At 44.0% G+C, this 72,089-nt stretch overlaps 2 protein-coding genes and 1 long non-coding RNA gene across 3 annotated transcripts; 2 read left to right on the top strand and 1 right to left on the bottom strand.

Moving 5' to 3' along the window:
* Nucleotides 1–34,496: 34,496 nt before the first annotated feature.
* LOC120963018 (uncharacterized) lies at nucleotides 34,497–35,163 on the top strand. Its single transcript, XR_005754667.3, has 2 exons — nucleotides 34,497–34,671; nucleotides 34,811–35,163. It is a non-coding gene; the product is annotated as an uncharacterized lncRNA (long non-coding RNA).
* A 2,213-nt stretch (nucleotides 35,164–37,376) lies between these two features.
* Nucleotides 37,377–43,446, top strand: LOC109757380 (LRR receptor-like serine/threonine-protein kinase FEI 1). Its single transcript, XM_020316199.4, has 14 exons — nucleotides 37,377–37,757; nucleotides 38,229–38,433; nucleotides 38,525–38,660; nucleotides 38,850–38,921; nucleotides 39,023–39,094; nucleotides 39,320–39,391; nucleotides 39,612–39,683; nucleotides 39,776–39,847; nucleotides 39,979–40,076; nucleotides 40,331–40,486; nucleotides 40,568–40,900; nucleotides 42,365–42,610; nucleotides 42,727–42,860; nucleotides 42,961–43,446. The coding sequence occupies exons 2-14, from the start codon at nucleotides 38,340–38,342 to the stop codon at nucleotides 43,171–43,173; spliced, it is 1,770 nt and encodes a 589-aa protein (XP_020171788.1). The 5' UTR covers nucleotides 37,377–37,757; nucleotides 38,229–38,339; the 3' UTR covers nucleotides 43,174–43,446.
* Nucleotides 43,447–45,571: 2,125 nt separating this feature from the next.
* On the bottom strand, nucleotides 45,572–46,479 carry LOC109757387 (17.9 kDa class I heat shock protein). Its single transcript, XM_020316209.4, has one exon. The coding sequence runs from the start codon at nucleotides 46,336–46,338 to the stop codon at nucleotides 45,871–45,873; it is 468 nt and encodes a 155-aa protein (XP_020171798.1). The 5' UTR covers nucleotides 46,339–46,479; the 3' UTR covers nucleotides 45,572–45,870.
* Nucleotides 46,480–72,089: the final 25,610 nt, after the last annotated feature.

Raw genomic sequence — 72,089 nt, 5'->3', positions numbered from 1 at the left:
CTTTTTACTAAAAGGGTTAATGGAGAACTATTTGTGTGCCAAATTTATGTTCATGATATCATATTTGGTTCAACTAACCCTCATTTTAGTGAGAACTTTGGAAAGCTAATGTCGGAGAAGTTTGAGATGTCTATGATGAGTGAACTCAAATTCTTTCTTGGTTTGCAAATCAAGCAAACTAAGGAAGGTACCTTTGGTTCTCAAACAAAGTACACCAAGGACTTATTCAAGAAGTTCAATATGCAAGAATGCAAAGGTATGTCTACACCCATGTCTACTAGTGGACATCTTGACTTGACCAAAGATGGTGAACCGGTTGATCAAAAGGTTTACCGCTCTATGATTGGTTCATTGTTATACCTATGTGCCTCTCGTCCTGATATTATGCTAAGTGTGTGCATGTGTGCACGATATCAAGCGGCCCCCAAAGAGTGTCATCTTAAGGCTGTGAAAAGGATAGTGAGATACTTAATACACACACACCAAATTTTGGCATTTGGTATCCTAAGAGGTCTTCTTTCGATCTTGTTGGTTACTCCGATTCGGACTATGCCGGAGACAAGGTTGATAGAAAGTCCACTTCGGGTACTTGTCAATTTCTTGGTAGATCTCTTCTGTCTTGGTCCTCCAAGAAACAAAACTCGGTATCCTTAACCACCGCCGAAGCGGAATACATTACTGCTGGTTCATGGTGTGCTCAATTACTTTGGATGACCCAAACTCTTAAAGATTATGGGATATATGTGAAACATGTTCCATTGCTTTGTGACAATGAAAGTGCTATCAAGATTGCTCACAATCCCGTGCAACATTCTCGAACTAAGCATATTGAAGTTTGTCATCATTTCATTCGAGATCACGTTGCCAAAGGGGACATTGATCTTAAGCATGTTCGCACCGATAAGCAATTAGCGGATATATTCACCAAACCGCTTGATGAGAAAGTCTTTTGCCATTTGAGAGGTGAATTGAACATCATTGATGCTTCAAACTTGGAGTAGGAACTCCATTTGGATACATGCAAGGCATGAGCCTTTGACTAATCCTTGATATTTCTTTCATGATGCTATCTATATGTCTTGGATATTCTTGCACCCTTGCATGATATCTAACCCTTGTAGGTACTTGGATGAATCTAAATCCACGGAATTGCAACTCACTCATATCTTGAGCAATTTCTACATCACCAAGTCTCTACACAATGGTGGTTGAAGACAAGGAAGCACAAAACCCTTCAAATATATCCTTTGACAAATTCTATGTTAAACCTTATGATTGTCATTTCGGATACACAAGTGCTCTTCCTTGCAAAACTAACCCATGTAGGTAGATGAACTCAAATTCCAAGTGGTTCTCCCAACTCTTGATGAGCTACATCAACCTTGAGCAACCCACACAAGTTCAACTACATGATCAAGATCAACACCACCACCCAAGGTACGTTATTCCATCTTAGAGAAGCTTTACTCCAAATCATGGGGCAAAGCAACTCAATAGATGTGAATACATCAAGATGCTTAAACGAAAATGGTAATCCCATTTTGAGCTTAAACGATGAGTATGACCAAAGATCAAGTAACCTCACTTGACTCCTATGTCAATATACTCTAACATAAGTGACTTTGTCACCGCCCAATTCTAGATGAAGTTCTCGTGTGTTTCCTCTTGCATTTGTCTCGTGCATATGTGTTTCCCCTTTCAAAATAAACTTCATCTAGATCTTTTCATTGCATTTCTTTTCCTTTTGTTCTGCATTTTCTGCATCCAATTCATTGCAAATCTTTCAGCTAATTCCTTGCAAATCCTTGTGAGATCTTAATTGCCTCGTGAGCTGAGGTGACAAGTGTTTTCACTATGATGAACTCGGTCCCACCGGTTTGGTTTCGTCGGCCCAACCGAGATCTTTTGGCGCCACCGAAGCACACAACTCGGTGCTACCGATTTGACTACAGGAAAGACAGCTTGCCACTTATTCATGCATTCATTTTGCTCCAGCTCCACTCAATGACTCTTGTCCTCTACCAGCATCATATTCGACTTGCTACTTTGCTTTGAGACTCAAGGACCAAACCCTTTTGAAATAAAAATCTAGAAGAGCCCTTCTTGTAAATTGATGTCAAAGGGGGAGAGAGATATTACATCAAAGCTTAAGCTTAATCATTCCTATAAGGGGAGAGAACACTCAGGGGGAGAGTGTAAGAAACCCCAGATGCTTGGTGTTCAAGAGGAGAGAAGTCACGTGTCTTTAAGAGGGGAAAGACATGTTCATATTTGATTGTTTGCATTAGCTCTATTTTCTTTCTTTGCTCTGATTTTCTGTTCCCTATCTTCTCCCAATATCCCATGCAAGATTCAGGAGGAGTAAGACATCTAAGGAAAGAGAATCCTCGAATTCATTGCACATCTTTACCTTTGGGGACATGTCTATATCCAATAGAGTACTCAGTACTCACTCTCTACATGTCATCCCAGTCTTGGTACTCTTGTGGTTTCTTTTGTTTGCTCTGGCTATTAGATGTATCTGTGTTATCTAACCTTGTTTACTAAGGTTCATTCTTTCCTAAGCCAACAAGACCACAAGGTAAGTATATGCATCTCAGTCATGTGTATGAGGATCTCTTGCTGTTGTACATACTATTTGCAAGAAGGACTCATGAGCATGAAGGTACATTTCCTATATTTACATCATTTGCTCTAATGCATATAGCCAAGATACATGTAACACATGGATTACTCTGTCATGCTTATGCATTCACATGCTCCTATGTTGCATATTTATATGATTGCATACATGTAGGGGGAGCCTATGCATGTTACATGTCTTTCCAAAGCTTTACTTGTTGTTCTCTATATCTTTATCTAAAGCTTTGATGTATGTTGTCATCAATTGCCAAAAAGGGGGAGATTGAAAGCACAAGTGCTCCCTGGGTGATTTTGGTAATTAATGTCAACATATCTCTTGTTGGACTAATGTTTCTACCTAGTATGTTTCGGATAAGTTCAACAATGGAGTGGCATGGACTAGAGGATGTGGAACCCCTTCAAAGTGCTAAAGACAAAGGATTGGCTCAAGCTCAAAGCTCAGGACTCTACATTTTCTATTTTAGTGATCCAAGATCACATTGAGTCCATAGGAAAACCAATACTATTAAGAGGGGATGAGGTGTTGCTTAATGGCTTGCTTGATCAAAGTGCTTACTGATATGCTTCCAAAGCCCTCAACTACTTCCTCACATCCACATATGTCCCAAACCAAAAGTCCAACTCGGCCTGATACGTCTCCAACGTATCTATAATTTATGAAGTATTCATGCTATTATATTATCCATCATAGATGTTTTATATGCATTTATATGCTATTTTATATGATTTTTGGGACTAACCTATTAACCTAGAGCCCAATGCCAGTTTCTGTTTTTTCCTTGTTTTTGAGTTCTACAGAAAAGGAATACCAAACGGAGTCCAATTGACGTGCCAATTTTTGATGATTTTTTATGGACCAAAAGAAGACCCCGGAGTAAAAGAGTTGGGCCAGAAGAGTCCCGGGCCGTCCACGAGGGTGGGGGGCGCGCCCACCCCCCTGGGCGCGCGGGCCTGCCTCGTGGACGACTCGGGAACCTCCTTAACGTGAAACCAACGCCAAAAATTCCTATAAATACAGAAACCCCCAGAAAATAACCTAGATCAGAAGTTCCGCCGCCGCAAGCCTTTGTAGCCACGAGAAATCAATCTAGGCCCTCTCTGGCACCCTGCCGGAGGGGGCCATCATCACCGGAGGCCATGGAGGAGGATCCTGGAGGGGCCATCATCGCCATGAAGGCCAAGGACCAGAGGGAGAACCTCTCCCCATCTAGGGGGGAGGCCATGGAGGAGGAAGCACAAGGGGGAGAACCTCTCCTCCTCTCTCTCGGTGGCACCGGAGTGCCATCGAGAGGGGAATCATCGCCGTGGTGATCGTCTTCATCAACATCACCATCATCATCACCATCCTCATCTATTTTACGCGGTCCACTCTCCCGCACCCCGCTGTAATCCCTACTTGAACATGGTGCTTTATGCCACATATTATGATCCAATGATGTGTTGCCATCCTATGATGTTTTGAGTAGATATCTTTTGTCCTTGGGTTGATTGATGATCTAGATTGGTACGAGTTGTATGTTTTACTATTGGTGTTGTCCTATGGTGCTCTCCGTGTCGCGCAAGCGTGAGGGACTCCCGCTGTAGGGTGTTGCAATACGTTCATGATTCTCTTATAGTGGGTTGGTGAGTGACTGAAACACAAACCCGGGTAAGGGGGTTGTTGCGTATGGGAATAAAGAGGACTTGATGCTTTAATGCTATGGTTGGGTTTTACCTTAATGATCTTTAGTAGTTGCGGATGCTTGCTAGAGTTCCAATCATAAGTGCATATGATCCAAGAAGAGAAACTATGTTAGCTTATGCCTCTCCCTCATATGAAATTGCAATGACGACTATCGGTCTTGTTAACAATTGCCTAGGACAATTCCGCACACCTATCCATCATTATTCCACACTCGCTATTTATAATATTTGGTAGTATATTCTAACTTTATGATAACAGCAACTACTTTTATATTTTATCTCTCCGATATCATGCAAAGTTATCCTCTTCATACCCACAACATAGTTTTATTTCTCGTTTCTAGTTGGAAGCAAACATTCGGTGTACGTAGAGTCGTATTAGTGGCAGATAGGGCTTGAGAGAATATTGATCTTACCTTTAGCTCCTTGTGGGTTCGACACTCCATACTTATCACTTCCACCTTTGAAAATTGCTATGATGATTCCCTACACTTGGGGATTATTAAGCTCTTTTCTGGCACCGTTGCCGGGGAGCAATAGCATAGGGTTGATATTCTCGTGTATGCTTGTTTGCTTTCTTCACTAAGTAGATTTTGTTTTTCCTTTTTGTTTTTGTTTAGTTGTGGGTGAAACATACAAAAAAAGGTTTTAAAAGAATGAAAATACCCAAAAAAAATACTTGCCTCTCTTACCTAAGAAGTTTTTCAAAAAGAGGAGTGATTGGAAAGTTTTGCATTGAAGAAGTGAGGGTCGACCTTGAGCACTTGTGTTCATGCTCACGGAAACAATGTAGAATTTTTCATGGAAGTTTCTCTGTAAATAACTATCCCCTTGTATATATCCATTGTATTATAAAAATAATATGCCAAGCTTTGGTTTTAGGATGATTAGATTGCTTGTTTACTATGTGCAGAACAAAAGCAGAAACTTTGGCTATAGCGCGTGATTTTACATTTATTACTGGAAAGTCAAATAGATCTGAAACTTTTTTCACATTACTTCTGTACAAATTTTTAAAATTTCAAATTTATTCCATAATTTTTGGAGTTACAGAAGCTTGCTAAACTTCCATATTACTACAGACTGTCCTGTTTAAGACAGATTCTGTTTTTGATGCATTGCTTGCTTGTTTTGATGAAACTATCGATTTCTATCAGTGGATTAAGCCATGGAAAAGTTATATTACAGTAGCTATAATGCAAAAACAAAATATGAATTGGTTTGCAACAGTACTTATAGTAGTGATTTGCTTTGTTATACTAACGGATCTCACAAAGTTTTTGTTAAGTTTTTGTGGATGAAGTGTTCGAAGAACGAGGAGTTATTGATGTGAGAAGAATAAAGAGAGGCAAGAGTTCAAGCTTGGGGATGCCCAAGGCACCCCAAGTAAATATTTCAAAGGATACTCAAGCATCTAAGCTTGGGGATGCCCCGGTTGGCATCCCATCTTTCTTCTTCAACAAATATCGATATACCTCGGTTTTTGTTTTGTTCACATGATTTGTGTCCTTTGTGTTTTTATTTTTATTTAAGAACCATGCTAGTATGAGATGTCCCTTCACCAATTTATAGAATTCATGTGCTTCACTTATATCTTTTAAGTATGATCTTATAGAATTGCTCTTTGTGCTTCACTTAAATCTTTTGAGTATGGTTTTATAGAATGCTTCAGGTGCTTCACTTATACATTTTGAGCTTGGTTAGTCTATATTATACTCCATGAACTTCACTTATATATTTTGGAGTATGAATAATACTATCATTTAAAGTGGGTTTAGAAGAGTGTCAACTTTAGGAATTAGTGATCCCACTATTTTGGAGGGTGTTGAATCTTAGTGTGATATTTATGAAAGTGGATTTGGAAGAGTGTCAACTTTAGCTAGTAATGATTCCACTATTTCGGAAGAGGTTCCAATTGAGTATGAGAACAAAGTTTCTATCCATGATGCTACTGAAAATTATTATGAGGGAGGAATACATGCTTGTAGGAGTTGCAATAATATCAAGTTTCCTCTCTAAGTGCTTAAGGTTTTGAAGTTATACTTGCTTTGCCTTCCTATGCTAGTTGATTGTTGTTCTTATAAATGGTGTGCTCACAAAATCCCTAAGCATAGGAAGTGGGTTATATTTAAATGTGTTAGTCATATTCTTCATGATGCTCCCTTTATGTCTCAATTCTTATCTTTTATGTGAGCATCATTGAAATCATCATGCCTAGCTAAAAGGCATTAAAGAAAAGCGCTTGTTGGGAGACAACCCAATATTTACCCTTACTGTTTTTGTGTGTTTACATGATTAATATACTGTAGTAATCATGTTTTATAGCTTTTGTTTCAATAAAGTGCCAAGTAAGACCTTTGGGAAGACTTGGGTCAAAGTTAATGTGATCTTGCTGTAAAAAACAGAAACTTTGTGCTCACGGGATTAGCTACCATTTTTTACAGAAGAGTGCTTTTGAGTTGATTCTGTTTGAAGAAGATTAATAGACAAATTCCTCACGTCCAGCAATTTATTTCAGAATTTTTGGAGTAGCAGAAGTATGGTTGGTGTTCAGATCATTACAGACTGTTCTGTTTCTGACAGATTCTGTTTTCGTCGCATAGTTTGCTTGTTTTCTAGTTTCTATGGATTATATTTCTCAATATAAATTGTATAAATGATATGGTACAGTAGGCATTGTGTGAGAACAATTATGAACCTTGTCTTTGACAGTACCAAAGTGAATGGTTTACTCTTTATCATACTAACCTATCTCACGAAGTTCCGTTAAGTTTTGTGTGATTGAAGTTTTCAAGCTTTGGGTGAGATATCGATATGAGGAGAATAAGGAGTGGAAAGACCCTAAGCTTGGGGATGCCCAAGGCACCCCAAGGTAATATTCAAGGAATACTCAAGCGCCTAAGCTTGGGGATGCCCCGGAAGGCATCCCCTCTTTCGTCTTCAAAACTATTGGTATACCTTACTCGGAGCTATATTTTTATTCGTCACATGATATGTGTTTTGCTTGGAGCGTATTTTCAATTCTACTTGCTGTTTGAATAAAATCATTGGATCTGAAATCTTGAGTGAAAAAGAATCCTCCCATGGCTAGTTAATTATTTGACTACTCAGTGTTCCTCACTTATATCTTTTTGGAGTAGTTTGTCATTTACTCATGTGCTTCACGTATATCCTATGAGTAAATGGTTGAATGAATTGAATATCATAAATCTGAATTTATATACGTTTCATATGCTTACAACATGGGGAGTAATGACTTCACACATAATAAGTATAGGTAGTAAACTTATTGAAAGTTAGCAAACGCAGAATTGGTCACTTGAACAATTCATGAAAGAATATTGAAGGAAGAGAGATTTCACATATAAATATACTATCTTGGACATCTTTTGTAATTGTGAGCACTCATTAAAATATGACATGCTAAAAGGTTGATGTTGGACAAGGAAGACAACTTAATGGGTTATGTTTTCATATATCTGAAACATTATATTGTCTTGGATCATCCAACATGTTGGGCTTGCCTTTCCCTCTCATGCTAGCCAAATTCTTTGCACCAAGTAGAAATACTACTTGTGCTTCCAAACATCCCTTAAACCAGTTTTGCCATGAGAGTCCACCATACCTACCTAAGGATTGAGTAAGATCCTTCAAGTAAGTTGTCATCGGTGCATGCAATAAAAATTGCTCCTTAACTATGCATGATCTATTAGTGAGAAGAAAATAAGCTTTATACGAACTTGTGATAGGGAAGAAATAAAAGTGACGGACTACATAATAAAGGTCTTTATCACAAGGGGCAATATAAAGTGACGTTCTTTGGCATTAAGATTTTGTGCATCCAACCATAAAAACGCATGACAACCTCTTCTTCCCTCTGCGAAGGGCCTATCTTTTACTTTTACCTTCTACCCTTATACAAGAGTCATGGTGATCATCACCTTTCCTTTTTACACTTTTTCCTTTGGCAAGCACTTTGTGTTGGAGTGATCCGGATATATATATCCACTTGGATGTAGGTTTTCATGAGCTATTATTGTTGACATTAGCCTTGAGGTAAAAGGTTGGGAGGCAAAGCTACAAGCCCCTATCTTCCTCTGTGTCCGATTAAAACTTTGAACCCATAAATATCACATGAGTGTTAGCAATTGTGAAAGATTAAATGATAGTTGAGTATGTGGAGTTTGCTGAATCAAAGCTCTGACATAGACCCTTCCTGAAAATAAGATGAATTGCAATTGTTTGATGACTGAGAATATTGTTTGTTAGTTTTCAAGAAAGTTTATGATCTATACTTTAACATGTGAATAGCTTGTTACTTGATCATGAAAAGTTTTATGAGATGAGCTACTGTTATGACATATAATGATGCTAGAAAAGGTGATTGAAATTATCATTGATCAAACTTGTGCACCTGCTAGCATTCACACTTCATAAATTATTTCTTTCATCATTTACCTACTCGAGGACGAGTAGGAATTAAGCTTGGGGATGCTGATACGTCTCCAACGTATCTATAATTTATGAAGTATTCATGCTATTATATTATCCATCTTAGATGTTTTATATGAATTTATATGCTATTTTATATGATTTTTGGGACTAACCTATTAACCTAGAGCCCAGTGCCAGTTTCTGTTTTTTCCTAGTTTTTGAGTTTTACAGAAAAGGAATACCAAACGGAGTCCAATTGACGTGCCAATTTTTAATGATTTTTTATGGACCAAAAGAAGACCCTGGAGTAAAAGAGTTAGGCTAGAAGAGTCCCAGGCCGTCCATGAGGGTGGGGGCGCGCCCACCCCCCTGGGCGCGCGGGCCTGCCTCATGGACGACTCGGGAACCTCCTTGACGTGAAACCAATGCCAAAAATTTCTATAAATACAGAAACCCCCAGAAAATAACCTAGATCGAAAGTTTCGCCGCCGCAAGCCTCTGTAGCCACGAGAAATCAATCTAGGCCCTCTCTGGCACCCTGTCGGAGGGGGCCATCATCACCGGAGGCCATGGAGGAGGATCCCGGAGGGGCCATCATCGCCATGAAGGCCAAGGACCAAAGGGAGAACCTCTCCCCATCTAGGGGGGAGGCCATGGAGGAGGAAGCACAAGGGGGAGAACCTCTCCTCCTCTCTCTCGGTGGCATCGGAGTGCCATCGAGAGGGGAATCATCGCCCCGGTGATCGTCTTCATCAACATCACCATCCTCATCTATTTTACGCGGTCCACTCTCCCGCACCCCGCTGTAATCCCTACTTGAACATGGTGCTTTATGCCACATATTATGATCCAATGATGTGTTGCCATCCTATGATGTTTTGAGTAGATATCTTTTGTCCTTGGGTTGATTGATGATCTAGATTGGTACGGGTTGTATGTTTTATTATTGGTGATGTCCTATGGTGCTCTCCGTGTTGCGCAAGCGTGAGGGACTCCCGTTGTAGGGTGTTGCAATACGTTCATGATTCTCTTATAGTGGGTTGGTGAGTGACTGAAACACAAACCCGAGTAAGGGGGTTGTTGCGTATGGGAATAAAGAGGACTTGATGCTTTAATGCTATGGTTAGGTTTTACCTTAATGATCTTTAGTAGTTGCGAATGCTTGCTAGAGTTCCAATCATAAGTGCATATGATCCAAGAAGAGAAAGTATGTTAGCTTATGCCTCTCCCTCATATGAAATTGCAATGACAACTATCGGTCTTGTTAACAATTGCCTAGGACAATTCCGCACACCTATCCATCATTATTCCACACTCGCTATTTATAATATTTAGTAGTATATTCTAACTTTATGATAACAACAACTACTTTTATATTTTAGCTCTCCGATATCATGCAAAGTTTTCGTCTTCATACCCACAACATAGTTTTATTTCTCGTTTCTAGTTGGAAGCAAACGTTCGGTGTACGTAGAGTCGTATCAGTGGCAGATAGGGCTTGAGAGAATATTGATCTTACCTTTAGCTCCTTGTGGGTTCGACACTCCATACTTATCACTTCCACCTTTGGAATTGCTACGATGATTCCCTACACTTGGGGATTATCACGGCCCCACCGATTCTTTCTATCCGGAGCCACCGAGTTCTCTTGACATAGCCACTGCCATAAACCCTAATCAAATCGGTCTCATCGATAGGGATCTCGGTCTCACCGAGATGGGTTTGCAAACTCTCTGCTGCCTATTGCAATAATTTCGGTCTCACCGAAATTTGCAATCGGTCGCACCGAGATTGCAATGCAAACTCTCTGTCACCCCTTCGTAACGTTTCGGTCTAACCGAGATGAGCGAATCGGTCCCACCGAGTTTGCCTGACCAACTCTCTGTTAGTCTATTACCAAAATCGGTTTCACCGAGTTTGTGTAATCGGTCTCACCGAGAATACGTTATGCCCTAAACCTAATGAAATCGGTCCCATCGAGTTGATCCATTCGGTCCCACCGAAACACCTAACGGTCACATTATGAACCAAATCGGTCTGACCGAGTTCTTTGAATCGGTCCCACCGAGTTTGGTGATTTGTGTGTAACGGTTAGATTTTGTGTGGAGGCTATATATACTCCTCCACCCACTCTTCATTCGTGGAGAGAGCCATCAGAACATGCCTACACTTCCGACACATATTTTCTGAGAGAGAACCACCTACACTTGTGTTGAGGTCAAGATATTCCATTCCAACCACATAAATCTTGATCTCTAGCCTTCCCCAAGTTGCTTTCCACTCAAATCTTCTTTCCACCAAATCCAAATCCTGTGAGAGAGAGTTGAGTGTTGGGGAGACTATCATTTGAAGCACAAGAGCAAGGAGTTCATCATCAACACACCATTTGTTACTTCTTGGAGAGTGGTGTCTCCTAGATTGGCTAGGTGTCACTTGGGAGCCTCCGACAAGATTGTGGAGCTGAACCAAGGAGTTTGTAAGGGTAAGGAGATCGCCTACTTCGTGAAGATCTACCGTAGTGAGGCAAGTCCTTCGTGGGCGACAGCCATGGTGGGATAGACAAGGTTGCTTCTTCATGGACCCTTCGTGGGTGGAGCCCTCCGTGGACTCGCGCAACCGTTACCCTTCGTGGGTTGAAGTCTCCATCAACGCGGATGTACGATAGCACCACCTATCGGAACCACGGATAAAAAATCTTCGTGTCTCCAAATTGCGTTTGCACACTCCAATCCCATCCCTTTACATTCTTGTAACTTGCATGCTTTACTTTTCGCTGCTCATATACTCTTTGTCATGCTTGCTTGATATGTATTGTGAATGCTTAAACTTGTGCTAAATCTCCACATAAACCTAAAGAATTAAAAACTGCAACTTTTCTTGATTAGAGTCTATTCACCCCCCGCCCCTCTAGACACCTCTTCTCGATCCTTTCAATATTGAGATTCGGTATCACTTCATCCGGGATCATATTAGGTGAGGGGAGATCGAGCTCCACTATGTCAACACTCATGATAACCTTGCAAATATCTTCACGAAGCCTTTGGATGAGGCAAGATTTCACGAGTTAAGGCATGAGCTAAATATCATTGATTCAAGCAATGTGGCTTGAACCCTTGCACACCCCACCATACTCAACTTGTTATCTTGTTTAGGTGTAGGCATGGACATAGGGGGAGTGTTGTTCTCTCAATGAACTCTTCCTCCCCCCATTATGCATAAATTGATCAACTCTTTCACATTAGCCATTTTTGATGGTACTTGTGCTTCAAAGACGAGTTTTGGTCATGGGCCCAATGATAATTCTTCGCGGTGCCATACCAATTAACTCAAACATAGGTGGCTCTGGCCACCGCCCTCTCTATGGAGAGGTCGTGTCGCGTGTTTGGTCCTTGTTGTCTTTTGCCCTTCTTTCTTCGTGCCGAGCTTGTGTTTGAGTTGCCTCATGTGTTAGCTCTTTGGTGTGTACGTTTGCTTGAAGGTTGCATTGCAAAGGTTGTTTTCTTCTCTTGTTTGCGAAACTTGCATTTTCTTGGGTCTACGGTACTACCGTGGCTTGCCACGGTACTACCGCAGGATCTGTGCACGGTACTACCGCAACCAGCAAAGCAGTAATTTTTTACTGCCGCCAGAAAAAGCAGTACTACCGCCCCGCATGTGGTACTTCCGCCCGGCCGATACTACCGCGATGACCCGCGGTACTACCGCGTAGTCGTGAGCGCGTGGGGGTTAAGAGCGGGCAGGGGGAGTTCCAACTCCCCCATACCCATTCAACTCCTTTTCCCCACGTCGTGTCTCTCTCTCCTGCCCAAGAACGGCGCTGGAGGACCTCGCCGGATCTCCGTCTCCGGCCGCTCTCCTCGCATTCTGTCCGGTGGGATCTTTCCCCACCCCGACCTCTTGCCATGGAACAAGGTTTCTCCCCAAATCCCTCTCTTTTTGCTCCTCTTCTTGCCTTGTTGTTTTGTCTTTAGGTTTTGGGGAGATGCATGTTGTTCTTGAGATTTTAGGCCAAATCTTTGCAAGAGTAGGTTGTAGGAGAGTAGTAATGTAGTAGAGATGCTATTTGGTACATTGCTACTCGGTAGTTTTGATTAACCGTAGTACCGCTCCATTGTCGCGGATGTTCCCAGATCTGATTCGTTCCGGATCTAACCCCGAGCGGTACTACCGCACCTCCCGTACGGTACTACCGCTCCGGCCGCTTTCGCCTTGTACGGTACTACCGCTCTGGCCGCTTTCGCCTTGTACAGTACTACCGCTCCTCCGGAGCGGTACTACCGCGGGCGGCGCGGAAGTAAAATTTTACTTCCGCTCCAGGCGCGGTACTAACGTGCCATCCCGGCGCGGTACTACCGCGGCTAGAGCAGTAGTAAAATTTTAGTTCCGCATCATGGTGCAGTACTACCGTTGATCTCAAACCTTCCTCGTGGCCACTACCCAATGTTATTTCTACTTGTTTTGGTTGTTTTTGTTGTGATCTTTGCATTGATCCTTCTCGCTTCTCTTGTGTGTTCTTGTGTTGTGTGTCATAGGTGGTGGCTCCAGTTCCAATGTCCATCGTTCGAATCCAGTCCGCGACACGGGCTCGAAGCGCCTGCGCAACCAAGATGAGGCTCCAGAGGGCTCCAATGCCCCCCAACGCAGAACCAAGACCACTGCCACCAAGACCAGGGAGCCATCAATGGGCATGGATGAGATACCACTAGCTGATTTTGTCACTCGAAGGAAGATCAACCCCTATGTGAATCCCCATGCAAACTTCAGAGGGAATGATTTGTTCTGGACCAAGCAGCAGAATCTTATCTTTCTGGATGTGATCAAGGCCAACCAGAACATCTACATGGACGTGCACTTGATTGATATGGTTCATATGAGGCAGGATAAACGTCGGGACTATTTTGGTGAGGCTTCGGACCTAGTGGAGCAGTTTGGCATTGAGGACTTGATCACTTTCCACCTAGACTTTGACCCTAAGATTGTGGCCGAGTTCTTTGCTTCGGTCCACTTCCATACTGATGAAGAACGTACCATGACATGGATGACCAATGGACATCAGATGACTGCTAAGTGGAAGGACTTCATGGATTTGCTACAGGTTCGTGATGAGGGGCTCAACACGCCCGTTGGTGTTCGCCCTCATGCCAACCCCGAGCCAGCCAGCAAGAACAAGCTTCAACCCTACTATGTTGAGAAGACGCTTCCCAGTGGCAAGAAGGCGTGGGTGCTGAACTCATTCCTTGACATCATGCATCGGATCTTCCGCAACTCCCTCTTTCCGCGCATTGGTGACAAGGATAAGGTGCATGCCTATCTCGTGGATATGATGCTCATTTGTGAGGAGGCGCGTCGTGCTCAGACGCAATCACTTGATGTCTCACATATCATGTGGTGTGAGCTATGGTGGATAAGCTCTATCCTTCTGATGAGTTTGCTGCCCCCGAGTGGATTCGTCACGAGTCCATCAAGCTCCGCATCAAGAGTCAGTGGGCTAACACTACTACCCGTGCTGAGGCAGCGGCTGCTCAGATGGACGTGGATGAGGATGAGATTGAGGAGGAGGAAGCGGATGAGGACAGCTCTGCTGTGTATGCTCCCCCCCCCCTCTACTGAGCCCTCATGGGCTAAGAAGCCGAAGGCCAAGATGAAGACCTTGTTCTGTATGCAAGCCAAGGGGCAGTACAGGACCCATGTTGCTTCCAAGGAGAGTCGCCGCTGCGACAAGAGGATCTTGAGGACGTTTGGCGAGGAGATATCCAGCGGGTCCGAGAAGCACATCACCCCGGAGGCAGAATGGATGGCGAAGCAGGGCTACCAGTGGACTGAATCTGAGGAGGAGCCCATCCCTGCTGCCGAGTCCGACAAGGAGCATGATGAGTGATCACTTCAGCTTGGGCCACCACCTGTGTCGTAGGTGTCCTCTCTGCCTTTTTGGTGTCTCGATGCCAAAGGGGAGAGAGTGTAGGATTTGCGAGGCGTGTGTCATGTTATTTCGCTTTGTCGCTTTGTTTTCGTTCTGTTGGACCTCGTTTGCTTTGGTTTGGTTTGGCATGTCCTTGTGAGTCGTATTTTCCTATCATATGGTGTAAGACATATGCACTCTAGCGTATCTTATTGTCTTTCATGCTTATGCTATCTTGTGCCTGTTACTCTATGCTCATATTTATTATCTTGCTTCCTTGCTTAGTATTAGTTATTTTATTGCAAGATATGCCCCGTCTATAAAATATGGGGGGAGTGTTGATCCTAGTATGTGCGCCGTGCAGTCCAAAGCATTTCTCGAGAGTGCACACATCTAGGGGAGCTCGTCTATATTTTATAGATGTTGGGTTTGCCTTTGCTTCATTTTATATCCCTATGTGCAAATCCCGTATTGTCATCAATCCACCAAAAAGGGGGAGATTGTAAGGGCATATTTATCCCTTAGTAGTTTTGGTGATTGATGACAATGCTTTTGCGAACTAATCGTGTGCATTGAGCATTTCAGATATATCATGCCTAAGCACAAGACGATTTGGTGCCCCTCAAAGCTCATTGAAGACGGCGTTTCTCTATGTTTCTTTTCGATGGATTTGAGTCATAGGAAAGCCGTACTATTAAGAGGGGGCTCGCGTTGGAAAGGTTTGGGTGGAATCATCACGTACACGTCTGTTCTTTTCTGCACCACCTTTCCTTTGACTCTTTGGAGCATCCTTCGTTTCTCCGTGTCTCTGCAAAATGAAGGACTCCTAGTGTTGCTGAACTGGGGCATGCGGTAGTAGTGCTCTTCGGAGCGGTAGTACCGGCCTCGGGCGCGGTAGTACCGCAGGTGCTCATGGTAGTACCGCCCCTTGGGCGCGGTAGTACCGCGGCCTCAGGCCAGGCACAGCTGCTCGAGCGGAAGTAGGGGCGGATGTAATTTTTACATCCGCGCCCTACGCGGTAGTACCGCTCCAGGCTTGCGATAGTACCGTGGCCTCAGGCCAGGCTTAGCAGCACGAGCGGAAGTAGGGGCGGATGTAATTTTTTACATCTGCGCCCTACGCGGTAGTACCATGTCGGATTTTTGCATAGATCGAAACTTAGCGGGAGTAGCCACGGATGTATTTTTATATGTCCGTGCCTTCCCAGCTTAAACTAACCCTGCCCTACAGTAGTACTGCAAGGGGGAGCGGTAGTACCGTGCCAATGGTTCTACTGCTCTCTGCTTCAATGCAACAGGGCTGGTCCAGCTCCTGCCGCGCCAGCGGTAGTAACGCAGAGCCATGCGGTAGTACTGCGGGCCTTTGCGGTAGTACCGCTTGTCTGGCGCGGTAGTACCGCTTGTCGCAGGCTGAGTTAGTGGATAACGGTTGGATTTGTTCTTTCACTATAAAAAGGGAGTCTTCTTCTCCTAGTTGACTACCTCTTCCACCCCCGAGCTCCATTGTTGCTCTAAGCTCCATTTTCGCCCAATCTCTCTCTAGCCAATCAAACTTGTTGATTTTCTAGGGATTGGTTGAGGAGGCCACGATCTACACTTCCACCAAGAGAAATTTGATTCCCCCCACTAATCCCTTGCGGATCTTGTTACTCTTGGGTGTTTGAGCACCCTAGACGGTTGAGGTCACCGCGGAGCCATATTCCATTGTGGTGAAGCTTCATGGTGTCGTTGGGAGCCTCCAATTAAGTTGTGGAGATTGCCCCAACCTTGTTTGTAAAGGTCCAGTCGCCACCTTCAAGGGCACCAATAGTGGAATCACGGCATCTCGCATTGTGTGAGGGCGTGAGGAGAATACGGTGGCCCTAGTGGCTTCTTGGGGAGCATTGTGCCTCCACACCGCTCCAACGGAGACGTACTTCCCCTCAAAAGGAAGGAACTTCGGTAACACATCCTTGTCTTCACCGGCTCCACTCTTGGTTATCTCGTACCTCTACTTGTGCAAGCTTATATTGTGTTGCATCTCGTGCTTGCTTGTGTACTTGTTGTTGTTGCATCATATAGGTTGCTCACCTAGTTGCATATCTAGACAACCTACTTTGATGCAAAGTTTAAATTGGTAAAGAAAAGCTAAAAATTGTTAGTTGCCTATTCACCCCCCCCCCTCTAGTCAACTATATCGATCCTTTCAACAACTAATAAAAATCATTAAAACGGATACTCACGTGTTTTGCTGCTGCGGCACACGCACGAACTCGCAAGAGAAACCATCAATATGCGCCAGCGAGAACGGTTTGGCCCTGTCTACGCTGGACTCCCTCCAAAGCTTCTTTATATTATCTGTCATAGTTCTTAAGAATCTAACTGCATCACTCCAGGTTTCATCGCGGAGTGAATCAAGACACTCGAAATGACGGAACCTCAAATTCAGAACAATCAAGCACCAATTCCCAGATCTTCGGTAGGCTTCATGGCAGCCGCAAATGACGGCGGATCAAAAGTAGGGAAAAGAAGCTGACAAAAAATCACAGAGGAAAAATGAATTTAACAAATCAGAATGAAACAAAATATTCAGCCTCCAAAACAATAAATATAAGAGGGAAATTGAAATTCAGAAGTCCAAACAAATCAGATAATCATAAGTTCTAATTGAGTAAGCAACTCACTACAAAAAATAAATGCTACTCAAGTTTATATGCACCGCCCAAACTTGCAACAAACATATCAGTTCAATTTCCTTGCGACAATAAGTGCAGCTTCAAAAAAGAAGCACACATCATTCCTAAGTACATCGGAAAAAAGCAGGCTACTCAAGTTCATTCCCACCTCCCAAACTTGCAAGAAAACATGACAGTTCTAGTTCATGAGTACAATAAGTTGAAGGTCACCTACTTGGTCAAAACCATCAGACCCCGATCCCGTGAACCACTGTAGCACATTGGCATCAATATTTCCATCACGGATCTTGGTCTGTTGTACAAAAAGAACAGCAACAATTAGAAAATTTCCAAAATAACTTGTCATCCTATGTAGAAAGCAAAATACTGACCGTCACGCATCTAGGAACTATCACCTTGTCAGTGTCTCGGTACTTCTGACGTAGAGAATATAAAACAACGTCAGCACTGTCTGAGTTGAGCATGCCAGTGGGGACAAACGCTTTAGCAACAGAACCAACACTGGCATCGCATTCGCTATTTCGAAACATCGGCTTTTCACTAGGAAAACACAAAGATGACATGAATTAAAACTACTGCAATGACAACAATAGTCATATGAGAGAAAGAAAAAGAGACGAAAATGATACGGGCAACATCCCAAACTAACTGTTTCCCACGGTTTGTGCGCAACCTCGTAACAGCGAAGAAAAATGAATCAACCTTAGCAACATTAGCACCTTCTGCTTGCAGAAAAAGAAGAAAAAATAATAAGTCCAAGCACTACAAGTGAACATGTCCAAAATGCCATAAATGAGAAGTACGCCTCATTTACAAGTCCTTACCTGCACTTTAGCGTTTGACGACGGGAGTTCCTGTGATGACAGCAATATGCGTGTAGTTTCGGGGTTTGACGACAGAAGATCTTGTGAGGACAGAAATATGGTTGCGCTTTCAGGGTTTGAAGAAAGAAAATCCTGGGACGACAGGAGCGCCTCCTGCGTCAAGGGGCCAGAAGAAATCGACAGAAGTAAATCATCATCCTCAGATGGCACCTCCTCCACGCTAGACACGTCGGCGTCTTGCGATGCATCACCGTAATCAAGCCCTCTAGGCGGGAAATTTTCCAGCGACAAATCTTTAGAATCAGAAAGATTATCATTCTCAGCAATACCAACACCAAACGATTTGGCATCAAGTATGCTGGCAGCACGAACATCCTCATCAGCAACTTCGCTACCAACATCGCACCCACTGCTCAATGGAACACCACAAGAATCATCTCCAACACTAACGGCGGCCTCACGCTCAACATCAGTCATCTGAAAAAACAAAAATTCAGAAAGTGAATAATATGAGCAAAACTAACAATTAAAAAAGCTAGCAAGAGGTGCACAGGCTAACTTTTATAGCTACAAAGAAACAGTAGCGAAAACTGCATATAAAATTAATGCAAGCACAGAAAAACAAACCTTAGCAGCATCCACAGCAACATCACCGATCTTGCTGCTACTAACATTCAAAGGAACATCAAGGCTCACCACCGACAACAGGACCCTGATTCATAGTAATGAAGCAAAAAACAATGATATTATTAGCAACAACACACAAAGAGTTAAACTACACTAACAAAAGGTAGGTATCACCTACAAATTCTTAACGGTGTGGGATAGAAAAATGAACATGTAAGGCACAGTGGTGCGCATGAAAATTCAAGAATATATATACACACAATAAAAAATAAAAATAACCTTGCTCTTATCAGTAGATGGATCATTAATTCCACAGTCAACAGCAGCCTCAACATCATGACTGGTCTCCTGAATGAAATTTTTTAATAAACAGATGAACATGAGAAAGTCCAACTACAATACTGACAGCAGAACAACATAGTAAAAAATGCAAACATCAAGGACCGACTCACATCAACAACAGGGGACTCCAAGCCAACATCATCCGTATGGTGGTCAGAAACATTAGCCTCAGTACCATCACTAGCCCTGCTGTCAGTGGCAACAGCCTCATCCCGCTCAATATGCCTGATAACAACATTGGCACTTTCTTCATATGGCTTGCAGCGAGAGTCTTGCATAGTTTTGAAATGCTTCATGTTGTTCAACAGAGGAACCGAGCTCTGAATTAGTTGAGCAGCACCATCACGCATATCACTAATTAAAATTCTCTCCATCTCAATATAGTCCGCTGCTTCCTCAGCATTAAATTGATGACCGTCAGGGAGGATACCATTGATACAGCTCAGACGCTCAACTGTAGTTGGGACCTTTTCCAGCTCAGAACACACATTACTAAGAATATGCTCAGCGCGCTCCAACGCATAAACAGCTACATCAATACCAAAACCCTGCCTCTGTGAAGTACTAGCCTTACTAGGGCCAGGGGGACATAACCAACACCCTCAGCACTACGGCCATCTCTCAACTCATCGTGCAGAGATGAAATCTTGGGAACCTGAGACGGCATCTCCAGGACTGGCCGTTTATACACTCGGAAAAAGACAACTTCGTCATGAGTTTTCCACTACGAACAAGGGAAAAGAGTTAATTAACCAATGCAACACACAGGGAAAAATAAACATTATATTAACAGATTCAAATCCACAATACTAAGGATCTTTCACTATCAGTGCCAATTTGTTAGTATTTACAAACAGGTCAGTTGAACAAGAGATTCAGTTCAACCAAACATGACACAACAGTACTAAAATTCATACTAAACCTCACAAAGCTTAAGAAATGACAAAATATAAACAGGTAACTCTGCAGTACACATGTTCACTCTAGCAAAAATAGATATGCCTAAAAAAGGTCTGGAAGACACGAGAGAAATAAAACTCACCGGAAGCTTCCCAAACACCCAAGTCTTTGGATCTGCTTTGCCTTTTCTTATCAAATCTGCATCAGCCAGATCGGAAAGCTTGTCCTGATCCATGAAACATATGCGGCGGACTCGCATGTCAACATCTGGAATCTTGCCACGGATAAGGTAGTCAAGGTACATTAGTACATTCCCTATAGCATAGCCTGTGATTGCCTTCCCAAGGGTAACACCATCTTGGTACCTGACAACAGCCCTTCTAAGCTCATCATCCATCAGCGGGCAATAATCCATATTAGCCATGTCCTCAATGACGAGATCCTCAAACATTGCTGCCTCTCTGGAAACACGAGGGGCAGCACCAGGCAATACAACGTTCATAAACACAATAATGAAGAACACTTTGAGAGCAAGGTCATCTTTGCTAGGATCCTTGACAAACACCTTGAGCTTATCCCTCAAATCCTTCATCTTGATATCTCTGTTCCTGCTAATGTCAAGCTCCGATCTTAACTTCATTAGAGCGTCATCATATCCGTCCTCTGATGGCCTTGGTGCAGAACGACCACCACGAGGGAACCCAAATAGTTCATGTATACCATCGCTAGTGATGCGAAGCTTCTTATTAGCCTCACCCATGTCAAGAGTCATCGTATCAGGATCTATCTTCAGGTACAAAACTCCCATCAGAGGGCGGGAAATGTTAGACTTCACCTTCCACTTTAAGATAGAACCAAAACCAGCTGCATGAAGCCTAGCCACATGGCGACTCTCAAGCAAACGAGCATAGGCATCAATCTCTCTCAATGAATATCACACAGTTAAATTCAGTCGCTGTGAGTCACCTTCATCCAAAGCAACTTTTCCGTCATTGCCTCTCACCGGCTTGACCGGACCCATAACTCTAACAGGCTGTAAATGAAAATAAAGAAGGCACAACTTAATTAAATGAATATAAAAAACAAAACAAACATATGAAGGCAAGAAGAAGAAAATTGCACAAGTTCAACTCTTAAAACAACATCAGTACCACCCTCAATTGATGCAAACAACAACCAGCCCTCACCTGGCCAGCATACCAACCCATACACAATTAAATCAGTGCAAGTACAACTAGTAAGTCACATACAGTACAAACACGTACCACTGCATATTCATCTTCAGAATCAACTTTGATATCATCTTCTTCAAATGCAGGATCTTCAGCTTCGACACGAGCACGCTTCTTCACACCTCTGTTCACCTTCGCAGGAGCAACTTTACGCTTCTTATTTTCCTTCAACAAAGAGCTCTCTGGAAGAGGAGACGAAGAAGGCTTCTTATTTGACAAAACACGTGGACTCCGACGAACAGGGGAGCCACCAAGTGTGCTTGGACCAATCTTCACAGCAACACTATCTCCATCAGCTTTGCTATTACCAGGTTGGGAACCAGCTTTCACACATGGGCTACGCCTCTGTGTGCCATCAGGATTTGGATCTGACATCTTCCTCTTCAAAACAGCTTTCTTTTCCTTAACTGCATCATGAGTAAACACTTGCATCAAGCGAGTCTGCAACAGGTTTGTCTTGACAGGCATGTTAGTTCCATGAGATCCAGCATCAACAGTTGAAAAGGCCGCGTCACCACCTTCATCACCTCCACCTTTAGCAGCTTGAGCAACATCCTCATCGCTTCGTTGCACGCAAGCAGCCTTTTGACGCCGTTCCAACTCCTTTCTCCTTTGGAAATCACACTTCTTCTTTCTTTTCCTTTCGTCCTCGAGCTATAACTGCATAGGAACATCCTCAGCCTGAGTAACATGCTCAGTTCCATCAAAACTCTGTGACTGAGTAACAGACAACTGCAAGCTCCCATCACCATCACCAAAATTAAGAGAATAAATTCCATCATTAATATCTTTCACAACATCAGCAATGTCCTCAGCAGCAGCATGGCTATCATTAACTGCATAAATCAATAACATAAGCACACACATATAAAATTAAAACACAATTAACATTGCAGAGACAAGTAAAATAAGGCGCATAGCATCAGACACAAACAAAAGGAACAACTGATGTAACTAAACACATTTATGTATGCAAGGTTGTTAAAAAAAGAGCAAATATAAGGGAAACACCAGCAACACGCATGTTCTTCTAGAGGATTTGGTATCTCAAAAATAACATTCACAAGATCTTGAAAGCGTTCTGGTTTGTCAGAATCAGGAGGCACTGGCACTCCAACATTTGCAACAACATCATAATCAGCAAAAAAGTAAAAAAAAAGTAAAGTACATGAACAAGCAATCAGTTCAACTATATGAACACTACAAGTGCAACCAATAAAACAATATCACCCCACCACTCGCGCACCAAACTTCAAAATGTTAGCTCTTTCAACATCATAGTAGTTCTTCTCAGACTGCTACAAACTATTCAAATACTAGTACAACAGTTCAAACTACACATGGTGATCAGCACTCCAACTTGTGTGCAGGTTACAGCGACCTAAAAACTAGACATACCACACATTCCAGGGCAAAAATTAACAACTATCAAAATCTATACAACTTGTAATGTCCATACGACAACACTTATACAACTAAAAACCTATTAAGCACCAGATCTGACAAAACATCATCAGCAGAAAACACAAAAAAAGGTTTCAGCACAACGAATTACCTGCATTCAACTTGTCTGGACTGGATGATGTACCCATTGAGATCTCTAGACCTAAAATCTGCCGAACCAGAACTGCAAGACACATGAAAAAAATTAGGGTTCTTACCTATTTCAGAAACGAAGGACGCCAAACAAAGCAAAACTCTTACCAGCAAACACAAACTCCACCACCGAATCCAGTATCACTCACGCGAGCCGCTCGTTCAAGAGCAAAGGAACCCTAGCGAATCCAGTCTGAGACAACACGAGAGCAATAACTTAGAAATACAGGAAAAATCTATACATAAGGGGAGGCAAGGGGAGTCGAGGGCAGAGCAAAGGAACAAACAAAGCACACAGACCTTCCCCCTGGAGTTCAACCCGCCGGCCGACGCTCCCGCGGCGAAACAGGAGAAGCAGCTTCTATGCGAGAAGAGGAGAGGAGGGGAACGGAGAAGGAAGCGATTTGTGGAGGGGAGTGGAGCGGAATGGGAGAGAGCGGAGGTTAAAAGGTGAGTGGGAGAAAACCGACGGTTAAAGCCCACGATCATGGAAGAAAAAGAAAAAGGGCAAAGCCCACTATCTCAAGGCAGTTACTAAAAATAATAGCAAAAATTAAATACAATAAAAAAATTAATATAGAGGGAGAAAACAAACAGCTAAAGTACAAATAATACCTCATAACAATACAATAAAAATTATCGAAAAAGTACAATTGAAATACCTTACATAGACTATATAAAATTAAGTACAATATTTCTCAAAAAAATAACGAAAAGTACAAAAAATGGTGGTATGCTTTGAATCACAAATTCATGTCAAGGACTTGCATCCTCACACTCGTGTACACATATGACGCCGCAGCACATTATACAATGCAGACACCTAACAAAGATACCAAAATGACGCAAGTTATGTTACAGATCCACCTCGGTGTATGACAAAAACCGCTTCTTACCGATGACGTGTGTTCATCAATCAATACAACAAAAAAGATTCAGTACAACTATGCCCCTCGGTGCGGTGCTGGTTTCCCCCCTAAAAAGATAGATAATGGGGGCAAGCCATACAAGGAAGATGTGTCAGTACAACTATGCCCCTCGGTGCGGTGTTGGTTTCCCCCTAAAAAGATAGATAATGGGGCAAGTCCTGTTACAGACTCGCCTCCGCATGCGACGCCGCGGCGTCGCCTGCTATGGCTCGTTCCTGGCTCGGCCTTGCCGGGATGGGGGAGGGGGTCCCGACCCCCCCCCCGGCTCGGCCTCGCGCTAACGCGGCAGTGCGCTCGTTTGAAAGGCGCAGTGCGGTCATTCTATCCCCCTCCCCATGCACCCACACATCCTAAGAAGATAGATAATGGGGCAAGTCATGTTACGGACTCGGCTCCACATGCGACGCTGCGGCACACCGCGTCGTCGCGCTACGGCTCGTTCCTGGCTCGGCCTCGCCAGGATGGGGGAGGCGGTCCCGACCCCCTATCCCCAGCTCGACCTCGCGCTAATGCGGCAATGCACTTGTTTGACAGACGCAGTGCGGTTATTATGTCCTCCCCCCCACGCACCGACACACCCTAAAAAGATAGATAATGGGGCAAGTCATGTTACGGACTCGCCTTCGCATGCGACGCCGCGGCACGCCGCGTCGTCGCCTGCTACGGCTCGTTCCTGGCTCGGCCTCGGCGGGATGGGGTAGGGGGGTCCCGACCCCCCCTCGGCTCGGCCTCGCGCTAACGCGGCAGTGCGCTCGTTTGACAGGCGCAGTGCGGTTATTCTGTCCCCCCCACGCACCCACACACCCTAAGATAGATAATGGGGGCAAGTCCATACAAGGAAGATGTGTCAATACAATTATGCCCCTTGGTGCGGTGCTGGTTTTCCCCCTAAAAAGATAGATAATGGGGGCAAGTACATACAAGGAAGATGTGTCAGTACAACTATGCCCCTCGGTGCGGTGCTGGTTTTTTCCCTAAAAGGATAGATAATGGGGAAAGTCATGTTACGGACTCGCCTCCGCATGCGACGCCGCGACACGCTGCGTCGTCGCCTGGCGGCTCGGCCTCGCGCTAACACGGCAGTGCGCTCGTTTGACAGGCGCAGTGCGGTTATTCTGTCCCCCCAATGCACCCACACACCCTAAAAAGATAGATGTTCTTCAGTCCATACAAAAAATGTGTCAGTACGACTATGCCACTCGGTGCGGTCCTATATATCTTACCCAGATGTTCATAAAAAATCCAAAAAATGCTGAAAAAATGAGAACAAAGAGAAAGCGAGGGAAACACACTATAAAAAATATGTCAGTTCAAGCAGAGGAGAACATTCAGTACTAAAATAAAAAATAAATGCTTATATTAGGCAAAAAATCATAAAAACTAGAAGGAAAAAAATGCTAAGAATAAAAAATATTGACCGCCCAAGGGACAGGACGGCCCAACGCAGGTGGGTACTAGGACTCATGCCAACTGCGAAACCACCGGTGAATCCATTGTAAACCGGACTGCGGGGGCCAACCCACCAGGGCCCACAGGTCATGACAGAGAGCGAGCGCCATGTATAAGCGCTGAGGTAAGTATTCAGAGGAGTTCGACCAGTAAGCCTCGGCAACGCTTATAAACAGGTCGAGAGCCCCCTCGGCTAGCGAGGTTTGCCAAAATGTATAGCGCACGCGCACGCCGCACTGCACAACCGCACGGACGAGCTATTTGGGCCGAAAACAATGGCTCCGGGGGATGGCCCAATACAACAGTTCGCCCCATTACAAAATTCCAACCGATCACACACGACCAAATAAAAGAAACAAATGCAGATAATTAAAAAAAACCTCATAAGAAATCAGTTCAAAAAAAGAATGTAAAAAAGTTCAAACACATGTTGATTGTAAGGACTAAAAAAATAAAAAAATACATTTTTTTGGAAAACTAAACGTAGAAGATTGTAATAAAAATTTCAGAAACAATTTTTTAAAAAGTTCAACTGCTGAAATTCATAAGGTTCAAGTAAAATTAGTACTGTGCAGCAAAGATTAAATTCTTTTTATTTAAAAAAATACTAGAACTATCACGATTCAACTAAAAAGTAAAATTGTGCTCTAAAATTCATGTCAAATAGTAAGAAAAAATGCTCTACAACAAATGAATGTGGTTGGCCATTGACATCCAAAATAGTTCAGTACTATCATTAACAGCATGTAAGTTCAACAAACTCAAACCCAAGGGGTCCTACAACCATCATCAGCGTATATTTTTCGTGTGCAAGCTATGTACATGAAAATATCCCAGTAAAAATAAAGGATGCCCATCAGTTAAACTATAATTGTTCCAATTCAAATATAAAAAATATATAAAAAAATAGTTGTGCTTGAGCAAAAAATAGGAAGCATTACAGAAATAAAAAATAGTGGATACAATAACATACGGACAAATTGTTCCAAACCATGTGGTAATAACATAGAATTCAACCATCTCACATGCATTGCTTTAAAGAAAAATACTGCAACATAATCAAACGCACACAAATCTCACAACCAGCGTCATTTGCCACATTTAAACCTACATCACATAAATTCTGAACGTCAGAGAGTCATCTTCCCTGGAGAACATAACCATAACCACATCTCCATCCTCAATTCCAGACTCTGCCACAAACACCTTCCACCCACTAGTTAGGTTGATGCAACCATCAAAGTTGATGTGGTAGGCAACTTCCATCAACTGATGCCCGTTTTTGTCTGAAGTCTCCATCTTCAGTATCCTAGAACTAGGAACGACAATCCTGATTCTGGTTGACATTTTCTGCAAATGGGCATGGGAGTAGAAAATAAAGTGAACACCTGACATAACTGAATATTTACACAGATCTAGGAACTGTTGCATAACAAAGTGAAAAGAAATATCTGAACCAAAACAAAAAGACCAAACTAACTAGTCATATGACCTGACTAAACTGAAGAAATATACATATCAATACCCCTACAGTAAAACATCTGACAAAAACAGAAAAAGGATTATACAAAAATGGATAAATACTGTTAAGTAATGAAGAAATACACACACAAATCCCTACTGTTAACTTCTGACAAAACCAAATAAAAATTATAGACAAACTATTGATAAAACTAAACTACAGATTCAGTTCATGGGATTCAAAATGAGACCTACAAAAAGAAGAAAATAAAAAGAATAGAAACACATACCCATGATTCCTCCAAGTCCCCAACCGTTAGGTGACAAACATAGGATGCACGAAACCCATGGTTGTTGTACAACAGACACGAAAGTTGCCCACGACGCTGACTCTCGGTGAGCTCCAAACCAGATTCGTACACACAGCCGTCAGCTATGCGCACCATCTTTGCGAGACATCCGCATGAACAATCGTCCATGGGAAACATAGGAAAAGGGAAGAAAACAACAGAGAGAAGAGGGAGGAACCTAGATCTGATTCTGGAAGAAGGAAGAAAAAGGAGGGGGAGACTGAGCCACACACCACACATAGATGGATATAATTTATAGCCAGGAAGACTCGCAGATTATAAAAATAATAAATTGACAGGTGGGCAGCCAGCTGGCAGAAAATAGTTATTATACAAGTCATACAACATTGACTGCAAATCAGCTCAACTTCAGATAAAGCAGCAGTTCAAAATAATTGTTGGAGAGCACATACGGCAGCAGTTCAAAGTGCACAAAACAAACATATGTAGATAAAATAACACACTCGGAGGTAGACAGTTGAATTCATTTAGTCATTCAACCATTTGCTCCCTCACAACACAATCTTAAAAACATAAAAATTCAGTACTTCAGTAATAACGATCAAAGAAACGACGCCATTTGGCCCTGGTGGATGGATGTGGAGTCGTGGCTGCTCTCACCCTAGCCCAACTGATGATCTAAATATGGTTCCTTCCCCTGCCCTCTGGGAAAAGTAGCTCCAGTTCATTAGAGTTGCAAGCATCCATCACCTCGCGCGCAAGGCGTCTGTTGAACTCTGCCTCCACTTCCTCCTCGGCAGCACGTCGTGCCCTCTGCCTGCGCCTGCGCCTCCTCCTCCTCCTCTGCTCTGTTACTGCAGCCCTCACATTGATGGCACCCCTCCTCCTCTGTGACCTCTCCCAGCTCAGGATCCATTTGGCTTTTCTTTTGTGGCAGCTGGTGGAATGAAAGTGACAGAGGGCTCGGGCTTTATACTCAAAGTGTAGATGTTTGGGTAGGCAGCCAGTAGAAAATACTTACTCCGATGTCAACGCACAGTAATAAAACTTTGACACTGTCTCCTCTGGCAACGAATGGTCCGCAGCACCGCGCCGAAGAACCCCCGGAAGCTCTGAGGGAGTCCTGGATTAAGGGGTCCTCGGGTGTCCGGCCTGTTGGACATGGGACAGACTGATGGGCTATGAAGATGCAAGACCGAAGACTCTCTCCCGTGTCCGGATGGGACTCTCCTTGGCGTGGATGGCAAGCCTGGCGTTCGGATATGAAGATTCCTTTCTCTGTAACTTTGTACAACCCTAGACCCCTCCAGTGTCTATATAAACCGGAGGGTTTAGTCCGTAGAGGCAATCATAATCATACAGGCTAGACATCTAGGGTTTAGCCATTACAATCTCGTGGTAGATCAACTCTTGTGATACTCGTATTCATCAAGATCAATCAAGCAGGAAGTAGGGTATTACCTCCATAGAGAGGGCCCGAACCTGGGTAAACATCGTGTCCCCTGTCTCCAGTTACCATCGACCTTAGACGCACAGTTTTGGACCCCCTACCCGAGATCCGCCGGTTTTGACACCGACATTGGTGCTTTCATTGAGAGTTCCGCTGCGTCGTCGCCAAGAGGTTCGATGGCTCCATCAATCATCTACAATAATGCTATCCTGGGGAAAGTTTTCCTCCCCGGCCAGATCTTCGTGTTCGGCGGCTTCGCACCGCGGGCCAACTCGCTTGGTCATCTAGAGCAGATCGACAGCTACGCCCCAGGTCAACAGATTAGTTTTGGAAACCTGGACTACGTCGCTGACGTCCGGGGAGACTTGATCTCCCAAGGATTCGCGACCCAAACCACCGCTTCGGCCTTAGATCCGGAGCACGTCGTCGGGCCCGAAGACGGGCTTCTTGAGCCTGCCGGACTATCTACGACCACTAAACCTAGTACGGGAGAGCCGGATGAGGTATCGTCGCAGGCAATCATCACGAAGCTGGACTCTTATCCGGACACTGGCTCCGAATTCTCAGGGCCAGCATCGTGTGAGTTCGGCCAAGGAACCTGCCTCCTGCCGTACTCCACGGGCTCTCTCCTTCCTGGCAAAACCTCGCCTTTAAGCGAGGCTCTGGACTTAATGCGATCCCTTGTAATTACAGAGGAGCAATGTCCGAACTATGCCCAGCCCGGACTAGGGGCTGAGAGCAGGGAGTTTTGCCTCTCGCCCACCACCCACTTCATAGCCACTGTCGAGGATTTAACCGACATGCTTGATTACGGCTCCGAAGACATCGACGGTATGGACGACGATGCTGGAGAGGAGCAGGCCCAAAGCCCACCGCATACCGGACGCTGGGTGGCCACCTCCACATACGATATATATATGGTGGACACATCCAAAGACGATGGCAAGGACGGTGGTAGGGATCCAGTCAAGGACAATAACGCTGATAAACCACCGAAACGGCGACATTAGCGGCGCCGTTCAAAATCACGTCGTGACAAAGAAAGCAATACCGGCACCGGAGAAAATAATACTCCGGAGAACGCTGAAGACCTAGACGCCCTCATCGAACCAGCTTCCGAACAGGAAGATAGGGAGGAAGGGCAGAGTAACCCCGACGAGCCAGTTGGGAACGACGACTCGGTGGACAGCAATTATATGCCACCCTCCGAAGACGAAATAAGCCTCGGCAATGAAGACTTTATCGTGCCAAAAGAACCCCTCGAGCAAGAACGCTTTAAGCAACAGCACATCGCAACTGCGAGGAGCCTGAAAAGGAAGCAGCAACGGCTTCAAGCCGAACAGGATACACTCAACGATAGATGGACTCGGGTCCTAGCAGCCGAGGAGTGCGACCTTGAGCGCCCCATAAAAAGCTATCCGAAGCGCAAACTGCTACCCCAATTCGACATCGAGGCGTGCGAGCCTATAGCTCCAGCGCATAATGCAACTGATAAACCAGACCAGCCACCCCATGGCCGCAACAAAGCGGCTACACAAGCCAAACACCAGCCCACATTACCCCGCCGTAAAGGAAGGAAGACAGCGGCCCAGGATTGCACCTATGACCTACGTCAGGGCCTGGACGCCAGGGCAGGCCTGGACGCTAGGGCAGGTCTGGCCAGAACAATTTACGGGTCAAAGGGACATGCCCTAACAAAAGAGGATGGCTATCAGGCCCGGCGCGACCAACACAACCTCCCTCGGGGTGAAAACCGTTTAGGGACGTCCGCCGAACTCCGTCAAGACGCCGCCTGTTACAGAGGCGCCGCTCACCCCTTATGCTTCACCAATGAGGTAATGGGGCATGAATTCCCCGAAGGGTTTAAACCCATGAATATCGAATCATACGATGGAACAACAGATCCCGCAGTATGGATTGAAGATTTTCTTCTCCATATCCACATGGCCCGCGGTGATGATCTCCACGCCATCAAATACCTCCCACTAAAACTAAAGGGACCATCGCGGCACTGGCTAAACAGCCTTCTAGAGAACTCCATTGGCAGCTGGGAGGACTTGGAAGACGCCTTCCGTGATAACTTCCAAGGTACATATGTCCGGCCACCAGACGCCGATGACTTAAGTCACATCATCCAGCAGCCCGGAGAGTCAGCCAGGAAGCTCTGGACTAGGTTCTTAATTAAAAAGAACCAAATAGTCGACTGTCCGGACGCTGAAGCCCTCGCGGCCTTCAAACATAGCGTCTGGGATGAGTGGCTCGCCTGCCACCTTGGTCAAGAAAAACCAAAATCTATCGCAGCCCTTATCGCTCTAATGACCCGCTTTTGCGCGGGAGAAGATAGCTGGCTCGCTCGTAGAAGCAACAGCACCAGTGATCCGGGCACTTCCAAAGTTTGAGACGGCAACGGCAAGCCACGACGCAACAAACACAAGCGTCGAAATAATAATGAAGGAACGCAAGACATGGCGGTCAACACCGGATTCAGCGGCTCCAAACCCGGTCAACGAAAAAAGCCATCCAAGGCAAACAGAGACGGACCATCCAATTTAGACAAGATACTGGATCGGCCCTGCCAGATTCATGGCACCCCCGACAAACCAGCTACTCACACCAACAGAAGCTGTTGGGTCTTCAAACAACCCGGCAAACTTAATGCCGAACACAAGGGGAAGGGGCCGCCCAATGACAGCGATGACGAAGAGAGTCGCCAGCCGAACACCGGGGTTCAGAAGCAATTTCCCCCCGAAGTGAAAACCGTAAACATGGTATACGTGTCGCACACCCCTATAGGGGAGTGCAGGCGCGCACTACAAGACGCATACGCCATAGAGCCAGTCACCCCAAAATTTAGCCAATGGGCGGCCTGCCCGATCACCTTTGATCGCAAGGACCACCCAGCCAGTATCCACCACGAAGGTTCGGCAGCTCTGATCATCGACCCAATTATCAATGGATTCCATCTCACGAAAGTCCTTATGGACGGCGACAGTAGCCTTAATCTACTTTACCAAGACACTGTCCGCAAAATGGGCATTGATCCTTCAAGAGTCAAACCCACCACAAATACCTTCAAGGGAGCAGTACCCGGTATAGAAGCTCACTACACGGGCTCAATTACATTGGAAGTCATTTTCGGTTCGCCGAACAACTTTTGAAGCGAAGGCTTGACCTTCGATATTGTCCCGTTCCGTAGTAGCTACCAGGCACTACTCGGGCGTACCGCTTTTGCTCGTTTCAATGCGGTCCCACATTACGCCCATCTAAAGCTTAAGATGCCCGGTCCACATGGCATCATCATGATAAACAGAAATGCGGAACGCTCCCCCCGTACAGAGGAGCATACTACGGCTACTGCAGCCGAAGTACGAAGCGGTCTCATCAAGCCGCATATCTCATTGCCCATCAAGCCACCGGTCCCTCTTAAACATGACCGATCGATCTCAGAGCTGGATTAGCAGCTCGGCCTCTGTCGTTCGCCTCATATAGCCGTGAAGTTTGTACCGCGCATACATAATTATGCACTTAAAATACCCTGGTCATCGGCGGAGGCACAATACGGACAATACTACAACGCGGTCCGCAATCCTATAGCCTCTTTTCCTTTTTCTAACTATTTTTTATCTTTTACCACAGGTGACTCAATGGCTGGTCATCTTACGGACTCTTTCGGAGTTCGGCTTCGTATACTTATCCAAAGGCTATTCCTGTTAAGGAGTCCTTTCGCCGAGGCAAGGCGGCGCAGACGTGCGACAGGAGGTTCAAATAATTTTTTGTAGACCACACTCTTTGTTTCGAGCCTGTAAAGTGCCTTTTCCCTCAGCCTTCGACCCCGGGCATGTCAAATAGCCCGGGTAGTGGCGTTATAATCTGTAAGATTGTGTGTGACGGGTCAATCAGATTCCAGTGAACATAATCCATATTCAGTGTTCGCACTTTCTAAGAACTGAATTTTGCTTCTTCGATTATTTCACGCACGCACCTCGGCAAAAATTGCCAGGGGCTCGATATGGCAAAATATGAATTGCAGACAAGTCCGAACAGCTTTATAGCATACTTCGGCATCACGAGTTTGGACTTATATGCATCAGCTCTGAATCAGGTTGAGGAGGAGGCAGTCGTAAAGGAGAAAGACGGGTCTGTGCCCCTTTATAAAGGCGGTAAATATCAAACGCCTCCTCATGGGCCTTAAAAGTTGCCTATTCCCAAGGAATCATGCCAACGGGACGGTTGGGTTACCCACGCCCGTATTGATGAGAATCCTGCAATAAGGGGACACGATCTCTGCTTTGACAAGACGTGCCAATGAAACCGCGTCTCAAAACGTGGAGCGGCAGGCTAAAAAACGGGTCGAAATAATGACCGAGTGGTGACGTGATGTCACGCTACAAAAGTTGTCAGTGGATTGGACTCGTGAAATATTATACTTTCTACGGTTGTGTGTGGAACTTGTTTTGCAGAGCCGGACACGTTCTTTGTGTTCGAAGGCTGTTTTGGAGTATTCGGAGAAGGAACCAGCCTTGCAATGCCGGAGACAATCTGCGCGCCGGACACCTCGTCATTGAAGCCTGGTTCAGGGGTTACTGAGGGAGTCCTGGATTAAGGGGTCCTCGGGTGTCCGGCCTGTTGGACATGGGCCTGACTGATGGGCTATGAAGATGCAAGATCGAAGACTCTCTCCCATGTCCGGATGGGACTCTCCTTGGTGTGGATGGCAAGCCTGGCATTCGGATATGAAGATTCCTTTCTCTGTAACCGACTTTGTACAACCCTAGACCCCTCCGCTGTCTATATAAACTGGAGGGTTTAGTCCGTAGAGGCAATCATAATCATACAGGCTAGACATCTAGGGTTTAGCCATTACGATCTCGTGGTAGAGCAACTCTTGTAATACTCATATTCATCAAGATCAATCAAGCAGGAAGTAGGGTATTACCTCCATAGAGAGGGCCCGAACCTGGGTAAACATCGTGTCCCCTGTCTCCTGTTAGATCGACCTTAGACGCACAGTTCGGGACCCCCTACTCGAGATCCGCCGGTTTTGACACCGACAAGCTCCCCATTGAATCCCCTGTTTCCGTCCGTCGAAGACGCAGGAAGATCAGTTCAGGTAGCAAACCATGTGAGTCCAACCTGTAAAGTTCCTCAGTTCAAGTTGGGTAACAGAACACGAAACAAAATAGCCCAGATGTATATATATATATATATATGGTCTATTCTAATAACACCTTTTAAGACCTTATTCTAATAACACCTACCGTTATTCTGCTAACACTTCTGTACCACCTTGGCCCAGAAACCGGACCGCACCCAAAACAAAAACGAATCGCCAACCCCCACCTTCTTCATCCCGTGCCCACCCACCCAACCGCCCAGACCCACGCACCCCACCTCCACCCACGCACCCCCAGCTCCTCGCAACCCCCGGCCGCCTCCCCGATCCAAACACCCATGGGCAGCCGGATCCAGTCCACCGCGACGCCTCGATGCTGGATCCGGGACGGCACCGCCACCCGCCGCTTAGCCACGTGCCCCCTGACTGGCCTTCTTCCAGAGGCCCGACGACACGCCGTCACAGCAAGCCCTCCCCGCCACCTCCTTCCCCATATTCCTCAACCGGACGTCGCCATGGCGGGCGACGCTCTGCTCTCCACCAGCAATCCCACCCTATCCCTGCCTATCCTGCACCTGGTGCGCCGCGTCAACCCGCCGCCGGCCCGTGCTCGCGCCGCCCCGCCGCCTCTCACCTCCCACCGCACCTACCTTCCCGCCTTCGACCCACCCCGTCGCCCATCCCCCACGCCCGGGTCGCCCTCATCCCCGATTTGGATCGAGCCGCCGCCGCCGCCGGTCCACTCTTCCTGGCCTACCTTCCCTCCTCCATCCTCAGGATGGCGACGAGCCGTAGTGACTCTGCCTCGTCGTTAATGTACCTCTCGCCCTACCCACAGATCGAGCCAACCCCGGGCCAAGAAAACTACTCCACCGGCGCCCTCTAAGGATTCACTTGTTTTGTTCGAGCTTTTGGCTTGTCTGCTGGTCAACGGCGGCGGATTGGTTGTGCCTCGCCGGCGTACTCCACCGGTCCAGCTGCGAGCAGCAGTTCCGTTGCTGGGGCGTGCAGCTCGACCATCTCACAAATGCAGTTCGCTGGATGCATTTTTGTGTGATGCCGCAGGGATGTAATTCTTTATGTGTTCTTGTGTCCTCGGCGAGGTTCAGCAGTAGTTCTCTTCACCTCTGTTTTTCATTCGCCTTCCCCCTTGCCTACTGCCCTCAACTCACGACACTGCAATTTTGTGTAGTACTTATGTTGAATTTGTGTTTTTCGTGTTTTTTTGGATCATTCCTGCAGTGCGCTTTTGCCTCCACTGAAGTGTGTTGGTCATCGGTCGATGATGGTCCCAGCCACGTTCGTGGGTGCCGGGCCAATGCGGATCTCCGGCGACGCATGTCGCAGTGCACCTCGCCGTGTGGTGCAGTTCCTTGCACAGTGCCCTCCTTGTAGTTCCTGAACAATGCCCCCAACCTTTTTTGTGTGTGCAGTTTCCCGGTGCCAGCAGAAGCCAGGAGTGCAGGTGCAGTTTGGTGGCTGGGCATGCAGTTCGATAGCGGGGATGGGTGATAATGTATCATGTTCTGTGTAATTTGTTTGTGCAGTGTGATGCATGGGTGTATGAAGTTGTAATGTGATAATTTTGGGGAAAATGTAGCTCGCTAGCTTCGTCTCAGGAGCCCAGACAATTAGCGACCGCAGTTTTCAAAGAAAAAGTGTGTTAATTAGATGAAAAGGAAAAAGGGAACATTAAGGAGGAGCTCTACTTTTGTAAGATTGTAATTCTCTTCATCCTCTCATCTTTTTTTGCGGCCATATTGGGGTTAGAAGAAATGTTTGCTTGATTGCAATTTGTTTCACTTTGTAAAAAAAGGAAAACCCCACAAGAGGTTCACTTCTTTTTCTGATGCAATTTGTTTTGTTTGTGGGACGATTGAAAAAAGTAGTTCACTCCATTTGTTGTAGCAGCTCATTACCCCTCTGTATGAAGTCCAATTTGTTTCGTGTCTCCAAATTCAGTTGACTACATCGACACTTGCAGCGCGTTTGGTTCTCGGATGTGGTTCATTTTTAAGAGTGATGTTGTTCACTTGTGCCCAATATGAAAGTGCAAAAAATTTAGCGAAACAAGAAAATAGTAATGCGGTTGACTTAGATATATGTCGACGTTCACTTGACCCCGTCTCTACTGTCCACTCTCGTTCATAAAAAATGTTGAAAAAAAGACAACAAAACTTGTTTTTGTAAAATTTACGTCCGACAAAAAAACCATGAAGTTCAATTGCCGGTTTGCTTCAGTGCGGTTTTCAGTCTGAAGCAGTGCGGTTTTCTGTCGGATGAAGTTCACTCATCGATTTGGGTGTCGCGAAAAAATAATGTCCGCATTTCAGTAATTTTAAAATCGCTCTAAAAATATAAGGATTTAGAGAGAGTGTTCTACATGAAAAAGTTGTGTCTCGTCGATATCTTTCCAACGGTTTATCATTTGAATCATCCCGGCAAGCAATTTGTAAAAATTCGCGAAAAAACGGCCACTGTCACTCCTCGTCCGCCACATCATTTTCAAAATTAATTCAAAACCATAAGGACTCTTAAAAACATTTGTACATATGGAAGTTGCGCCTCGTCCATACCTTTCCAACGGCGTATCACACCCTCGTTTCGACAAACGGTTAAAAAGCCGTAGCAAAAACAGTACAAAAGATATTAGATAGACTAGATTTTTTTGAATTTACGAGCATTTCTTTAAAATACGAATATTTTTTGAAAACACGAACAATTTTTAGAAACCCATGTGGTATTGCAGCGAACATTTTTTGAAACACAAACATTTTTCGAACTTTTATTTTTTAAAAATATTGGGAGGTACTCCAGCGAACAACTTTCTAAAACGCAATTTTTTTCCAAATTTGTGAGCATTTCTTTAAAACACGAATATTTTTCTAAGTTGAAACTTTTTGGAAACACGAACAATTTTGAAAACCTAGGAGGTACTCTAGTGAACATATTTTTAAACACAAACATTTTTCGAACTTTGAGCATTTTTTGAAACTGGGAGGCACTGTAGCTAACAATTTTTAAGACGCAAATATTTTTTCAAATTCGTGAGCATTTATTTAAAACAAGAATATTTTTTGAATTCCAACATTTGTTGAAAGTGTCGAACTATTTTTGAAAACCTAGGAGGTACTGTAGTGCACATTTTTTAAACTTTGAATGGTTTTTGAAACTGAGAGGTACTGTAGCGATTTTTGATGTTGTTGAATGCAATAACATTTTCTCCATGCATCGATCAAAACGAAGAGGGACACATGACTTAGTCAACGATCCCAGGGTTTGACTTGTCACATCAGCGAATACCAGCGAACCGCTCCCAAGGTTCAAAATAGTCCAGAATCAATGAATTCGGTGTGTTGATTTCAGGGATTGGGAGTTCAGGATTCGATTTATCTTTCGTCTACAAGTTTAAGGTTTGTTTTGGATTTTTTTTCAAAAAAAGAGCCCTCTCCGCAGCAAAGAATCCGCCGCTTTTCTCGTGCAAGTGAAGAGAGAGATGTCGTTGTCACTTTGCGTGCCATAATACAAGCCCATTTTCTGGGGTATAAGTACAAACACCTTAACCCAATGATAACTGCTAAACAGCAATACGGACAACGAACTTGCTCTAAGCACAAGATTTTTCTTTAATAACAATATATAAAATCAATAAATCTAATCAGACAAATTCCGTATATCATGCAAGGCAATCTGGTAACTGAGCGATTAGCTGTTCGTCCCGTGTGGTGTGCCGCCGTCGCTGACGCCGTGCGCGGACAAAACCGCACTCTCTCACGCTCACTGCTACGACTACTCGCTCCCGCTCCAGCCCCACTCCCACACCCACCGCCACGGCGCCACGGCGCCACCGTCTGCCTAATCTCCTCGGACCCATTTACCCTCCCCCCTCACTCTGCCCAGTGCTCAGTGCTCTCAGCTCTGCTCACCACCACCACAGTGACCACACCACACCACACCACATCCAGTGCCGCTTCTTCCCACTCCCCAGCTCACATCCTCCGTCTCCCCCACCGCTAATCGTCGGTACCTCTGTTCCCCGAGCTCCTCTTCTTCCTCGAGTCCCGACCTACCAATCCCAACCCAACGCGGCTCTACCGCCCGCCGCCGCGCCGTAGCAGCCTAGCGTCGCCGCCGTCCTCCTCGCCGCAAGATCGCGCTCCTGCTGTCTCCGCCCCGCTGAGGGTTTGAGGTATGGGCTCATTCCCATCCAGTGATGCTCTTAGCTAAACCCCACCGAGCTCCAGGATTTCTGCTCTGGGCGTGCCGCTCACGCCATCTAGATCCGCTACTGGTTCCCGATTTGAGAAACGAGCCTGCCTAATGCTTCCGCCCTGTAGATTTATTTTCTTGGATTTGGGGAATCTCGAAATCAGATGCTTGAAGGCAGCTAGTTCAGTTAGCCTGAAAGGATTATTTTTTGCATAAAAAGGCTGAAAATGTTGCTTCAGTTAGTTCCCATACCATCTCGAAAAAAAGTTAGCTCCCATATCATGGCCGCCAATTTCGTGCGAAAGCCCCGGACGCCGTTATCTCGAAAAATACCGCATTTGATCTGCTATTTTTTCTCCGCCGTTCAAGGCTTAAGATTTCTCTGAGCGCGTCTTTAGTTTGTTACTACTCCTATATGATTGTTGATTTGTTTTGCTTTTCACCATTGCAGGGTTGGTTGGTTGGGTTCTCTCCGATTGTAAAGATGCATACCGTATTTCCTCATTCATGACCTCTGGAATATGCTCTAGTCACCCTTGTATGCTCCACCAGGTGGTGACAAATGGGCTATTTTCTCAGAAATCAGCCCAGTTTCCTCTTTATTCTGATCATCCTGCACTTTGGGGCCCGTGCAGCAAGAGCGCTAAGTTCAGATGGTATGTGATGATGGTTGTGGCTGCTCACGGACCATTTGATTTGTTTTTCCTGCTTATCCAATACTGATCTTGCACGAACTATTTCATACAGGTGAAGCACTTCTCGCCTTTAAGAAGGCAATCACAAATTCAGATGGGATCTTTCTAAATTGGCACGAACAAGACGCGGATCCCTGCAACTGGAAGGGTGTTAAATGCGATGGTCACAGCAAGAGAGTGATTTATCTGTAAGAAACAAGAAACCACTCTGTATATTAACTCTGCTTGGTGTCATTTGCTCAACTTCTTAACCTATCCACTCACTGTTTTCCTTCAGTTATTTGGTGTTCATATTGTGGACATCATTTCCTAGTTTCAATTCATATTCAGTATTTTGTGTTGCATTGCCATAAGGTCACTCACTGCCTTCCATTTAGGATTCTCCCATATCACAAGTTAGTCGGGCCCATACCACCAGAAGTTGGAAGGCTAAATCAGCTTCAGACTTTGTAAGTGTGTTCACCTTCTCCTTTTTGCATTTCTTAACTACTTCCCGCCTTGTATATTAAAGAACTTGGTCTTTGATATAAATGTGATTTTATGTCATTAGATCACTACAGGGGAACAGTTTGTATGGTTCACTCCCTCCCGAGCTAGGAAATTGTACCAAGTTGCAACAACTGTAAGTTTTATAGTAATTCTGATTGCTACATATGTTTTTTTCTTCCATCGAATGGATGTTGGATGCTGCAACTGATAATTAATGATCATGAGGATAGCCAGTCATTTACTGTTTTGGTCACAAGCTTCTTGTATCTGTGCCAGAGAACTTCTAGCATGTAATTTTTGCTTTTATTTCTTCTGTGAAATCAGGCTCTTTTTTCGTCTGTTGTGAAATGACTTGCAGATATCTACAAGGAAATTATATAAGTGGATATATCCCTTCGGAATTTGGTGATCTGGTTGAGCTCGAGACATTGTGAGTCCTCTGTGTAGTTTTAGCTTATTTATTAAATTTGATTATTAATTTCGCATCAGATAAATACCTCATGCTAGACTAATGTCACTACATCTGCTATGGGTCATACAAGAAGGCTTGAACACAAATTATATGTATTGAAATGTAGATAAATTCACTTTCCCTGTTTAAGTAATTTAGATATTACTTCCTATTTCTGAAATATGTTTATTTTATCCAGGGACTTATCCAGCAATACGTTGAAGGGATCAATCCCGCATTCTCTTGATAACCTGACCAAACTTGCATCATTGTAAGTGCTTTTTTTATGTCCATAAGCTGACCAAACCTGTTACGGTAAGCTACATGCTACCAGCCAAATGATTATTTTCACATCCTGTGCAGCAATGTATCCATGAACTTTCTGACAGGAGCAATACCATCAGATGGTTCACTTGCCAATTTTAATGAAACTTCGTGAGTTCTCTTCTCCTCTGTTATTTATATCTATTTAATTCAATCTGCATATTCAATCGAGTAAAAGCATATGCATTGTGCCATAAACTACTCTTTCTTCTACCCATCTGAATGTTGACATGGTAATGCAGCTTTATTGGGAACCGTGATTTATGTGGTAGGCAGATTAATTCAGTGTGCAAAGATGCACTTCAATCACCATCAGATGGCTCCCAGCAGCCTTTGAAAGGTAACAGATATTTGAACATTAGTCTAACATTATTTTTTGTATGCGTCTAATATTTTTGGTTGACAAGGTCGAATGTGCATTTAGTCATGCCAATAATAGCTAATAGATCTTTTTATGTTCCACTAGGAAACTCACTTATGGCAATTTTGCATTCTGTAAATTAACTTCTATTTTCAGTTCAAGAGTGGGCCTATAGTATTTTCAGTTAACAATAATTTTGCATTCTAATGTGTTTTGATGTTTTATTATGGTAGATGACACAAATAAAAGGAGTTCCAGAGTTGTTATAAGTGCGGTCGCGACAGTGGGAGCTCTGCTATTAGTGGCTCTGATGTGTTTCTGGGGTTGTTTTCTGTACAAAAATTTCGGGAAGAAAGATATCCATGGTTTCAGGGTAGAGCTATGTGGAGGTAACGTTGCCATGAATTATGCAAAGCTAGTACTTCACATCTCATAAAGAAATTTTGTTATAACCTTGCTTATCATTTCAGGCTCTTCTGTTGTGATGTTCCATGGGGACCTCCCTTACTCCACGAAAGATATCCTTAAGAAGTTAGAGACCATGGATGAGGAAAATATCATTGGAGCAGGGGGCTTTGGGACCGTGTATAAACTTGCAATGGATGATGGTAACGTTTTTGCATTGAAAAGGATAGTGAAAACAAATGAGGGGCGTGACAAATTCTTTGATAGAGAACTTGAGATATTGGGAAGTGTTAAGCACCGTAATTTGGTCAATCTCCGTGGCTATTGCAATTCCCCTTCATCGAAACTGTTGATATATGACTACCTTCCAGGTGGAAGCCTGGATGAAGTGCTACATGGTGAGTTCCATATTTTTCCTTTTGCCATACATCTTAATTCTGTTTTCATTGAACGCTTCCAATTATTCATAGTTGCAGTTGTACTATAAACTGATTTTAGCTTGCTTTCCTCAATGACCTTTAAGCATGTGTTAAGCCAACAATAAAATAGCCTATAGGATTAAGTTATTGGTGCTTGAAACCCAGCGTGACATCAAAACCTACAAATCCTGAATTTAAGACATGTTTGGTGCCGCTATGTAAGGAAAAGAGTACAAATAAAAGTGGAAATTGTAGGATGGGTAACTTTGTTGTTTTATTGATCTGACCCTTGTGTAGGGTATATATAGGAGTACATATGAGGGAGAGAGACTTGGAGTAGAGGGCAAGTCGTATATGTTTAAAACTTTTCTACCTCTAACTCCTATCTCTATCTTAGACACAAATATACTTCTAACAGTAAAAAGTTGCTTTTGCCGGCGATCCAATTTTGAGGCCTAGAGGATCCTTAGAGTAGACCTTCTCAATCGGACCAGACCCTACCAGAAAAAAAAGTTCAGACAACTGTCCTTGGAGTAGATTTGGGTTATAGGCAAGGTCAAGTTTACATCATATCTTGGAGTAAAATAGGATTTTGATCACACGTGCAATGTAAAGGATGAATAAGATATGCCACTCCCTCTGTATACAAATACGAGGCCTACAATTTTTGTGTTGTTATGTTGTGGACTAGCAGCAGGGAGCCCGAACAGAGGGAGATCAGAAGTCCTTTAATCAATAGTATAGTGTTAGGAAATTTAAAATTGCAGGAGCCTAATTCATTAAGATTAAGGAGTCCATATTGTGTTAGGAAAGGTCAAGGGCCTGAGCATCCACTATACAGGGATGTCATGTTTGAGTCAAGCAAGAACAATGAATCTATCATCTCCAAGCTATTCTCTAATAGTAACCTATGTCTACCCAAACCCTTCAAGCCACAGCTTTTGGTTATCTTCAGCGCGGTAGTCCTCATGTTGTGGATCAAGGTCCACTGGTCCACAACTTGTTTTAAAACGGCGTGCATGCAAATTTACTAGCATTTTCTCTCTTTTCTCCTTGTTTATCTCCCCTCTCTTCAAAATTTGTGAGTAAGCACCATCTTTCTCTTTCTCACAAGTCACAATGGATCAAGGTTCACAACACCTTGGTTTCAAATGGCATAAGCCTTGGTTAAAATACTCCTTATAATTTCTCAAAAAAGAAGTACACATTATAAGAAAAAGAAACAGAGGAAGTACTTCCTTACAGACATACTGAATAGTTCATTTCTGTAGCTAAACAAGGATGGACAGCCTTAACTATGGTTCCATCTAAAATTTATGTTGAACCAAATTGACCTTGTACAAGTAACTTTTGCTCAGGTCTTCCATGAGCATTAGTCCATTTGAACAGGAATAACTTTTTAAAGCCCGGCCTAACGTTTCATATGTTCATCGTTCTTGGCAGAAAAAACTGAGCAGTTGGAATGGGAGGCACGCATTAACATAATACTTGGAGCTGCAAAAGGCCTGGCTTACTTGCATCATGATTGCTCACCTCGAATAATACATCGTGATATTAAGTCGAGCAATATCTTACTGGACGGCAATTTTGAGGCACGTGTATCAGACTTCGGACTTGCAAAGCTACTGGAGGATGAAGAATCTCATATTACTACAATAGTTGCAGGAACATTTGGATATCTTGCGCCAGGTATGTGAAAGTTGTTCCATTTCATCAAATGATGAGAACGAAAATGCACACTTCACTTCGGAAAATGTATCACTTTGTAATAATCTGAGCTAATATTCGCAATATCGAACATCCAGAGTATATGCAAAGTGGCAGGGCCACCGAAAAGACGGATGTATACAGTTTTGGAGTTTTGGTACTCGAGATACTGAGCGGAAAGCGACCTACTGATGCATCATTCATTGAGAAGGGGTTGAACATTGTTGGATGGGTACGACCTTTTTATTTAATTTCTTTTCATGTGCACAACTCTCATGCATGTCACATCTTTTTATGTATTTACCACAAAGGGTTAACTTGCTATATGGCAGCTGAACTTCTTGGCTGGAGAGAGCAGAGAGCGGGAGATCGTGGATCCGGATTGCGACGGCGTGCAGATCGAGACCCTGGACGCCCTGCTCTCTCTCGCCAAGCAATGTGTGAGCTCTTTGCCGGAGGAGCGGCCGACGATGCACAGGGTGGTACAGATGCTGGAGTCGGATGTAATTACACCGTGCGGCAGTGATTTCTACGATTCAGAGTAGGGCTACGAAACCACGGCTGCTGGCATCTGTGATTGTGTGGTAGTGATTTCTACGGTCTGGATTGAGACGCACCACATCCTTCTGCCGCTGGTTTCCCTGTGGAGGCACATTCCATTTATTCTTTGCAGATTTTTCTAAATGCATGCGTTACCGAGGGGTTGGGTGGGCTCCAACAGGCTGGTTCTACGGGGACAACATTTTTGCGATTTGTATGTATCTATATGCCACGCTACAGACTGTTATATGTTGATTTAATAAGGAGACTTGCCTGGAGATTGATGTGCTTGCATTCTGCTTGGTTTTTAGGTGTTCTTTTGTGTTCGCTCAGGTTTTGTGTCATGCTCAGGAAGATGAGACGACGGTGGTTCTTTGGAGTTGGTACAAGGTTCTCCCCGCATAACCCTGTTCTGGCGGTGCATCTAGCATCATTGGAGGGCGTGTGGACGATGGATTCGGTTAGCGTTTGTTTTTGATGGATCCACTTGGATTTGATCTTTGTTCGTCTGTCTTTAGCTTCATTGGCGTCGGTCGCTGTTGTGGTGCGCTCTGGTCCTATAATACTTTAGCTCTGGTCCTATAAGACTTTAGCATGATGACTTTTTAGTACAACGAGGTTTGTTGGACTATGGTTAGGTAAAGGTGATCATGGCGGCACACCTTCTGCTCGCTCTAGTGTTCTTTGTACTGTCCTTAACTGATGATGAACAGATTGGAAGCCCATCAATGGAGGGTGGTCGTGTTGTATCTTTACATGGCCTTGGGTGTAGTGGTTATGTTGTAAACCTGATAAACTTTGGTCGTTAGTGCTCATATCATAAATATTGGCAAGCGTTGGCCTATCTTAGCGTTTTCTGCGTGATGAAAATATAACACACTTCTACGCGAAGTTCATGAGGGAAGAAAAATAGGAGCCCAAAGTGGCAACGTTGTACACCAGGCATTTTGATCCAAAGGATTTAAAATTTTCAAAGTACATTCTTGTTTCATACTCCCTCCATTCCAAAATATAGTGCGCCCGCGCTTTTCGAGGTCGAACTTTGACCATAAATTTAACGAACGAGACCGACTGCGGCGGGTGAAAAAATTACATAATAAAAAACTTCTTTCGAATACGAATTCACTGATATAATTTTTGCTCCCGCAATCGGTCTTGGTAGTTAAATTTACGGTCAAAGTTGAAGCACGGAGATACAGGAAGCACTACATTGTGGAATGGAGGGAGTAGTAAAGATACTGTTGATATGCTGAAACATTCCTGTTAGCGTGATCTATTAATTTTAGTACTAACTCTTTTTTTAACATAGTAAAATAGCAGGTGCTCACATAAACGCACCACGCACACTACTAAAAAAATGCGAGCATTAATTCAATTCTAGGAGTTGACCTAACAATCTGAGTGACGCTTGTTCACAATTTTGGTACAAATTCGATCAGATGATAGATAATGCAATATAAGTTTGGGCAATCACCTGTGAAAATAGCTCAGTTCACGATTTTGGTGCAAATTCAATCTTGTGATATTGACAATGCAATAAGTTTGGACGATCACCTTGTGAAAAATAGCTTTTCTTGAGCAGCTCTCACCCTTTGTAAGCCTCTCACCACTAGAAAATCAACAAAGCTACACGCTACAACCAACTGGAAGAAAACGATTGTTTGGAACGGAACTTCTTTGATACAACTTCACTCCCTCAATCCATAATAATAAGTGCCGCTTACATATCATTTACATCCTCCGACTCATAATAAGTGTCGCTTATTCAAAACATAATAAGTGCCGCTTATTCAAAACTGCGACAGTTATTTTGGATCAGAGGAGTATATCTATCCATAATACTACTTGTAGTGTACCAGTTTTGAATTGGGCATGATCATCAATCCTAGCCATTCGTGTGCTCAATCCAACGGCTGAAAAGAGTGGGATTCGCAATGAACAGTACATCACTGCTCCATCCACAATGTTCCAGAACGATCGCCTCATCCTTCTCAAAATAAGTGGCCCATATTGATTCCTCTTGGCCCATGTTGCAAACTGTTGAGCCCATGAAAAGTTGTTTCAGAGAGGAAATATACAGTAAAGTTATACTCTCTCCATCCCACAATATAAAACATTTCGGCAAGCAATTTTATGAACTATTTTCTTTCTTAACAAATTGGGGGGATTACATATATTAACTTACTTTTTTGTAATGTATTTTCTTTCTGCATCCATACATAAACGATATTTTCATTTTACCTTGAATCTATTGGCAAGTCTATGTTTTTTTAAACCAGAAACCACTCCATAATAATGTTAAAACGTGCACACATACTAGTTATTTATAGGTAGAGAGCATGAAGTCTATGTAGAAGTATATCGGCCAACGTATAAAACTTAAAAGGAAATGATCGAACAAAGTAATAGACACCCATATAGATAATACTGCTCCTCTGCTCAAATAGTACAACGAACACTACACTTTCGAGCCATGCGCAAACACGAAACTAATATTGCGCGCACGGCTCACACACAAACCATCAACTACGGTACCTCAAAGACCGAACTGAACCCACAGCATTCGACGCAAACACTAGGACGAGACTCAAACCCAACACCCACATATCCAAGCTTGTTTTATTGGGCCTCTCACCACCAGAGGCACTATTATTCTCGCATCCTCCTCATCTGAGCAGAAGCAGCCACACGCCCAATGCTGTCTAGCCGGTGATCTGGACGGGCTTGACGTCGGGCTTCATGGCCTCCGCCTTGGGCACCGTGACGGTGAGCACGCCGTTCTCCATGGCCGCCTTGATCTCCTCCGCCTTCACGTTCTCCGGGAGCCTGAACCTGCGCAGGAACTTGCCGCTGCTGCGCTCCACGCGGTGCCAGGTGTCGGTCTTCTCCTCCTGCTCCTTGTTCCGCTCGCCGCTGATCTGCAGCACGTTGCCGTCGTCCACCTCAACCTTCACCTCCTCCTTCTTCAGCCCCGGGACGTCCGCCTTGAACACGTGCGCCTCGGGCGTCTCCTTCCAGTCGATGCGCGTGCCGGCGAACGCCGCGGTCTCGGAGCTGGTGGTGCGTGGGAAGATGCTACCGCTGCCGGAGCCGAAGGGGAAGCCGTCGAAGGGGTCCCAGAGGTCGAGGGAGAAGGGGTCGAACACGTCGCCACGGCGGATCAGCGACATCGTCGGCGGGCTGGCGATAAGCTGCTGATGAATCTTTTGTTTACTGGTTGAGTTGTGCGTGAGCGCGAATGGTTTGCGCGATCGAGATCAAAGAAGCTTTCGATGGTTTTCCTCTGCCGGTCTTGGGACGGAGCCAATGCAGGCCGTGAGAATTTATAGCGGGGCGGTCGTGCAATGGATATGAGGTTCTTGAGAGTTCTCGCTTGTTCGAGCTCGTACAGGTAGAAGCAAGAATCGTGCAGCTGGGCCGGGAATGCTTCCACCATTCGCTTTGGACCCTGCTACTCAGGTCTATCATAAACTAGAAAGTTCTGGGCGCGTCTATAGATCGACGCATTCCTATTTGACGCTCTCTGCGGCAGATTGTCACAGCACAGATCACGAGCGACCAGGTAAATCGGCCGGCCAACTTGTTTCCCTTTCTCCTTTTCAAGTTTATATTCCCTTTCATAAAAATGTTCCAAAATTTCAAAAAAAATATAAAAATGTTTATGTTTTCAAAATTGTGCAAAAATTCAGGAAAAAGTGTTGCATTACAAAAGCTATTCTCATTTTAAATATTATTAGGAATTTAAAAATGTTCCCTTTCAAAAATATTTTCATAAATTTGTTCATGGCTTCAAAATTTGTTCCTCTTTTTAAAATTTGTTGAAAAATTCAAAATATGTTCACAGATTCAAAAAAAATCCCCTCTCTTTCAAATTTTGTTGACAAACTCAGAAAAATTTGGAAATTTAAAAAATATTCTTGGCTTTAAAAATTGTTTGTATTTTCAAAAGTTTCTTCATAAATTCAAAAAATGTGTGCACTTCTCAAAATATATTTGAGATTACAATTTTTTTACACTTTATTTAAAAAATGGTTCTCTTAAAAAAACAATCCGCACTAACTCATTTCGGGTAGCTACAGTAGCTTGGTTCAAACAATAAAAAAAAGATTTCACACTAACTCATTCCGGTGAACCAACCAAGTTAGGCCATGTGTTTGCCTTGAGTTTGTATTTTCTTCTATATTTTTCTTTTTGTTTATATTTTGAAATGTTTATATTTCTTCTAATCTAGGCCATATGAGGAATAAATTTCAGACATGTAAAATGATATAAATGTTTAGAGGGTAAGAAAGGGGACCAAATCCCAAGCAAAGCATGTGGCTGAGATTACCGTCTCTACAGAGAAACACAATAGCTCTGCTTTTTCCTATATAGCTCTGCTTTTCTTGAGAGAAATACAAATGTTTCTACCACCAGTGGTAGTTACCATCACTTGCGTTTTGTATTTTGTATGTAGTATCTGTTAAAATCGAGAGTATGTACGTGTAATATGTAGTATATAACAATGTTTAGGTAGTGTGTGTGTATATATATATATAACTTTTTAGGTAGTATGTACAATATTTTGAGCATACTCTTTTTTACGTACAAATATATACGTATTTCACAAATATAACAAAAAATATGGGCTCATATGTAATTTTTTCATTTACTTGCTTTGAAATATCTTAGATATATTATATGAACATATTTAAAACAATAAAGTACTATACATACTACTACATGATAGTATATGAGACATGTGGGGTAACTACCCCAGGTGGTAGGATGCATTTTTCCTATACATATACGTGATGAATACTTTAACTTCTAGGTACAATGCATAAAAATTGAAAATGAACAATACTAAAACTAATAATCCCTCTTTAGGGGGCCAGTATTCCGGCAGCCCCTCGCTAGCAGCTCCCTGGTGCGTGGCGGCTTCCCAGGGAGTTCTCCGCCTCCTCCATCTCGCAGCGTTTGACATGCCGATCTGCCTCTTGCTGACGGACGCGCGCGAATGATCTTGCCATTTCATTGGGCACCCATCGGAGCTCCTCGTCTGTAGCACGTTGGGGCTTATCGGCCCACCTCCATGCAACGATGAGGCGCCAAGCGCCTTTGGACTTCCTGGCGAAGTACCGGCCATCTTCGTACACCTCCTTCGTACGTCGACGTGCCCGCCGCCAAAGCTCCAGCGCCTCCTTTTCCCAAGCGGCTTCATGGGCGCCTGCTACCTGGCTCGCTCCTCCGCCAACTCCTTCTTGAACGCCACTTGTCTAGCTTTCTCAGCCAGCGCAGCGCCTTCCACAAACAAAAATCGTACTAGACCCAAAACCACTCCAAAGTTGGGGGTCCGGTGCAACCTCACCTGATGGCGCCTAGGAGTCCTCCTCGTCGCTACTCTGCGCCTTGACGTCCTCGCGGGGCGACGCATCCTCCTCGGCACGTGGGCAGATCAACGATGCCATGGCAGAGTTTTGTGAGGGGGGGGGGGCGAGCGAGGAGAGAATGTAGATGAGAATGCAGGCGGGACGACGTGGGTAGGGTAGTATTTATTGGCGGCCGGAATTTAGATCTACGAGAGCAGCGCACACATCGGTCATCGGAATTTATGAGTACTATAGCTTGAATTACACACGATTCCCGTAGCAAAAGCCATGTGTAAAATAAATCGCTAATGGTTCCCAATACAGAACCACGTCTGATTAATAACCGACGCCACTCACCTTCCACACCTCGAGGCACGAAATAGAGTGCCAATCGTGTGGGGCCCAGTTGTCTTGCTAGATATTTACATTTTCTTTCCAAATGTAAGGCATGAATGTGTATTTTGTGTTACCATGATATTATTGTAAAATGTAATACATAAATGATTTTTCCAATGCACGATGGTTTGCTATTGCATGTACATGTAGTTCAAATTTGAATTACGGCAATTAAATGGCTAGAAACTCACTTAATGTCTTAAAAAGGTCAAATGACCCTGAAAATTTCCAAATTTTAATATGACAGTTGTATATGTTGTATATGTATATGTCAAAAGAGACAAGGTGTATATGTATATGCCATCCATTTTTATTGATCTCGGTTGTGGCACATGTGACACATTTATATAAGAGTACTCTTCAAATGTCGTGAAATATGAAGGTAAAATATTATCCCAAGAAGTCAAAGGCGGGAAAATATTGCAACTTAGTTGCATATATAAGCGAAGCTCTTATTCATATCAAAAGATTGACAATGCTTATCATTCAATCATCCTAACATTGGTGAATAAACTTTAATCGTTTCAAAAATTACATGCTATAACATGCTTAAATAAGCAAACATGCAACAAGTCATTTGACACAGAATCATAACCAAGATTAGAGGTCATATAAAAATAAGGGTCTTTTACATCTGTGTCCCTAACTGGAACCCACTACTCATATTTGTCCCTAATTTCGAAGCCTGCTCAAATTTGCCCCTCTGTCGTTATGTGCACTTATAGAAATGCCCTTCTGTGTTGTTACCGTCTGGTCAAAGCCGATCAAAAGGCTTTGACCGTCCTGAAAAAAATAGCAAAAAAATTCTAAAAATTCTGAAATTTTGTGGAATCAAAGATACTCAGGTTCGCAAGATGCGTGCAAATTTACGTGCTGCTTAGACATTTCAGGAGCTCGTGGCTAAGAAAAAACAATAAATATGTATGCCTGTGAACAGTAAATTCAAAAAAATAGCTAGGAAATTAAAAAATATGAAAAATCTTGGCATCAAAGAAGCTCGGGTCCGCAAGGTGCGTGCAAATTTTTGTTGTGTTTGGATACTGAAGGAGCTCGTGTAGAAAAAAAATTGGCTCGGGAAAAAACTTTGGAAAAAGTGACTATTTTGTTTTTTTGCTAGAGCTCCTCGCACATCATTTGATAACAAAAACTTGCAAGCACCTTGTGCACCCAAGCCTCTTTGATGCCAAAAAATTTCATATTTTTTTGAATTTTCTTGCTATTTTATTTCAAATTTACTGTTCACTGGCCTACAAATTAAATGTTTTTCCTCGCCACAATCTCCTAAAATGTCCAAATAGCACAAAAAATTGCATGCACCTTGCGCAAATGAGTATCTTCGATCCCACAAAATTTCAGATTTTTTTGATTCTTTTGCCATTTCTTCGAGACGGTCAAAGCGCTGTGACCGGACGGTAACGACGCAGAAGGGCATTTCTAAAGGGCACCTAACGGCAGAGGGGCAAATTTGAGCAGACTTCGAAATTAGGGGCAAATCTGAGTAGGTGGTTCGAGTTAGGGACATAAATGCAAATGGCCCTAAAAATAATTAAACAATAGCACAATTATTTTGAAACGTATTTGATCCAAATCTGATTTATTCCCTAATACACATGGTTCTTTCGCATCAACAATTAACTCAATGGATGCACTCGAAATTGTTGATATTGCAGTTGTTTGATCACATGGCAAAGTCAAATTATCAACATAGTCCTCTAAAGTAGGTGATGTGCTCAAAGTAGTGGGTAGCTTATCACATGATGCATTTAGATTGACAAGACATTCATCATACTCATGTGGAGGTGGAAGATCAATACCTTTGTCATTACCTCTTATGATCAACTCATATGATGTAGGCACTCTCGATGGTGATGTGTCACATGGTGTAGGTGATGTAGTCCTCACAACAATGGATATGGTTGTCAGAGTACACCTAGTAGTTGCAGGAACAACCGTATCATTTCTTGGAATGTGCACCGTGCGCTTGTTCTCCTTGTGGGCAACACGTCGTTTTATATTTCTTGTTCAGCTTTGCAAGCAAGAAAAAACAAATGGTCCATAGGATAACACTCTTCATGAATTAGTATCTTTTGAATATCATAGTTTAATCCTCCATAAAATCTTCTTCACTTTTTTTTTCTAAAAAGGAGTGCACAAGGTAGTTTGTAAATCATCATAATATTTTGTTACGGTGTCATTACCTTGTTTTAAATGTTGTAATTTTATAATCATTTCACGAGTATAATAAACATCGATGAATCTATCTCCCATGAGAAGTTTTAAATCATCCCAAGTAGTAGGTACATAATTAGGGTATAATCGACAATGTTCATTCCACCAAACTAAAGCAAAGCTATTGAAAGTACTAACCACGCCTTTAACTTTTCGACACTCATCAAAATTATGGGAAGCAACTATACCATTTATTTCATACTCCCATTGAATATATAACTCAGGCCTAAAACGACAATAAAGGGTGTCATGGAGACATTAACCTGATTATCTGCATTATGATGTCTTTGCTTCTCTCGTGACGGTTGTTGTGTTTTCTTAGGCACTGGCAAGTCTCCCACGATCGACAATGCCCAAGAACTAACAACTCCGGAACCTGCCATAGTTAGTAGAAAATAAGAAACAAAATCTAAGAATAATGTTCCTATGAACTACTAGGATGTGGTGGAAAAACGCTCACAGTATAACAAATATCTATATCTTACAAGTTCTTACCATGCAATAGGTGGTGACGGTTACCGGTGGTGTCAAATAACTCCAAAGATTGAGAAGGCGATTGCCAGGTGAACAATGTACAAATATGTGGAGCTGGGTCGGCTTTATATATGTGGGGAAAATGCTACAACCGCGTTAATTAATGCAAATTGAATAGTCGCTCAAAGTAGTCGAATGCTCGTCTTAGGCTAAACTGTGTTAGAGACGTGAGCCTAAGACACCAGTGAATTTCACGCAGTGGATCAAATAAGAACAATGACAGATTTGAAATGATGGGCCTATCATCGATAATACGCGTGGAATAAAGATTACACACATGAGGGTCCAACATGTATAAGAGTCAAAATGTCGCTCGATCTCGTACGACGAACCAGTGAACGTAAATATGCATGGTGTAGAAATATGTGGAGCTGGATTGACTTTATATATGTGGAAAAAATGTTACAACCAAGTTAATTAATGCAAGTTAAATAGTCGCTCAAAGTAGTCAAATGCTAGTCCTAGACTAAACTATGGTAGAGACACGAGCCTAAGACACTGGTGAGTTTCATGCACTAGATCAAATAAGAACAATGACAGATTTGAAATGATGGGTTGAAACCGATAAAACACGTGGAATAAAGACCACACACACGAGTATCCAACATGTATAGGAGTCAAAATGACGCTTGATCTCGTATGACGAAGCAGTGATGTAAGTAAGCATGGTGTAGAAATACGTGGAGCTGGGTTGGCTTTACATATGTAAAAAAAATGTTACAACCACGTTAAGTAATGCAAGTTGAATAGTCACTCCAAGTAGTCGGATGCTAGTCCTATGCTAAATAGTGTTAGAGACGCGAGCCTAAGGCGCCGGTAAATTTCACACACTGGATTAAATAAAAACAATGACGGATTTGAAATGATGGGGTTTTCATCGATAATACGCATGGAAAAAAGACCATACACATGAGGATCCAACATGTATAGGAGTCAAAATGAAGCTGGATCTCGTATGACAAACCAATGTTTTGCCTGCGCACGAAAACACACTGACAGCTGTACTACAGCAACATAAACAGCCATGGTCCACTGTTGAAGAAGCGTTTATGCAGTAGCCAAATATTTTAAACGACCTTTATTCACCTTTTTTTTCTTTAAGACAAATAACGAATCAGCAAAATCACTTTCCAAGGTAATCTATAGGTACTAATAAAGTGCGAAGTGTTTCTGCCTGTTCGTCGTCATACGTATACGTTTTACAAAAATGCCCCTAATTTTTCCTTTAAGTAACGCGCTGTCTAACATTAAGTGCCCTTTCTCTGTTGGGCTTCGGCCCAACTGTGGTAGCCGCTAACTTGCGCTCCTGGGCGCTGGTTAGTATTCTGCGTTTGCCTAATTCACTATATTTTCAGCCCATTCAGGTCCCTGACCTTTTATTATTGAATAGGTTAAACATGATAATGCCGTAACTTTGCTATCGTAACTCAGATTAAAATAATTTGTATATGTAATTTGATCAGGAAAACACGTAGTTTCCAGGGGCCTATATGGATCAAAGGGAGTATGAATGACCGGTTTCAATGGGCATATCGGAGTAACAAAGAAAGAGAGAATAAAGGTCATGATCAGTGGGAATAAAAAAGGGAGTTTAAAGAAAATGAAGGAGAGAATCTTTTTAATAGAATCATTTTATTGAGCATTTTCTCATGACTTGGTACAAATTCCAAACATTGCTTCAACTTACAAATAATGCCTTGGTATGATTTTTTTTGAGAATTAGGCTCTTCAGAGCATCTCTAATAGAAAATGCAAATTTGGAGATGTAAAGCAGGCATCTCCAAAAAGTGCTTTTTACATCTGCAAAAAAGAGGCAACTCCAACAGAAGATGTAAATTGGTGATGTAAAAGAAGGAAATATGCCCTAGAGGCAATAATTAAGTTGTTATTTTATATTTCCTTATTCGTGATAAAGGTTTATTATTCATGCTAGAATTGTAATGATCAGAAACTTAAATACATGTGTGAATACATAAACAAACACCGTGTCCCTAGTAAGCCTCTACTAGACTAGCTCGTTGATCAAAGCTGGTTAAGGTTTCCTAACCATGGACATGAGTTGTCATTTGATAAAGGGATCACATCATTAGGAGAATGATGTGATGGATAAGATCCATCCGTTAGCTTAGCATAATGATCGTTCAGTTTTATTGCTATTGCTTTTTTCATGTCAAATAGATATTCCTTCGACTATGAGATTATGCAACTCCCGGATACCGGAGGAATGCCTTGTGTGCTATCAAACGTCACAACGTAATTGGGTGATCATAAAGATGCTCTATAGGTATCTCAAAAGGTGTTTGTTGAGTTGGCATAGATCGAGATTAGGATTTGTCACTCCGAGTATCGGAGAGGTATCTCTGGGCCCTCTCGGTAATACACATCATAAGCTTGCAAGCAAATGACTAAGGAATTAGTCATGAGGTGATGTATTACGGAACGAGTAAACAGACTTGCCGGTAACGAGATTGAACTAGGTATAGAGATACCGACGATCGAATCTCGGACAAGTAACATACCGATGGACAAAGGGAATTACGTATGTTGTCATAACGGTTCGACCGATAAAGATCTTCGTAGAATATGTAGGAGCCAATATGGGCATCCAGGTTCCGCTATTGGTTATTGACTGGAGAGGTGTCTAGGTCATGTCTACATAGTTCTCTAACCCGTAGGGTCCGCACGCTTAACGTTTGTTGATGATATAGTGTTATATGAGTTATGTGATTTGGTGACCGAATGTTGTTCGGAGTCCCGGATGAGATCACTGACATGACAGGGAGTCTTGAAATGGTCGAGAGGTAAAGATTGATATATACGACGATGGTATTCGGACACCGAAAGTGTTTCGGAGGGTACCGGGTACTTATTGGGTCACCAGAAAGGAGTTTCAGGCACCCCCAGCAAAGCTACGGGCCTTATGGGCCAAGAGAGGGAATACACCAGCCCACAAGGGGCTGGTGCGCCCCTATAGAGGCCGGCCCTATGAGGAGGAGAAGGAAAGAGGGGAGGGAAAGGAAAGTGTGGAGTAGGATTCCCCCTTCCTTCCCTCCCCCCTCTTTCCTTCCCCCTTCTCCATACAAGGAAAGGAGGGGGCGCAGGAGGGCAGGAGCCCTAGGGCCGGCGGCCAGCCCCTTGGGGCGCGCCCTGGCTACCCTAGGCTGCCTTCTCTCCCCTCCCACCTATATATATTTGGGGAGGGGGCGCCACACAATGACACAACATTGTCTTAGCCGTGTGCGGCGCCCCCGTCCACCGTTTACTCCCTCGGTCATATTTTCGTAGTGCTTATGTGAAGCCCTGCGGAGATCACATCACATCACCGTCACCACACCGTCGTGATGTCGGAACTCATCTACTACCTCGCGGTCTTGTTGGATCATGAAGGTGGAGGACGTCCTAGAGCTGAACATGTGTAGAACGTGGAGGTGCCGTGTGTTCGGTACTTGATCGGTTGGAGCGCGAAGAAGTTCGACTATATCAACCGCGTTGTCAAACGCTTCCGCTTACAGTCTACGAGGGTACGTAGACATACTCTCCCCCTCGTTGCTATGCATCTCCATGCATAGATCATTGCGTGTGCGTAGAATTTTTTTGTTTTTCATGCAACGATTCCCAACAGTGGCATCATGAGCCATGTATATGCGTAGATGATATGCACGAGTAGAACACAAAGAGTTGTGGGCGGTGATAGTCATACTGCTTACCACCAATGTCTTATTTTGATTCAGCGGTATTGTGGGATGAAGCGGCCCGGACCAACCTTACATGTCCACGCACATGAGACCGGTTCCACCGACTGACATGCAACTAGTTTTGCATAAAGGTGGCTGACGGGTGTCTATTTCTCCAACTTTAGTTAAATCGAATTTGACTACGGCCGGTCCTTGAAGAAGGTTAAAACAACAAACTTGACGAATCACCGTTGTGGTTTTTGCCGTAGGTAAGAACGGTTCTTGCTAGAAACTCGTAGCAGCCACGTAAAACTTGCAACAACAAAGTAGAGGACGTCTAACTTGTTTTTGCAGGGTATGTTGTGATGTGATATGGTCAAGACATGATGTGATATACGTTATTGTATGAGATGATCATGTTTTGTAAGATATCAGGCAACCGACAGGAGCCTTATGGTTGTCTCTTTATTGTATGAAATGCAAATGCCATGTAATTGCTTTACTTTATCACTATGAGTTAGCATTAGTTGTAGAAGCAATAGTTGGCGAGATGACCATGACGCGACGATGGAGATCAAGGTGTCGAGCCGGTGATGATGGAGATCATAATGATGCTTTGGAGATGAAGATCAAAAGCACAAGATGATGATGGCCATATCATGTCACATATTTTGATTGCATGTGATGTTTATCTTTTATGCATCTTATTTTGCTTAGTACGACGATAGCATTATAAGATGATCCCTTCACTAAATTTCAAGGTAAAAGTGTTGCCCCTGAGTATGCATCATTGCTACAGTTCGTCGTTTCGAGACACCACATGATGATCGGGTGTGATAGACTCTACGTTCACATACAACGGGTGTAAGATAGTTTTGCACATGCAAAATACTTGGGTTAAACTTGACAAGCCTAGCATGTACAGACATGGCCTTGGAACATTGGAGACCGAAAATTCGAACGTGAATCATATAGTAGATATGATCAACATAGAGATGTTCACCATTGATGACTACCCCATCTCACGTGATGATCGGACATGGGTTAGTTGATTTGGATCACGTATCACTTCGATGACTTGAGGGATGTCTATTTAAGTGGGAGTTCTTTAGTAATTTGATTAATTGAACTTAATTTATCATGAACTTAGTCTTATAGTTTTGCATATCTATGTTGTAGATCAATGGCCCGAGCTATCGTTCCCCTGAATTTTAATGCGTTCCTAGGGAAACCTAAATTGAAAGATGATGGTAGCAACTACACGGACTGGGTCCGTAACTTGAGGATTATCCTCATTGCTGCACAGAAGAATTATGTCCTTGATGCACCGCTAGGTGAAAGGCCCGCTGCAGGAGCAGAAGCTGGTGTTTTGAACGTCTGGCAAGCTCGATCTGATGACTACTCGATAGTTCGATGTGCCATGCTTTACGGCTTAGAACCGGGACTGCAAAGACATTTCAAATGTCATGGAGCATATGAGATGTTCCAAGAGTTGAAGTTAATATTTCAAAGCAAATGCCCGGGTTGAGAGATATGAAGTCTCCAACAAGTTCTATAGCTACAAGATGGAGGAGAACAGTTCTGTCAGTGAACACATACTCAAAATGTCTAGGTATTATAATCACTTGACTTAGCTGGGAGTTGATCTTCCAGTTGATTGTGTATTGACAGAGTTCTTCAATCACGGCCACCAAGCTACAAAGGCTTCGTGATGAACTATAATATGCAAGGGACGAACAAAACAATTCCCAAGGTCTTCGCAATGCTTAAGGCCTCGGAGGTAGAAATCAAGAAGGATCATCAAGTGTTGATGGTAAACAAGACCACTAGTTTCAAGTAAAAGGGCAAGGGAAAGAAAGGGAACTTCAAGAAGAATGACAAACAAGTTGTCACTCCCGGGAAGAAGCCCAAAGCTGGACCCAAGCCTGAAACTGAGTGCTTCTACTGCAAAGGGACTGGTCATTGGAAGCGGAACTGCCCCAAATACTTGGCGGATAAGAAGGATGGCAAGGTGAGCAAAGGTATATTTGATATACATGTTATTGATGTGTACCTTACTAATGCTCATAGTAGCGTCTGGGTATTTGATACTGGTTCGGTTTCTCATATTTGTAACTCGAAACAGGAGCTACAGATTAAACAAATATTGGCTAAGAACGAGGTGACGATGCGCGTCGGGAACGGTTCCAAGGTCGATGTGATCGCCGTTGGCACGCTACCTCTACATCTACCTTCGAGATTAGTTTTAGACCTGAATAATTGTTATTTGGTGCCAGTGTTGAGCATGAACAGTATATCTGGATCTTGTTCAGTGCGAGACGGTTATTCATTTAAATCCGAGAATAATGGTTGTTCTATTTATATGAGTAATATCTTTTATAGTCATGCACCCTTGAAGAGTGGTCTATTCTTGTTGAATCTCGATTGTAGTGATACACATATTCATAATATTGATGCGAAAAGATGCAAAGTTGATAATGATAGTGCAACATATTTGTGGCACTGCCGTTTAGGTCATATTGGTGTAAAGCGCATGAAGAAACTTCATACAGATGGACTTTTGGAATCACTTGATTATGAATCATTTGATACTTGCGAACCATGCCTCATGGGCAAGATGACTAAAACTCCATTCTCTAGAACAATGGAGCGAGCTAATGACTTATTGGAAATAATACATACCGATGTATGCGGTCTGATGAGTGTTGAGGCACGTGGCGGGTATCGTTATTTTCTGACCTTCACAGATGATTTGAGCAGATATGGGTATATCTACTTAATGAAACACAAGTCTGAAACATTTGAAAAGTTCAAAGAATTTCAGAGTGAAGTGGAGAATCATCGTAACAAGAAAATAAAGTTTCTACGATCTGATCGCAGAGGCGAATATTTGAGTTATGAGTTTGGCCTTCATTTAAAACAATGTGGAATTGTTTCACAACTCACGCCACCTGGAACACCACAACGTAATGGTGTGTCCGAACATCGTAACCGTACTTTATTAGACATGGTGCGATCTATGATGTCTCTTACCGATTTACCACTGTCATTTTGGGGTTATGCATTAGAGACAGCTGCATTCACGTTAAATAGGGCACCGTCTAAATCCGTTGAGACGACACCGTATGAACTGTGGTTTGGCAAGAAACCTAAGCTGTCGTTTCTTAAAGTTTGGGGTTGCGACACTTATGCCAAAAGGCTTCAGCCTGATAAGCTCGAACCCAAATAGAAGAAGTGCGTCTTCATAGGATACCCTAAGGAAACAGTTGGGTACACCTTCTACCACAGATCCGATGGCAAGATCTTTGTTGCCAAGAATGGAACCTTTCTGAAGAAGGAGTTTCTCTCGAAAGAAGTGAGTGGGAGGAAAGTAGAACTTGATGAGGTAATTGTACCTTCTTTCGAATTAGAAAGTAGCACATCACAGAAAACCATTCCCGTGATGCCTACACCAACTGGAGAGGAAGATAACGACAATGATCATGAAACTTCAGACCAAGCTTGCTACTGAACTTCGTAGGTCAACCAGAGCACAATCCGCACCCGATTGGTACAGTAATCCTGTCCTGGAAGTCATGTTAGTCGACCACGGCGAACCTACAAACTATGAAGAAGCTATGATGAGCCCAGATTCCGACAGATGGCTTGAGGCCATGAAATCTGAGATAGGATCCATGTATGAGAACAAAGTGTGGACTTTGGTGGACTTGCCTGATGATCGGCAAGCCATAGAGAATAAATGGATCTTTAAGAAGACTGACGCAGATGGTAATGTTACTGTCTACAAAGCTCAACTTGTCGCAAAAAGTTTTCTACAAGTTTAGGGGGTTGACTACGATGAGACTTTCTCACCCGTAGTGATGCTTAAGACCGTCCGAATCATGTTAGAAATTGCCGCACTTTATGATTATGAAATCTGGCAAATGGACATCAAAACCGCATTCCTTAATGGATTTCTTAAAGAAGAGTTGTATATGATGCAACCAGAAGGTTTTGTCGATCCTAAAGGTGCTAACAAAGTGTGCAAACTCTAGTGATCCATCTATGGACTGGTGAAAGCATCTCGGAGTTGGAATATACACTTTGATGAGGTGATCAAAGCATACGGTTTTGTACAGACTTTCGGTGAAGCCTGTATTTACATGAAAGTGAGTGGGAGCTCTGTAGCATTTCTGATATTATATGTAGATGACATATTGTTGATTGGAAATGATATAGAATTTCTGGATAGCATAAAAGGATACTTGAATAAGAGTTTTTCAATGAATGACCTCGGTGAAGCTGCTTATATATACGCATCAAGATATATAGAGATAGATCAAGACGCTTAATAAGACTTTCACAAAGCACATACCTTGACAAAGTTTTGAAGAAGTTCAAAATGGATCAGTCAAAGAAAGGGTTCTTGCTTGTGTTACAAGGTGGGAAGTTGAGTCAAACTCAAAGCCCAACCACTGCAGAAGATAGAGAGAAAATGAAAGTCATTCCCTATGCCTCAGCCATAGGTTCTATCATGTATGCTATGTTGTGTACCAAACCTGATGTGTGCCTTGCCATAAGTCTGGCAGGGAGGTACCAAAGTAATCCAGGAGTGGATCACTGGACAACGGTCAAGAACATCCTGAAGTACCTGAAAAGGACCAAGGATATGTTTCTCGTTAATGGAGGTGACAAAGAGCTCGTCGTAAATGGTTACGTCGATGCTAGCTTTGACACTGATCCGGATGACTATAAGTCACAAACCGAATACGTATTTATATTGAATGGTGGAGCTGTCAGTTGATGCAGTTCCAAGCAGACCGTCGTGGCGGGATCTATGTGTGAAGCGGAGTACATAGCTGCTTCGGAAGCAGCAAATGAAGGAGTCTGGATGAAAGAGTTCATATCCGATCTGGGTGTAATACCTAGTGCATCAGGTCCAGTGAAAATCTTTTGTGACAACACTGGAACAATTGCCTTGGTGAAGGAATCCAGGTTTCACAAGAGAACCAAACACATCAAGAGACGCTTCAACTTCAATCGTGAACAAGTCAAGGATGGAGACATAGAAATTTGCAAGATACATACGGATCCGAATGTAGCAGACCCGTTGACTAAGCCTCTTCCACGAGCAAAACATGATTAGCACTAAGACTCCATGGGTGTTAGATTCATTACAATGTAATCTAGATTATTGACACTAGTGCAAGTGGGACACTGAAGGAAATATGCCCTAGAGGCAATAATAAAGTTGTTATTTTATATTTCTTTATTCATGATAAAGGTTTATTATTCATGCTAGAATTGTATTGATCGGAAACTTAAATACATGTGTGAATACATAAAAAAACACCGTGTCCCTAGTAAGCCTCTACTAGACTAGCTCGTTGATCAAAGATGGTTAAGGTTTCCTAACCATGGACATGAGTCGTCATTTGATAACGGGATCACATCATTAGGAGAATATGTGATGGACAAGACCCATCCGTTAGCTTAGCATAATGATCGTTCAGTTTTATTGCTATTGCTTTCTTCATGTCAAATACATATTCCTTCGACTATGAGATTATGCAACTCCCAGATACCGAAGGAATGCCTTGTGCGCTATCAAACGTCACAACGTAACTGGGTGATCATAAAGATGCTCTACAGGTATCTTCGAAGGTTTTTGTTAAGTTGGCATAGATCGAGATTAGGATTTGTCACTTCGACTATCGGAGAGGTATCTCTGGGCCCTCTCAGTAATACACATCATAAGCTTGCAAGCAAATGACTAATGTGTTAGTCACGAGCTAATGTATTACGGAATGAGTAAAGAGACTTGCCGGTAATGAGATTGAACTAGGTATAGAGATACCGAGGATCAAATCTCGGACAAGTAACATACCGATGGACAAAGGGAATTACATATGTTGTCATAACGGTTCGACCGATAAAGATCTTTGTAGAATATGTAGGAGTCAATATGGGCATCCAGGTTTCGCTATTGGTTATTGACCGGAGAGGTGTCGTGTCTCGATCATGTATACATAGTTCTCGAACCCGTAGGGTCCGCACGCTTAACGTTCGTTGATGATATAATGTTATATGAGTTATGTGATTTGGTGACCGAATGTTGTTCGGAGTCCTGGATGAGATCATGGACATGATGAGGAGTCTCGAAATGGTCGAGAGGTAAAAATTGATATATAGGACGATGATATTTGGACGCCGGAAGTGTTTCGGAGGGTACCGGGTGTTGGGGATCGTTGCAGAAATTAAAAAATTTCTACGCATCACCAAGATCAATCTATGGAGAGACTAGCAATGAGAGAGAGGGGAGTGCATCTTCATACCCTTGAAGATCGCGATGCAGAAGTGTTGCAAGAACACGGTCGGTGGAGTCGTACACGAAGCGATTCAGATCGCGGTCGATTCCGATCTAAGCACCGAACAACGGTGCCTCCACGTTCAACAGACGTGCAGCCCGGTGACGTCTCCCGCGCCTTGATCCAGCAAGGAGAGAGGGAGAGGTTGGGGAAGACTCCGTCCAGCAGCAACACGACGGCGTGGTGGTGGTGGAGGAGCGAGGCACTCCAGCAGGGCTTCGCCAAGCACTGCGAGAGACGAGGAGGGAGAGGGGTAGGGCTGCGCCAAGAGAGAGGGAGACTCGTGTCTCTGGCAGCCCCAAAACCCCCACTATATATAGGGGAAGGGGAGGGGCTGCGCCCCCATCTAGGGTTCCCCCCTAGGGGTGGCGGCCAGCCCTAGATGCATCTAGGGGGCGGCCATAGGGGGAGAGAGGGGGGTGCACCATAGGTGGGCCTTAGGCCCATCTGAGCCTAGGGTTTCCCCCCTCTCCCATTACCTGCGCCTTGGGCCTCTTGTGGGGGGCGCACCAGCCCACATAGGGGCTGGTCCCTTCCCACACTTGGCCCACGCAGGCCTCCGGGGCTGGTGGCCCCTCCCGGTGGACCCCTGAACCCTTCTGGTGGTCCCGGTACGTTACCGATAACGCCGAGAATACTTCCGGTGTCCAAAACGGGACTTCCCATATATAAATCTTTACCTCCGGACCATTCCGGAACTCCTCGTGACGTCCGGGATCTCATCCGGGACTCTGAACAACATTCGGTAACCACATACATCTATTCCCTATAACCCTAGCGTCATCGAACCTTAAGTGTGTAGACCCTACGGGTTCGGGAGGCATGCAGACATGACTGAGACATCTCTCCGGCCAATAGCCAACAGCGGGATCTGGATACCCATGTTGGCTCCCACATGCTCCGCGATGATCTCATCGGATGAACCACGATGTCAAGGATTCAATCAATCCCGTATACGATTCCCTTTGTCTACCGGTATAACACTTGCCCGAGATTCGATCGTCGGTATACCGATACCTTGTTCAATCTCGTTATGGAAAGTCTCTTTACTCGTTCCGTAACACATCATCCCGTGATCAACTCCTTGATCACACTGAGCTCATTATGATGATGTCCTACCGAGTGGGCCCAGAGACACCTCTCCGTCATACGGAGTGACAAATCCCAGTCTCGATTCGTGCCAACCCAACAGATACTTTCGGGGATACCCGCAGTGTACCTTTATAGCCACCCAGTTACGTTGTGACGTTTGGCACACCCAAAGTACTCCTGCGGTATCCGAGAGTTGCACAATCTCATGGTCTAAGGAAAAAGATACTTGACATTAGAAAAGCTTTAGCAGACGAACTACACGATCTTGTGCTATGCTTAGGATTGGGTCTTGTCCATCACATCATTCTCCTAATGATGTGATCCCATTATCAATGACATCCAATGTCCATGGTTAGGAAACTGTAACCATCTATTGATCAACGAGCTAGTCAACTAGAGGCTCACTAGGGACATGTTATGGTCTATGTATTCACACATGTATTACGATTTCCGGATAACACAATTATAGCATGAACAATAGACAATTATCATGAACAAGGAAATATAATAATAACCATTTTATTATTGCCTCTAGGGCATATTTCCAACAGTCTCCCACTTGCACTAGAGTCAATAACCTAGTTACATTGTGATGAATCGAACACCCATAGAGTTCTGGTGTTGATCATGTTTTGCACGTGGAAGAGGTTTAGTCAACGGATCTGTGACATTCAGGTCCGTATGCACTTTACAAATCTCTATGTCTCCATCTTGAACATTTTCACGAATGGAGTTGAAGCGATGCTCCGCTTCACATGTAGATCCCGCCACGACGCTTTGCTTGCAACTACACCAGCTGACTGCCCCTCCATTCAAAATATACACGTATCCGATTTGTGACTTGGAGTCATCCAGATCTGTGTCGAAGCTAGCATCGACGTAACCCTTTACGACGAGCTCTTCGTCACCTCCATAAACGAGAAACATATCCTTAGTCCTTTTCAGGTACTTCAGGATATTCTTGACCGCTGTCCAGTGTTCCATGCCGGGATTACTTTGGTACCTTCCTACCAAACTTACGGCAAGGTTTACATCAGGTCTGGTACACAGCATGGCATACATAATAGACCCTATGGCCAAGGCATAGGGGATGACACTCATCTTTTCTCTATCTTCTGCCGTGGTCGGGCATTGAGCCGTGCTCAATCTCACACCTTGTAATACAAGCAAGAACCCCTTCTTGGACTGATCCATATTGAACTTCTTCAATATCTTGTCAAGGTATGTGCTTTGTGAAAGACCAATGAGGCATCTCGATCTATCTCTATAGATCTTGATGCCCAATATATAAGCAGCTTCTCCAAGGTCCTTCATTGAAAAACACTTATTCAAGTAGGCCTTTATGCTTTCCAAGAATTCTATATCATTCCCCATCAATAGTATGTCATCCAGATATAACATGAGAAACGCTACAGAGCTCCCACTCACTTTCTTGTAAACACAGGCTTCTCCATAAGTCTGCGTAAACCCAAACGCTTTGATCATCTCATCAAAGCGAATGTTCCAACTCTGAGATGCTTGCACCAGCCCATAGATTGAGCGTTGGAGCTTGCACACCTTGTCAGCATTCTTAGGACCGACAAAACCTTCTGGCTGCATCATATACAATTCTTCCTTAAGGAAACCATTAAGGAATGCCGTTTTGACGTCCATTTGCCATATCTCATAATCATAGAATGCGGCAATTGCTAACATGATTCAGACAGACTTCAGCTTCGCTACGGGTGAGAAGGTCTCATCATAGTCAACCCCTTGAACTTGTTGATAACCCTTAGCGACAAGCCGAGCTTTATAGATGGTCACATTGCCATCCACGTTCGTCTTTTTCTTAAAGATCCATTTATTTTCTATGGCTCGCCGATCATCGGGCAAGTCAGTCAAAGTCCATACTTTGTTTTCATACGTGGATCCTATCTCGGATTTCATGGCTTCAAGCCATTTGTCGGAATCCGGGCCCGCCATCGCTTCTTCATAGTTCGAAGGTTCACCATTGTCTAACAACATGATTTCCAAGACAGGGTTGCTGTACCACTCTGGTGCGGAACGTGTCCTTGTGGACCTACGAAGTTCAGTAGCAACTTGATCTGAAGTTTCATGATCATCATCATTAACTTCCTATCTAGTCGGTGCAGGCACCACAGAAACATTTTCTTGAGCTCCGCTACTCTCCGGTTCAAGAGGCAATACTTCATCAAGTTCTACTTTCCTCCCACTTACTTCTTTCGAGAGAAACTCTTTCTCTAGAAAGGATCCATTCTTGGCAACAAAGATCTTGACTTCGGATCTGAGGTAGAAGGTATACCCAATAGTTTCCTTAGGGTATCCTATGAAGACGCATTTTTCCGATTTGGGTTCGAGCTTTTCAGGTTGAAGTTTCTTGACATAAGCATCGCATCCCCAAACTTTCAGAGCTTAGGTTTCTTCCCAAACCACAATTCATACAGTGTCGTCTCAACGGATTTCGACGGAGCCCTATTTAAAGTGAATGCGCCAGTCTCTATAGCATAACCCCAAAATGATAGCGGTAGATCGGTAAGAGACATCATAGATCACACCATATCCAATAGAGTGCGATTTCGACGTTCGGACACACCATTACGCTGAGGTGTTCTAGGCGGTGTGAGTTGTGAAACATTTCCACATTTCCTTAAGTGCGTGCCAAATTTGTGACTCAAATATTCCCCTCCACGATCTGATCGTAAGAACTTTATTTTCCTGTCACGTTGATTCTCAACCTCACTCTGAAATTCCTTGAACTTTTCAAAGGTCTCAGACTTGTGTTTCATCAAGTAGACATACCCATATCTACTTAAGTCATCAGTGAGGGTGAGGACATAACGATAACCACCATGAGCCTCAACACTCATTGGACCGCACACATCAGTATGTATGATTTCCAATAAGTTGGTTGCTCGCTCCATTGTTCCGGAGAACAGAGTCTTGGTCATTTTGCCCATGAGGCATGGTTTGCATGTGTCAAATGATTCATAATCAAGAGACTCCAAAAGTCCATCTGCATGGAGTTTCTTCATGCGTTTGACACCAATGTGACCAAGGCGGCAGTGCCACAAGTATGTGGGACTATCATTATCAACCTTACATCTTTTGGCATTCACACTATGAATATGTGTAACATCACGTTCGAGATTAAACAAAAATAAACCATTGACCAGCGGGGCATGATCATAAAACATATCTCTCATATAAATGGAACAACCATTATTCTCGAATTTAAATGAGTAGCCATCTCGCATTAAACAAGATCCAGCTACAATGTTCATGCTCAAAGCTGGTACTAAATAACAATTATTGAGGTTTAAAACTAATCCCGTGGGTAGATGTAGAGGTAGCGCGCCGACGGCGATCACATCGACCTTGGAACCATTTCCAACGCGCATCGTCACCTCGTCCTTCGCCAGTCTCCGCTTATTCCGCAGCTCCTGTTTTGAGTTACAAATATGAGCAACCACACTGGTATCAAATACCCAGGAGCTACTACGAGCGCTGGTTAGGTACACATCAATAACATGTATATCACATATACCTTTGGTATTGCCGGCCTTCTTATCCGCTAAGTACTTGGGGCAGTTCCGCTTCCAGTGACCGTTTCCCTTGCAATAAAAGCACTCAGTCTCAGGCTTGGGTCCATTCTTTGGCTTCTTCCCGGCAGCTTGCTTACCGGGCGCGGCTATTCCCTTGCCGTCATTCTTGAAGTTCCTTTTACCCTTGCCTTTCTTGAACTTAGTAGTTTTATTCACCATCAACACTTGATGTTCCTTTTTGATCTCCACCTCCGCTGATTTCAGCATTGAATAGACCTCAGGAATGGTCTTTTCCATCCCCTGCATATTGAAGTTCATCACAAAGCTCTTGTAGCTAGGTGGAAGCGATTGAAGGATTCTGTCAACGACCGCGTCATCCGGGAGATTAACTCCCAGCTGAGACAAGCGGTTGTGCAACCCAGACATTTTGAGTATGTGCTCGCTGACGGAACTATTCTCCTCCATCTTACAACTGTAGAACTTGTCGGAGACTTCATATCTCTCGACCCGGGCATGAGCTTGGAAAACCATTTTTAGCTCTTGGAACATTTCATATGCTCCGTGTTGCTCAAAACACTTTTGAAGCCCCGGTTCTAAGCTGTAAAGCATGCCGCACTGAACCAAGGAGTAATCATCACTATGCGACTGCTAGGCATTCATAACGTCTTGAGTTGCTGGGAAAACAGGTGCTTCACCTAGCGGTGCATCAAGGACATATGCTTTCTTGGCAGCTATGAGGATAATCCTCAGGTTACGGACCTCGTCCGTGTAGTTGTTGCCATCGTCTTTCAGCTTGGTTTTCTCTAGGAACGCGTTGAAGTTGAGGGCAACATTAGCGTGGGCCATTTGATCTACAAGACACATTGCAAAGATTTTAGACTATGTTTATGATAATTAAGTTCATCTAATCAAATTATTTAATGAACTCCCACTCAGACAGTCATCCCTCTAGTCATCTAAGTGATACATGATCCGAATCGACTAGGCCGTGTCCGATCATCACGTGAGACGGACTAGTCATGAACGGTGAACATCTCCATGTTGATCGTATCTTCTATACGACTCATGTTCGACCTTTCGGTCTTCCGTGTTCCGAGGCCATGTCTGTACATGCTAGGCTCGTCAAGTCAACCTAAGTGTATTGCGTATGTAAATCTGGCTTACACCCGTTGTATGCGAACGTTAGAACCTATCACACCCGATCATCACGTGGTGCTTCGGAACAACGAACCTTAGCAACGGTGCACAGTTAGGGGGAACACAATTCTTGATATTTTAATGAGGGATCATCTTATTTATGCTACCGTCGTTCTAAGCAAATAAGATGTAAAAACATGATAAACATCACATGCAATCAAATAGTGACATGATATGGCCAATATCATTTTGCTCCTTTTGATATCCATCTTCGGGGCGCCATGATCATCATCGTCACCGGCATGACACCATGATCTCCATCATCATGATCTCCATCATCGTGTCTTCATGAAGTTGTCTCGTCAACTATTACTTCTACTACTATGGCTAACGGTTTAGCAATAAAGTAAAGTAACTACATGACGTTTATGTTGACACGCAGGTCATAAATAAATTAAGACAACTCCTATGGCTCCTGCCGGTTGTCATACTCACCGACATGCAAGTCGTGATTCCTATTACAAGAACATGATCAATCTCATACATCACATATATCATTCATCACATCCTTTTGGCCATATCACATCACACGGCATATGCTGCAAAAACAAGTTAGACGTCCTCTAATTGTTGTTGCAAATTTTTACGTGGCTGCTATAGGTTTCTTAGCAAGAACGTTTCTTACCTACGCCAAAAACACAACGTGATATGCCAATTTCTATTTACCCTTCATAAGGACCCTTTTCATCGAATCCGATCCGACTAAAGTGGGAGAGACAGACACCCGCTAGCCACCTTATGCAACTAGTGCATGTCAGTCGGTGGAACCTATCTCACGTAAGTGTACGTGTAAGGTCGGTCCGGACCGCTTCATCCCACGATGCCGCCGAATCAAGATAAGACCAGTAATGGCAAGTAAATTGACAAAATCGACGCCCACAACAACTTGTGTTCTACTCGTGCATAGAAACTACGCATAAACCTGGCTCATGATGCCACTGTTGGGGATCGTTGCATAAATTAAAAAATTTCTACGCATCACCAAGATCAATCTATGGAGAGACTAGCAACGAGAGAGAGGGGAGTGCATCTTCATACCCTTGAAGATCATGATGCGGAAGCGTTGCAAGAACGCGGTCGGTGGAGTCGTACACGAAGCGATTCAGATCGCGGCCGATTTCGATCTAAGCACCAAACAACGGTGCCTCCGCGTTCAACACACGTGCAGCCCGGTGACGTCTCCCGCGCCTTGATCCAGCAAGGAGAGAGGGAGAGGTTGGGGAAGACTCTGTCCAGCAGCAGCACGACGGCGTGGTGGTGGTGGAGGAGAGTGGCACTCCAGCAGGGCTTCGCCAAGCACTGCGAGAGACGAGGAGGGAGAGGGGTAGGGCTGCCCCAAGAGAGAGGGAGACTCGTGTCTCTGGCAGCCCCAAAACCCCCACTATATATACGGTAAGGGGAGGGGCTGCACCCCCATCTAGAGTTCCCCCCCTAAGGGTGGCGGCCAGCCCTAGATGCATCTAGGGGGCGGCCAGAGGGGGAGAGAGGGGGGGGGGGGGCGCATCATAGGTGGGCCTTAGGCCCATCTGAGCCTAGGGTTTCCCCCCTCTCCCCTTCCCTGCGCCTTGGGCCTCTTGTGGGGGGCACACCAGCCCACCTAGGGGCTGGTGCCTTCCCACACTTGGCCCACGCAGGCCTCCGGGGCTGGTGGCCCCTCCCGGTGGACCCCCGAACCCTTCCGGTGGTCCCGGTACGTTACCGATAACGCCCAGAATACTTCCGGTGTCCAAAACGGGACTTCCCATATATAAATCTTTACCTCCGGACCATTCTGGAACTCCTGGTGATGTCCGAGATCTCATCTGGGACTCCGAACAACATTCGGTAACCACGTACATCTATTCCCTATAACCCTAGCGTCATCGAACCTTAAGTGTGTAGACCCTACGGGTTCGGGAGGCATGCAGACATGACTGAGACATCTCTCCGGCCAATAGCCAACAGCGGGATCTGGATACCCATGTTGGCTCCCACATGCTCCACGATGATCTCATCGGATGAACCATGATGTCAAGGATTCAATCAATCCTGTATACGATTCCCTTTGTCTACCGGTATAACACTTGCCCAAGATTCGATCGTCGGTATACCGATACCTTGTTCAATCTTGTTACAGCAAGTCTCTTTACTCGTTCCGTAACACATCATCCTGTGATCAACTCCTTGATCACACTGAGCTCATTATGATGATGTCCTATCGAGTGGGCCCAGAGATACCTCTCCGTCATACGGAGTGACAAATCCCAGTCTCGATTCGTGCCAACCCAACAGATACTTTCGGGGATACCCGCAGTGTACCTTTATAGCCACCCAGTTACGTTGTGACGTTTGGCACACCCAAAGTACTCCTACGGTATCCGGGAGTTGCACAATCTCATGGTCTCTGGAAAAAGATACTTGACATTAGAAAAGCTTTAGCACACGAACTACACGATCTTGTGCTATGCTTAGGATTGGGTCTTGTCCGTCACATCATTCTCCTAATGATGTGATCCCGTTATCAATGACATCCAATGTCCATGGTTAGGAAACCGTAACCATCTATTGATCAACGAGCTAGTCAACTAGAGGCTCACTAGGGACATGTTGTGGTCTTTGTATTCACACATGTATTACGATTTCCGGATAACACAATTATAGCATGAACAATAGACAATTATCATGAACAAGGAAATATAATAATAACCATTTTATCATTGCCTCTAGGGCATATTTCCAACACCGGGTACTTATCGGGTCACCGGAAAGGAGTTTCGGGCACCCCAGGCAAAGCTATGGGCCTTATGGGCCAAGAGGGAACACACCAGCCCACAAGGGGCTGGTGCGCCCCTATAGAGGTCGGCCCTATGAGGAGGAGAAGGAAAGAGGGGAGGGAAAGGAAAGTGTGGAGTAGGACTTCCCCTTCCTTCCCTCTCCCCCCTCTTTCCTTCCCCCTTCTTCATACAAGGAAAGGAGGGGGGGGCTGGAGGGCAGGAGCCCTAGGGCCGGCGGCTAGCCCCTTGGGGCGCGCTCTGGCTGCCCTAGGCTGCCTCCTCTCCCCTCCCACCTATATATATGTGGGGAGGGGGCGCCACACAATGACACAACATTGTCTTAGCCGTGTGCGGCGCCCTGATACGTCCATTTTGCATCATGTTTTCTTACTGTTATTTATGATGTTTCTATCCATAATAATGCTTTTTGGAGTAATTCTAATGCCTTTTCTCTCATAATTTGCAAGGTATACACCAAGAGGGAGAATTCCGGCAGCTGGAAATCTGGACCTAGAAAAGCTATGTCAGGTTACCTACTCTGCACAACTCCAAACAAGCTGAAACTTCACGGAGATTTTTTATGGAATATTTGAGGAATAGTGGAGCAAATAACTACCAGAGGGGGCCCACCAGGTGGGCACAACCCACCTGGGCGCGCCAGGCAGCCCAGGCGTGCCCTGGTGGGTTGTGCTCACCCAGGCCCACCTCCGGTGCGCATCTTCTGGTATAAAAATAAGGAAGGACTTTCAGGACGGAGCGCCGCCGTCTCGTGGCGGAACTTGGGCAGGAGCACTTTTGCCATCCGGTGGAGCGACTCCGCTGGGGGAACTTCCCTCCCGGAGGGGGAAATCATCGTCACCATCATCACCAACAACTCTCCCATCTTGGGGAGGGAAATCTCCGTTAACATCTTAAACATCACCATCTCATCTCAAACCCTAGTTCATGTCTTGTGTTCAATCTTGTTACCCGAGCTATAGATTGGTGCTTGTGGGTGACTAGTAGTGTTGATTACATCTTGTAGTTGATTACTATATGGTTTATTTGGTGGAAGATTATATGTTCAGATCCATTATGCTATTTAATACTCCTCTGATCATGAGCATGTTTATCATTTGTGAGTAGTTACTTTTGTTCTTGAGGTCACGGGAGAAATCATGTTGCAAGTAATCATGTGAACTTGATATGTGTTTGATATTTTGAAAGTATGTATGTTGTGATTCTCTTAGTGGTGTCATGTGAACGTCGACTACATGACACTTCACCATATTTGGGCCTAAGGGAATGCATTGTGTAGTAGCAATTAGATGATGCGCTATTTCTCAAGGGACCGATTGGATCCAAAAGTTTAATGCTATGTTTAGAATTTATTCTTAATACTTTTCTCGTAGTTGTGGATGCTTGCGGGAGGGTTAATCATTACTAGGAGGTTTGTTCAAGTAAGAACGGCACCTAAGCACCGGTCCACCCACATATCAAATCAAAGTAGCGAACACGAATTAAACCAACATGATGAAAGTGACTAGATGAAAATCTCGTGTACCCTCAAGAACGCTTTGCTTATCATAAGAGACCGTTTTGGCCAGTCCTTTGCCTCAAAAGGATTGGGCTACCTTTCTGCACTTTTGTTACTACTATCGTTACTTGCTCGTTATAAATTATGTTGCTATCAAACTACTCCGCTACTTACAATTTCAGCACTTGCAGACATTACCTTGCTGAAAACCACTTGTCATTTCCTTCTGCTCCTCGTTGGGTTCGACACTCTTACTTATCGAAAAGAGCTACAATTGGTCCCCTATACTT

Source organism: Aegilops tauschii, chromosome 4 (assembly GCF_002575655.3).
Source record: "Aegilops tauschii subsp. strangulata cultivar AL8/78 chromosome 4, Aet v6.0, whole genome shotgun sequence".
Taxonomy (NCBI): Eukaryota; Viridiplantae; Streptophyta; class Magnoliopsida; order Poales; family Poaceae; genus Aegilops; species Aegilops tauschii.
Note: the sequence above shows the minus strand (reverse complement) of the source record. Positions and strands in the feature narration are given on the sequence as shown.

Coding starts and splice junctions, on each gene's coding strand:
- LOC109757380 (XM_020316199.4), top strand. CDS start 38,340: ATGGGCTATTTTCTCAGAAATCAGCCCAGTTTCCTCTTTATTCTGATC. Junction 38,661..38,849: donor AGCAAGAGAGTGATTTATCT/GTAAGAAACAAG, acceptor CCTTCCATTTAG/GATTCTCCCATATCACAAGT. Junction 39,095..39,319: donor TGTACCAAGTTGCAACAACT/GTAAGTTTTATA, acceptor AATGACTTGCAG/ATATCTACAAGGAAATTATA.
- LOC109757387 (XM_020316209.4), bottom strand. CDS start 46,338: ATGTCGCTGATCCGCCGTGGCGACGTGTTCGACCCCTTCTCCCTCGAC.